The sequence below is a fragment of the Lissotriton vulgaris genome, chromosome 2_1 (assembly GCF_964263255.1).
Source record: "Lissotriton vulgaris chromosome 2_1, aLisVul1.2, whole genome shotgun sequence".
Classification (NCBI taxonomy): Eukaryota; Metazoa; Chordata; class Amphibia; order Caudata; family Salamandridae; genus Lissotriton; species Lissotriton vulgaris.
Window position 1 is genome coordinate 1606619896 of NC_141687.1, and position 72089 is coordinate 1606691984.

The following is a 72089-nucleotide window of genomic DNA, read 5'->3' on the forward strand; positions in this document are numbered from 1 at the left end:
AATTATTCCTAGGCATATGATGTAAAAGATGTCTGCACTGTATCTTGGAGGGTGATATAGTTAGTGGTCCAGGTTAATTAATGAAATGTCGACATTTCGACTCGTCTTGCGGCCTTGCGGTCATTCTATTCCTGGGCCATGCGAGTCTTCTTCAGGACAGGTGGGACGGGACAATATAGGGATCTCATTGATGACCCCTTAAAGGCCCAGGAATAGAATGGCCGCAAGGCCGCAAGACGAGTCGAAACGTCGACATTTCATTAATTAACCTGGACCACTAACTATATCACCCTCCAAGATACAGTGCAGACATCTTTTACATCATATGCCTAGGAATAATTAGGGAAATTGTGCTGACTAATTGAAGTGGCCAGGTTATATATGTTTCCGGCCTTCGTTGGCTGGTGTTTCTTTTGAAGTGTTTGGAATATAATTTCGTAAATCTGTGTGACTCCTTTCCTTTCATCTTATCACGTTCACTCTCTTTTGACACCCCTTTTGCTCGACTGCACGTTCTGAATACGGGACAATGCATATAAAGAAAAGTACTTAATACTGTGAATTGTGCTTTTGTTTCAAAAACTTGACAATAGATTAAAATATTGTATATATATTTTGAGTTTGTTGCTGTTGCCTATTTTCTACTCTTTCTTCATTGATTGATCAGGGCTGTCAAAATAACATACGCCTTTTAATTGATTAAACTGTAATTTTTTACGTATTTGAAATAATAGGTCTCGGACCACTGTTTGTTTATACCAATACGTTACCCAGGTCCAGTACCGTTTGGGTCACCCCATTTCTTTAATGGGTGACATTAAGGCTGCCAGGATTAGACGAATGCCGCATGGTGGCTGCTGAGTCATGGGTCTAGCAATCCTGAGCTGAGGCCCACCCCATTCTCTCAAAATTCCAGTTGAGTGTTTTCTCACCTCTGGTCGTCCACAAGAGTGGAGAGTCTTAGGTACAGAACACCCCCTGGACCATCAGACTCAGCCGGCGACACACAGTGGTCCCTACTGCTGCCCATTGGAATCATCACCTTTCCTGAATCCTTCCTTGAGCCATACAATAGCAATGTCCACTTTACCAACAATACTTTCTGCCACTCACTACATAGGCACTGGACAAGTGGAAAAAGAACACCGACTCAGGGACTAACGGGTCATATAAATGGTGAAGTTCATATTATTGTCCCCGGGTTTTGAGCCTTAAATTCTCAAATCTAAAGACTTATAGCTACTAATTTTCATATATTTAAGTGACTGGCAACTTTAGTAAAGGTTTACTGCGGGGTCATCTAGTAATTTTTGTTTGCCTCTTGCTGGACCCTATATTTCTATCCGTTTTAGAACTCAGTGCACCTTACCCCTGCTAACCAGGAGTAAACTGCCTGTACTATCCCTTTAAACATGATCACATTAGCATATTGCTAATTGGTATAATTACAGTAACTACTAGTTCCTATTTCTATGATACAAGATGTACCCAGGACCTAGTAGTTAAATGCTGATTGTGGAGTGCAGCACCTATTGACCCACCCACTACAGTAGCAGTGCAAACATGACTTCAGACCTGCCAGTGTAGCCTGACTGTAGCAGCATAAAACTACAACTCAAACTGTAAAAATAATATATTTTGACAGGTCAAAACCTCCCTTTTGGATATTAATAAGTCACCCCTATGTATGTCTAAGGCAGGCTGCATAGTATTTAAAAGTAAGACACATAGACATTTAATGTTAACGTGTCATTACTGTGACCCAAAAGCAATTTTTCACTTTGACAGGCTAAGCTGTCATATTTAGAAAACTAGAGTACAGATAAAAATTATAATACTGTATCTCTGGAATGGGGCTAGCTAGAACAATAATGAAACAACTCATTTTAACAGTTACAAAAAATTCAATTTAATAGTGAAATTGAATTTTTCAAATATTAAAGAAATGCACATTTTAGGAATTTACTTTTTCCATGCCTGGAGTTCCTGAAGAGTTGTTTTTGGTCTCCCACCTCTGTCATCCAGTATTTAGCATTTGAATTGGTGTGAAAAGTTCTGAAGTGCGTCTCAGGACCAAACAATAGGCTGGTGTGAAATGGCTGAATTGATCCCTGTGAACCTGACAAAATATAGAGGTTGGGGCTAGTAGCATCCTTTTCGACATTACAGTGTCAAATCCTGCTTGAATATCAAATTCTTTACAGGTGTGTTGAGTTTACATAAAACATTGGAGGCACACTTGAAAGGACAGAAAGCAGGATGCCAAAACAATTCTTATGTATTGGCTGTTTTATTGTTGGAAAACCCTGATTCGTTCTACCAGATTACTGTCTCTAGGTTTATTGGAGGTAGTGACTGCTCCAAACTGGATTTTAGAGTTAGATGTGAGATGACATTGGGATTAATAAAGTACACACCTCAAATACACCTTCAGTCCTCAGAACTCAAGATTAGTGTGGCCAAAGACATTTGCCATCTTGACAATGGGTAGGGTCTGCCCCGGAAACTTCTACCTCACTATTAGGGTGTGTCCCGGAGTCATTCTGACACACTAACTTGAGATAGCCATACATGTGGCAGTTCTAGACACCCACTTCAACACTTTTTAACCTGTGGAAGTTCACCCTGATGAGGTGTGAAAACTGCTCAAAGAAAAGGACAAAGGCTTCGGGTGTGGGAAGCTGTGACTGTTCCTCTGGCAGAGTGATCACCTGGACAATGCCCAGTAATGTGATTAATTTCTAAAGAGCCTACCCTGCCACGGGCAAATGTTATCTGGCACCTTGGTTGAACCCTTCTTAGTTCCCCCAGTTTGACAGGAACCAATCCCAGTGCGAGGGGAGCTGCCCCAGAACTGTATTAACGTGACTACAGAGAAAGGGGGTTACTCATTTCCTTGGCCACATCTCTGGGGTGGGCACAAGAGCTGTACACTGGGGAAGAAAAGTTTTGCCATCATGGTGTTTAGTAAAGAGGGCTACTGTGGAATTGTTCACAAGAGGGCACACAGGAAATGCTACAAATGTGGCTAGGGTTACGCTTGGGAACGTTTACCCATTAGTTAGGGATTGGCCAGGTATTTTCCCCACCCATTGGCTGCTGCCTAGCATTAATGTGGCATTACTAGTACCATCCTCAGAACAAATTCTGGACCTGTGGAAGAAAAGAAAACTGAACCTGCTGTTTTAGGTCTGAGAAGAACCCTCAAGGACCAGACCTCCTCACCCTCTTGTACCCAGGACAAAAACATGAACTCCAAGGATCATATGGCTGACCTCCTCTTCATGCTTTAGGGATTCAACAAGCTACAAGATGCCTTCCCCGCAATTACCCAGCTGACCAGTGGCAACTGGACCTGGACTGTACCCTGTCAATGGCCTTTGTCTAACAGCCTGTGAATCTTTAAGCATCTACCCTGGGGTCATGGGAAGTGTATTCTTGTGCTGGATTTGGACTTAAAGGATTAAGGGCCTGATTTATAGTTTGGTGAATTTGTTACTCTATTACAAACATTACAGATATCCCATTCAACGTATTACAAGTGCCATTTGATATAATGTCCATGTAATTCAGTGAGTCTGATATCTGTCGCATTTGTGGGAAAGTAACACATCTGCCGATCTCCAAATCAGTGCCTAAGTCAGAAGTTAAAATCTGTGACCAGGATGAACCTAATTTGTGTATCCGACACGTGCTCCATTGTGGTCAGCCTCAAATTGGGCCTTGGTCCCATTCTACTGTGACCATGGGCAATCACTGGCACTTTATGGTTCTTGGTGAAATCCCTACATAAAACCTTTAAATTCATATAACTCATGTCTCCAGTTCCCCCTATGGGATTTTTGATATTTTGGTGTAATTTAGTTTCTTAAATGTTACTATTTTTTTCAAATTCAGTTTGGGATTTTGATTGTGTTACATTCAACATTATTGCTGTTTTTGGCATGTCTAAATACTTTCCAGATTCTCCAAAATTAAGCCTGTCTGCTCTGTCCCATTACTTCCAGGGATTCAGCTCAGGTTAATTAAGTGACTTCAAGGGTTCACCCTGACAAAGATTATGATAATTCCTAGAGGTGGTTAGTCAAGTCCCCCAAAATAACAATCCAGTTTCTTACAGCGACTTCATCAACTAATATGTCAGCACTGTGGCATCCTTACTATAGAACTGTTTGCTTCATGATTCAATACAATTCTTGAGATAAAATACAAATCTAGTAGCACAGGCAAAAAATGCATTCCTACTAGACTTGTGAGGTCACCTCTATTATGCTAATTAGCAAACTAAAGTCCTAATTGTATTGTATCGACCCTCTATAATTCCATATCTTGCATTTTCTAATGAACAAATTTGTATTGATTGCATCTTAATATGTAATTTCCTCACTAATTTTGTGACATAATAAGCTTTAGAATTAAACATTATTCTCTGTATCAGCTTCTATTCCAGGGTTGCTGGGGACACCTCTTGGAGGATCACAAATTACCTGGATAGAGCTTTATTATATTTGTCATGGCTACTGTGTTTCTACCAATTGTGTTTGTGATCTTTGCTACAAAAAGGAGGGCAAACAGGCCTCAACCAAGTTGATTGTGGATTTAATAGGCCTGTGATTGGTCAATGCTATTCTGTAGTATCCATACCAGGGTTTCTGTGTAGTGTTTAATGTTATGCATCTCATATAGATTCTGAATTTAATTTAACAGGCAAGTCAAGTCAAGTCAAAAGAAGTCTTTATTCGATTGTTCATCTTAAAAGACATGCTACACATCCAACATTATATCTCATTTTCTAAAGTGCAAGCATAGTTATTAAAAAAATAATTTAATATAAAATTAAAAACATAACTAAGACAGAATTAAATCACTATACACGACTTCATTTACAAATTTAAAAAGTTAAACATAGTCAAAAACAGTTATTACAGGATATCACTGTCTAACTTGGACCTTTTCGATTATTTAACTGGAACTTTGATGCGAATTAATCAACCTTGAGCATAGTATCCAAGCCCAAACAAGGTATTTAGCAACCCCTATTACTATCAGGGGCGATAGATCAGATTTTAAAATTCTACAGGCTGTAGATGCTGAACGAGTGCCCAAACTTCTACATAATGGCCGTAGCCACTTTTTTCTAGGGGCAACATACAGGGGGCATACAAAGAGAAAATGACAGGCATAGGATGTTAAGCAAGACTTGTTTATGCAGGTCACATGAACAAATGGGTGAATTCTCATGGACTGAGGACACTTTAAATGGAACCACAAGCTTATGTTGCAATGTAAAAGACTTTTTTATAAAATGCATAATTTTTTAATTTGACCACACCTTCTCATCTTTGATATCTGGGGTGGAGGATTTATTTTACAATCAGCACTCAATTTATAATCTTCCATAGCTTTTTCACAGGTTTCTTGAGCAGATATCAGAATATAAATGAACTCAGGTAAATATTCTTATACAGATGGACACCTTGAAACAATAGGTCTTTAGCCCACAGAGGGGGTGGTTTAGAGAACAGTCCACTCAGGAAATGAGAACAGACAAAGGGAGAGGTCCGGGCATTGATCTCTCGCCTGTCTGGCTCTGGGTCTGGCTTAGCAAGGGGTCAAGATCTGGGGAGTACAGCCAGTCATGAAAATAACGAGGGTGGTGCACAGCAGGAGACACCCCCAACCTCCGACCTATCCCCTAACTAATTCGATAGGATACTCTATTCAGAGCAGTCTAGGCAATCTGCCCAGAACCAGCGAGGAATTCGCTAGCAAAGTACAGACAGCTTCTCTGGGGTGAGATGGAAGAAGAACAGCTTATGGCGAAGGAGTCTTTCCTGGCTTCAATATTAAAGGTCTTGTAAGAATAACGGCATGAAGCTAAGGACCACCATGCGTAGGACAGGGAGGACTATTTCAACATTAAACTGTAACTGGATGAAGTAACAGGTATGCTGGCTAGCATTACGAAGGATGTGACTGAGCTACAAAGGAGGGTAACAGAGACTGAGGAGTCAGTTACTTCTATTGCAAAGACCGTCCAGTCACATGATCAACAGATAAAGTTGACGACCTGGAAAACAGGCAAAGACGGAATAACCTCAGATTATTTGGAGTGCCAAAGGGCAAGGAGGATTAGGATCCGCGCGCATTCGTGGTTCGACTTCTTCAAAAGCCATTTCCGGATCTATCGGACTGGTACTGGGATTGCCAAGTTCAAAGAGCACACATGCTCCCCTTAACTACACAGAGGTCTAATGCCTGGAATCCCCGCCCCATTTCGATTTTTTGGGGGAATTTTTTGTTGAGACAAGCATTGTCCTTTGAGGCTCGCCCCAATTCACCAGTAGCAGTGGATTCTCTATCTATGTTTTTTAGATCTGACTTAAGCCGTGCTACTATGGAAAAAAGATGGAAAAAGAGACAACTTATTGATCCACTTAAAGGGACAGGGGCTCAAGTTTTTCTGCAGGAACCTGCAAGATTGAAAGTTATTAAAGATGGAAAGTCACTTTTCTTTGGTTCCGATTTGGAGGCTAAGCTGGCACTAACAAAATGGCAGACTGCTTGAGCATCTGGGATGAATACTTGGCGGACTGCTTGGATTATGCTCAATCTTATAATTTGTTGCATCTTGTTTGCTGAGATTTTTTGTTGTTGACATTTTGTTTTTGTGTCTCTGTTGAAGGGATTGGGAAACAGTTGATTAGAATTAGGATTATATGGGGACTGGGCCTGGGTGGCTAGGGGCGTGGTAAGGGGTAAGCCAGCTCATATCTCTCTTTCTTTTCTCTTAAGCTCATGAGGGACCAGCTGGGGATGGGCTTTGTGGGGCATTGCGACGATAGCTGCCATTTTCAGCGGCAGCTGTTGGCGGGGCTGATTCCTTCTTTAAGAGACAGGGAGGGGATGGGTAGGTTGGCTTCAAGGAGGAGGATGGAGGTTATTCTAGGGAGGGAGCAGGGTATATAAAGGAAAAAAGTCAAAAAGAAGGATTGCAGTTTTTTCTTAGGTGGTGGGATCGCAGCGGCTACTACTATTTTTGCTTTGAGGTTTTGTATTTTGGTTAAAAGGGTATGGCATTGATCAAGTGTTTATCCAGGAATGTGTCTGGGCCAAATAGGGGGGCTAAAAGACAATTAGTGAATGAAGAGCTTAGGGCATATAAACCCTATTTAGTACGTTTAACAGAAACACACTTAGCATATAAGGACCAGGGTTTTCTGGATCAGCTGGGATTTCAGAATATAGTATGTAACTCTCAAAATGTGTCAATTAGAGGGACGGCTATATTAGTGTCTAAAACATTAGACGGTCAAGTTCACAAAGTTTTAGCAGATTGAAGAGGGAGATGGGCTATTGCTCAAATTTAAATTAATACTGTGAGATATGTTTTTTGTGTTTTATATGGTCCCAATGTTGATGATCTGACTATATTTGATAATATCTGCTTGGGATTAGTGGGATGGCAAGGGGTCATTGTTTTGATGGGAGATTTTAATTGTGTTATTAATTATAGTACAGATTCTACTAGCCGGCCACTTGGCCTAAAAATGATGAAGGTAAGAGCTTCTATTTTAGAACTAGGGCGATTACATTTACTGTAGGATGCATTGCAGACTATGTACCCAAATAAGCCGGGATATACGTACTACTCTGCACCACATAGGCAGTACTCAAGGATTGACATGGCCTGGGTTTCAGATGTTATTTTGACAGGGGCAGACCTGGAGATATGTCCTAGGATTACATCTGACCACAACCCCATCATTTTTTCTTTTTGGGCTAACTCTACTCCTAAAGCTGCTTGCCTATTTACATTTCCACGGTATTTGGTTACAGATTCACAGTTTTTGGTTTTTATTTCTAAAAAAAATTCAGAATGTCTTACAGATAATATAGGGTCTGCCCCGCTTTCGGTTGTATGAGATGCTATGAAAGCATTTATTAGGGGGGTCACTCAGCAGTTCGTCCGCCAACAGAGTAGGTTGGTTCTTGCGTGGGGTTTTCACCCACCTCACCCAGTAACTCAATTTCTTACAGTTACCAACACCTGACACTTAAAAGTCTTGGGTTTACTTCTGCAATCCTTTAAAAAATAGTTTATACATATTCTTTATTTCTCAGAAGTGTGGCTCACTGGTTAGAGGAGGCAGACCTGGAAGCAGAGGTCAGCCCGGGACCAGGGTTCAATACCCGGCTCGGCGGGGGTCTTGAGTCCTAAAATGTCCATGGACTCGACAATTCTCTCTCCGGTGCGTACTCGATTCATGGGTTCACACTCTGCAACTCTGGGCAATAGCTTGCTTAATCTCCACAACGGCCCCTCGTGGTGGGATGCCTGGCTTTTACCTTGTGGATACCCTGCCGGGGTTATCTCACAGGGGAATACCAGGACGGGTTCCTTAAGCAAGCGCTTAGATACCGGGTCGGTGATTTGCGCTATATAAATACATGTACATTTACATTTACATTTACATTTACATTCTTCCTTACATACGGGCCCGCAATACTTCATAACTGCTTTGAATCAAGAGCCTACATAATTTCATTCTCTTCTGTCTTATGCTGAACAACTAAAATGTTAGCCTTTTTAATGGCATTCAGGTATACAATGGTCCAGCTGTTCCACTAACTCTATGAACTCATCACACTCTTATATAGATTATCCACCTGTGCCAAGAAATGTGTCAACGTCATTCAGAGCCCTTGAGAAAATAAAGATTTCCTTTTTGCTTCTGCCCAACCAGCCTCAACCACCAAATGCTTCTGTCAGGTTGCACAATCCTTGTGTGTAGGATCCAAAAGAAGCAATGTTCTGTTCATCGCTGCCTCATCGCTGGACTGGTTAATGCAGTTTGCAGAATGTAATGTGGTAAAATTAATTACCTGGTACTGAATTTCTATGCGGTAAAGTCAATAAGAATAACTCATAATAAATAAGAGGCAAAATCCGTGATATTTGAGGTTTCTCAAAAAGGGTTTTATTCCTATAAAAGGAATTGGGTTATTGGCATATTGGCTCGAGCCAAGGTGGCATACCGTTCCGTCACCACGCAGGTTCGGGAAGGGACAGACTGACAGAGTCAATGGTAATATGCGAGTATGCAAGTATGCGACAATACATTATTGACAGGCATTCATATATATAGTCAATGCATTACAGTAAAGGCATATGCAGGAGGCGTAACAGCTGAAAGGAGAGATAAGAATGCATGTACGTAATACAAAAGGCGTTACAATAGGCGTGCATGAAGGCGTGAACAAGAACGTCATTTAACATGATGTCACAAGTAGGCGGATCTATGAGTGAATCCGGCAGTGTCAGCAAAAATACATGGCAGAGATGCGTGCGCAGCAGTATGACGTGTAATGTATGTGTAACTTGAGGGGTGAAGGGGGACTTGACATTTAGCCCTACATGTGGAGACAGATGTCTGGATGTCAGATCAACCTAATCCCAAATCGTATCTAATATCTCATGTTTAAGGAACTGTATTATCTGGAAGGAAAAGGTCTCTCGGACAAGAGGCTATTCTATACTGACTGTGAGTGCGTGTATGAGCGTCTACGTGTCTGCATGAGATGCGAGGGGTGCGAGGGAGGGCATGGGCCTACCATGGAAACAGAGCCATGAATTACTTGCATAGAGACAGTGAGGCCAAGCCCTTTGCTCTGCAGCTGGAAGGATGTTGACATGAAACTACTAGACAGGAATGTATTTTCGAGGAGTGGAGCAGATAATTTGAAGGTTGAATACAGTCTTGGCAGGCAACAGGCTGAGCCAAGCACCGTTAGCCGCACAGGGAGTGAGGCAGGGGTCACAGGTACAGATGCAAGCCCAGGTTTGAGATTCAGAGTCAGAAGGCAGGAAAAGGCTCGATGGCAGAATTCAGGGCCTACTTCGCCAGAGCTGAAAAACGTGTAAAGTACACTACATAAAGACGTTGGCATGGCATATTTAGGAACGGACTATTTGACCCATTCATGATGGATCTGAAAGAGGACATGTTAACGTTGGACGCAAATGTATTTGCGTCTTCATAGCTTGAAGGGGAGGGAACATACATGTACTTGTAGCGTGTACACGGAGTCGTTGGGGTCTAAGATAGGGGACACAATCGATCACAAAATTTATATTACCTCATTCCCTCCTTGTCCCCTACGGACCCTTCATGATATATCGATCTGCATGAATCGATCAATCTGTTCATGTAACATCATTTGCTCTTCTTTCTTCTTTTGACGTTTTGAATGGGAATTTGGATGCGGAATACATGATGTGGCGCACAGGCCGCAAATCGCCGGTCCACATTGTAAACATAGGCAGCAACTGAATACTATGAGAAGGCCAATGCCTAGGAAGGATAGGATCTTCCATCCCCAAGCGGTCAACTTTGTCCAGAACCAACCGGACCAAGTCCAGGTGCCTGGATTCTGATGTATCAGACTTGCAATTTTATGGAGACGTGTTATAGCTTTATATACCGTTGGCGCGTTTTCTGGAATGAAAACACAGCAACTTGACCCGATGACCTTACAAGCTCCACCCCTATCAGCTAGGATGACGTCAATAACGAGACGATTTTGAAGAACAACAACCCGCATGGCGGACTGCTCTTCTGTTAAGTTGCCTAGAGCGGAGGTAGTTTCATTCACTACTGCTTCGAGGGTTCTAGTTAATTTGCGTATCAGTTTACTATTGAAAACAGCACCTAAGTAGGGGAAGAAACCTTTATTGAAGTCTGTGTATTGCTCCCATGCCGTTTCAGTGTAGTCGACAATCGGGAGATCTCTTCGGAGTCTATTGTTTACTAGATTGGTATTTCTGTGATAATCAGGAGGAGCTAGGAAGACAGGTGGCAGAAGGAATGCAATGTAACAGGTACCATCCCAATCTGGAGGCAAACGTATGTATGCGATATGGCCACAGACAAAGTAGGAATGACGAGTAGCTCTAAACGTGGATTTGCCTTGATCACTGAATTCGATCACAGTAGTACACTTACTATGACCTAAGTGAATGGAACCATTCTTTCTGATACATAATTCACCTTTGACTGGTAACACTGACATAGCAGGTAATACTGGTGCGGCTTCGGATTCAACAGTAAGAATCATGAGGTTAATTGTGTAATTACCTAATCCATATACTTCATTTTCTAGATCAGTTCCTGTTCTAGTGGGAAGTCCCTTTTTGTCAGGGTAACAGACTTTAAGTAGAACTGAGTTCAGGTTTCCCCAAACCCAATTCCCATCGTAAACAGCAATGTCAGAATCTAAGGAATTAATCAATCTAAACCATGCCCCACAGGAGCCATTGTGAGTGAACGGGTACGGAAAGAGGGGCAGAACTCCCTTGTATTTCTGGTAGGGAGGGAGTCGGCCACATATCCAGCAGTTTGTAGCATTGTTAGTCTGATGGGAGTGATGTAACATACTAATGAATGTGTTGTTGCGCAGCGCAAGTCTGTAAGACAATTCATGGGGAGGTAATTCGCTAAAAGAATGTTCGGCAGTGACATTGTAAGCAGATTGTGCACGCTTGAAAATAGGGTAGTACATGTGTAATAATATACTTGCAGCAATAATAAGAAGGCTTAGAAAAAACATAATTAATAATGTCACTATACAGTGACTACGAAGTGATTTACAATATGCACGTTTCTTGAGTTGTCTCTGTCTATCTCTCTCTCTATCTCGGTCTAGGGGATACATGTCAGAAACTAATTTAACCGATTCACCTAGGGGAGGACTTAAACAATTAAACTGTCTGACTTGCTAGACTGTAACTTTAGTCTATACTCTTCGGAGGCTGTTTTCTCAACCAGGGGGAGTTTTGAGTCAGTTTGTGGAGGAGGGCAGGGCTTAGATTCCAAGTCCGAAGGAAGTCCGTGAAATTTCTTGATGTGGCTCGAGTGCAGCCATCCTTTTCTGCCCTCCAATTTAACAGCCGTCCTTGTCGTCAGAAGAACCAACTTCGGGGTCTGCCAGCGGGGCTCCAGTGGGCTTCTCCGGTCAAAATTCCGCACGAACACAAAATCGCCAGGGACCACTTCATGGGGCTTCACCTCGGTGTTGTCGGGAAAGGCTGCAGCTACCTGTGAACAACAAGATTGTAGTGCAGACATCAAGGAGGCAAGGTAATCTGTCAGCATAACGCAATCAACATCTGTAATTTTACGTGGTATAGGCGTCCCCCACATATTTGGTGGCCTACCGAAGACCACTTCATACGGGGATAGCCCAGTTCGAGAGTGCGCAACCATCCTCATATAGAAAAGGGCAACTGGTAAGGCTACTATCCAGTCAACGCCTTTCTCTCTACATATTTTTGAAAGTCGGATCTTTAGAGTCTGATTATGGCGCTCCACGAGACCTGCTGCCTCGGGATGCCGGACACAGTGGAACTTCCACTGATACCCTAACAGGAGTGTTATGTGTTTCACAAGCTCGGATGAGAATGGCTGACCATTATCTGAGTACACGATACGGGGCAAACCATACCGTGGGAAGAACTCGCGAACCAGCTGCTTGGCTGTGGTCGGAGCAGTGTAATCCGGGACTGGATATGCTTCTGTCCATCGGGAAAGGGCACATACGACTACGAGGACATACTTGAATCCTTGACAACGTTCCATCTGGATATAATCCATCTGGAGGACTTCAAAAGGGTGATCGGGAGGCTGGAATCCACCTTTCTCTACAGGAATGCTTTTACCTGGATTGAACTGACAACAAATCATGCAAGTACGCACTTTTTGTTTCGCTGCTGCTCGTAAGTTCTTATTGTACCATATGTGTTGAATGCTATCTAGCATTGCCTTTTCTCCTAGGTGTGCTGGGCTGTGTATAGTGTTAATGATAACTTGAACCAACGAATCGGGGAGAAACCATGTAGATTTTCCCTTCGTCATCCATCCCTGATCTGTTTGGATCCCTCCTAGTTCAGTCCACTTCTTTATTTCATCTGGTGTGGCATGTGTCTGTATGTCAATTACATCATGTGCGGGATCCTTGACTGTCATGCAGTGTGATGGTGTCGGAACTATTGTCTTTGTCAAGTCAGTTGCATGCATTCGATTCTGGGCAGTTTGCTTAGCTGTTCGGTCTGCCAGGTCGTTACCCTGGGAGATCGTATCGGTAACCTTTGTATGTGCCTTACACTTCATAATAGATATCGCAGTAGGTAGATGTATTGCATCTAACAAGGCTTGAATGAGGGGACCGTGTTGAATGTTGGCACCGTGAGAAGTTAAGTAACCTCTCTCTCGCCAAAGGACTCCGAAATCGTGAACGACTCCGAATGCATAACGTGAATCAGTGTATATGTTAACTCTCTTATTTTTGGCTTGAATACAGGCTTGTGTCAGAGCGATGAGCTCTGCTGCTTGAGCTGACAGGGTGTCGATACAATTTGTTTCTATAACTTCGGTGTCTGTCGTGACTGCGTAAGCTGCCACTAATTCTCCTGTACCTGTTCTCATACATGAACCATCCACATAAAGTGTCAGGTCTGGGTCTGGTAATGGGACATCTGTCAAGTCTTGTCTGGGTTTCGTCGTAATAGTGATGACTTCGATACAATCATGCTTCAGTGGGTCTACACCGCTTAATGGCAAAAGTGTGGCAGGATTCAATGTGCTGCAGCGTCTGATTTCTATGTGTGGTTGAAACAATGTCAATTCATAACCTGTCAGTCGTGCTATGGTCAAGTGTTGGGTCTGTGTACGATTTAAAAGAACTTCCACGGAATGTGGAACTTGTACTGTCAATTGATGTCCTAATACTATGGAATCGCTCTGTCTGATTGCTAAAGCTGTCGCTGCGACTGATTTCAAACATGCAGGTAAAGCTTGGGCTACTGGATCTAATGTGCTAGAAAAGTAAGCACACGGTTTGTGTGAACCTGCTTGTTCCTGGGTGAGGACTGACAAGGCAGTACCTTCACGTTCTGTAACAAAAAGTGTAAAGGGCTTACTGTAACATGGTGTTGCTAAAACTGGTGCTTGACATAAGGCTTTCTTTAAGTCTTCAAAAGCTTGTGTATGTTCCTGAGTCCAAGGGAGGACAGTCGATGTCGCTGCCTCCTGAGTTGTCAACTGAATGAGTGGCTTTGCTAGAAATGCATATTGGGGAATCCATTGTCTACAGTACGAGGTGAGGCCTATGAAAGCCCGCACCTCCTTTTGTGTTTTCGGTGGTGACATGTTTACAATTAACTGGATGCGATCTGGAGTGAGCTGTCTCCCCACTTTGGACAGCAAGTGACCCAGGTACACAACTTGCTGAACACAGAATTGCAGCTTTGAAGGGGAAACCTTGTGCCCCTTGTCAGCCAGGAAATTTAAAACCGTCAGTGATGCTTTTTCACATTCGGGTTCGCTTCGTGCGGTGATCAGCAGATCATCGACATACTGGAGTAGGGCGGTGTTAACAGGCATATGGATACTGTCAAGTTGTCTTTTCAGTGCTTGGCTATAGATGCTGGGGCTTTCTGTGAATCCTTGAGGTGCGCGTGAAAATTTGAAACTTCGGCCATTTAAACTGAATCCGAACAAGTATTGGCTTTCTGGATCAATTGGGACGCTGAAGAAGGCGTTCTTGAGGTCAATTACAGTAAAGAACGTTGCTTCTGAATCAATAGCTGTCAGTAATGAAGAGATATCTGGAACTACAGGATACTGTGGTACAATGCATTTATTCAATTCGCGCAGATCAATAACTAATCGATAAACAGGTGGTGCATTTGGATCAGTACGTTTAAGAACTGGGATGATAGGAGAATTACATACATTGGAGTCGGTTTCCACGACCACTCCTTGTGCAATGAGCTCGTCAATGATTCTCAGTAAAGCCACTACAGCATCTGGAGGTAACTTGTATTGTCGAATTCGTGGTAATACCACTCCTGCTTTGAGTGTGACTCGATATGGTGTAATGTGCATACAACCTACATCAGTGGGGCCTTGCGCCCACAAGTGTGCAGGTACACTCTGTAACCGGGGATCCATGTCTCTTAATACATAATGGCCTTTAAAATCTCGCAAGAATAATCGTACTCCTTCCGGAGAACAGCATATTATAGCTCCTAGAGCTTTCAGTGTCTTTATGCCTAATAAGTTTTCTGGACATGCTTTTGTAAGCAATAAATCTGTAGTCCGTGTCAAGGGACCAACTGCAAGTGGAAGTGGCTGTGATACTTCATTAATAATAGGCTTTCCTGAAAATCCAAGGGAAACATTCTGTGAGCCTGAGAGGGGTGCCCCTGGTACCTCATTGTGACTGATTGTGGTCCTGCTTGCCCCTGTGTCAATTAAAAACTTTCTGTCTTTTCCTAACACTTGACTGTGTACGTAAGGACCCTCTTGATCTACAGGAACTTCAATAAGGGGCAAGCCAAACTCCCTCTCTAGGCTGTTTCATGTGTATCGCTGATAATCGGGGTAGTCATTCTGTGCATACTGGTACATCTGTTGTGTCGTGTTCTGTGTTGCAGTAATAGGCTGTTGCTGTGGCACTGCTACAGTTTGTGATGAAGCTGGCATAGGCGGAATATGTTGTATATTCTGTGGTACTTGTTGCTGGGCCTGATCTTGTCTTGGTACACGCGGTCTCTCCTTGGTCTTACCCGTGGAGATATTGTGTTTCAGAACTGCACAATCGTTTACATAATGACCTGGCTGTTTACAATAGTTACATGTCCCTTTAACAGGAGCCGTCGAAGTACTAGGCTGGGTCGCACCCTTTTTGTGACCATCAGCAGGAACTGACTGGGCAACTAACATTTTCATTTTCGTGTCTTTCATACGTCTTTGTTCATGTTCTTGTTCTTCTCTAATTCTATTCTGGTGGTACTGTAACATTTGTAACATTTGTGAAGGGGTGTCAGCTTGCCAAGTGCTTTCGACTTTCAGTACTCTGTTCTTGACCTGGGGCAGTGAATTCTCAACTAATTTTGTTACAAAAAGGTGTGGATATGACTCGCTACTTGGTTTCAGGCCGCTATTAATACCAAAACATTTCTCAAATCGAGTATAAAAATCACTAGTGTCTTCATCGGGTTTCTGTTTACAGGCTGAGATTGCACCCCAATCTTCCTTTTTCGTACTCAGTAAACGTGGCAACACTTGTACTAACAATCCTGGTAATGCTTTAACCTTCTCCCCAAGCCCTTGGCCTGGAATTCTAGTATTTTCTTCGTTTTCTAATGCGGTCCAATCAATCTTTGCATTTCCCACTTCCCATTCTTTTTCTTTAAGTTTCTCATAAATACCAGGAGGCAGTAGTACTTTCAATATCTTCATAAGGTCGGGATAAGTATAGTCACCCATGAGTAACATGTCTTTTATTTCACGGTGAAAACCTGCGGGATCTTTATCATGGCTAGGTACTAGTTTCTTCATTTCCAATAATTCTATTTTGGTTATGGGTGTGAACACAAACACACGTCTAAGTGTATTATCGGCATTCTGAACTGGGTGCACTTCTCGTAACGGATTCTGTCTATCCAGGTAATACATTTTTCTTTCCATGGAGTGTGCTGAATCAGACTGTGGACATAGGAAGGCACTATATCTGTGTCGCTGTTCTAGAATTACTTTAATTAGATCGGTACCTAGACCTCTCCACTTATTCATGAGTAGTTCTGCTAATATATCAGGCAGGGGGCCTGGATCGGAATGTTGGCTTCTATACAATAGAAGTAGGTGTTGTATCATGTATGTACCAGCTAAACGCTGTTCACTTGGTGTCATGTTCAAAAATGTGTGTGCTAACGCATCATCACTATATTTCTCGGGACTGTCAGCCCATTGTACTGCTGACCTCGCTAATTCTTGTTCATCCATAGACTCTAGTACATGGTACCCCATTCGTTCTCGGAGTCTGTTATCAGTAGCTTGAAATAAGTGTTCAGGAGTTCTTGGATTACACATGGCTTCTTGAAAAATTCTTTTACTTTCTGGACGCACTGGGCGCATTGAATTATTAAAGGGTCTTCCTTTACCTACATATGCTACCATTTCTCTAACTGGTAATTGTGTTTGTCCTGTAGCTTCTTCTGATGGCTCCTCTTCTGAGGACTCAAACTTGTCTGATTCATTTTCTGGTTCTATCGGTCTTGTTTCATGTATTTTTATTACTACGCTTCTGATTCTTTGATACATGTTTTTTATACAATTCTGTTTATCATGGCTCCCGTCTGCTATATTCTGACCCCATCTATGAAGTGCTTTCATTTCCTCCGGGTCCATCCCCGGCCTATCTTGTTCTCTTATTAAGCAGTTTATGAAGAACCGTAATATCTTGGCTTGAATGTCAACTTTCTGGTGAGCCATGGCTTCCTTAATACTTTCAGGTCCCTGCCCTGTTTGGACAAAATGATATATTCTGTCTAGATGTTCAACCATTCCGGGTAGGGTCAACAAAAAGTTGGTGACCCGTCTTAGTCGTACTGATGCTAGTATTAATCTTTCATCATTTCTACCGGGTACTGGATCATATCTACAATCCCCGAGACGGTCTTTTATTATATCAAAATCGGCTGATCGAGGTGTACGTTGTTGTGCTAGATCCCTGTAAGTCAATCTATGTACTTGTGGAGGTGTCTGGAAACCTATCGCTCCTCCGGACGCGCCTCCTGAGGCACTGCCTCCGAAGGGGTTGTTCGGATGTAAAGTGGGAGGAATGGGTGCGGGAAGAGCTGGAAGAACGGGAGGAAGACCAGGAGGGACATTCGGAACGGGAGGAAGAGGTGGAGGAGTAGCTTGTCGCGGGGGTAGGGACTGATTGTCTCGGGGTCGAGCGCCGCCAGAAGGAGGTGTACGCGGCGGTGCGGTATTAGCATATGCGGGCGCTACATCATCTAGATAGGAAGAAAGGAAAATGTCCTTCGCGGTCTTGGGATGCATTTTAGTCGGGAGCATGGGAGGTGGTAGATCTTTTGGTACTTCCGGAGTGGCCTTAGGTAAACCTTCGGCCAGGAGAGGATACATACCATTCCTAAGGGTGTTTAGTTGTCTGTCTACTTGTTCTATTTTTACTCGGATACCTTCCTCAACTAATACGTTTTCTTGGGCCTTGTCTGAATCCTCTTTCCTCTTCTCTTCTTTTCTAAGTGCTTTTTCTATACGCCTATGCGATTCTTTACGCCATAATTCGATGGCATCTTTCTGTGACTGTCTGGCTTTCTTTTTTCGTAATGCTTCTTCTACTCTTATGATGCAATCTGAATCCCATGTCCCTGCAGCGGGCCATCTCTGATTCTCTGCTAGATCTTTAGTGTAGTCCACCCATAAATCGAGAAATAGAACGGCATCTAGGCCGTGCTTGTGGTACATAAAGTACCCTGGAGTGTCCCTAGGTGGGATGGGAACAGCTTCCTCGAGTACCCCTTTTCTAGTCTTTATCTGTCTTAATTTGGAGAACAACGGCATTTTAAAAATCTGGCTACTTAGTGCTTACTCGGATATGAACACAATGAACACAATAATCACAATAATGACGATCGAACAATCACTCATACCACGACATTTTGAGACACATTAAAACATTTTGACATGAATGATAACAATTAGAATGTAACTCGCTAACTGCATAATACTAGATACACTGCTCAACAGTGCAGACTGGATATACTGCTAAACAGTACAGATACACTGTCTAAAACAGTGCAGACCAGGTCTGTGTACCCAAACCTGTCTTGACCGGCACAAACTAATGCGCACGTCTAGATGCGTCCCCAGCAACGGTACTCACCGGGAAGCACGGAAACAGAAGGCCTCGGAAACTCTGGACTGGACTCGACTGGATTCGGACTGGATTCGGACTCGACTCGTGACGCAGATACTTCGGAACTTCGGAACCTGGTGGGCCTCCGTATACCTCGGATCTTGCTCTCTCAGCTAGGCTCTGGTCGGGATCCTCCGCACTTCTCACCGCCTCGTCTGGGTGTCGATCACGGCCTCAGTCACCTCCGTTGGCCTGAGGGAGATACAGGAAATCCTGCGGGTACGCGTAGTTTCCGTCCGGCTGTGGCAGGGGGCTAAGCCTGCAAAGCACCTCTGGCAGGTGAGAGGGGGGAGGGGTCCCTGTTCGGGCGCCAATTGTGTGGTAAAATTAATTACCTGGTACTGAATTTCTATGCGGTAAAGTCAATAAGAATAACTCATAATAAATAAGAGGCAAAATCCGTGATATTTGAGGTTTCTCAAAAAGGGTTTTATTCCTATAAAAGGAATTGGGTTATTGGCATATTGGCTCGAGCCAAGGTGGCATACCGTTCCGTCACCACGCAGGTTCGGGAAGGGACAGACTGACAGAGTCAATGGTAATATGCGAGTATGCAAGTATGCAACAATACATTATTGACAGGCATTCATATATATAGTCAATGCATTACAGTAAAGGCATATGCTGGAGGCGTAACAGCTGAAAGGAGAGATAAGAATGCATGTACGTAATACAAAAGGCGTTACAATAGGCGTGCATGAAGGCGTGAACAAGAACGTCATTTAACATGATGTCACAAGTAGGCGGATCTATGAGTGAATCCGGCAGTGTCAGCAAAAATACATGGCAGAGATGCGTGCGCAGCAGTATGACGTGTAATGTACGTGTAACTTGAGGGGTGAAGGGGGACTTGACATTTAGCCCTACATGTGGAGACAGATGTCTGGATGTCAGATCAACCTAATCCCAAATCGTATCTAATATCTCATGTTTAAGGAACTGTATTATCTGGAAGGAAAAGGTCTCTCGGACAAGAGGCTATTCTATACTGACTGTGAGTGCGTGTATGAGCGTCTACGTGTCTGCATGAGATGCGAGGGGTGCGAGGGAGGGCATGGGCCTACCATGGAAACAGAGCCATGAATTACTTGCATAGAGACAGTGAGGCCAAGCCCTTTGCTCTGCAGCTGGAAGGATGTTGACATGAAACTACTAGACAGGAATGTATTTTCGAGGAGTGGAGCAGATAATTCGAAGGTTGAATACAGTCTTGGCAGGCAACAGGCTGAGCCAAGCACCGTTAGCCGCACAGGGAGTGAGGCAGGGGTCACGGGTACAGATGCAAGCCCAGGTTTGAGATTCAGAGTCAGAAGGCAGGAAAAGGCTCGATGGCAGAATTCAGGGCCTACTTCGCCAGAGCTGAAAAACGTGTAAAGTACACTACATAAAGACGTTGGCATGGCATATTTAGGAACGGACTATTTGACCCATTCATGATGGATCTGAAAGAGGACATGTTAACGTTGGACGCAAATGTATTTGCGTCTTCATAGCTTGAAGGGGAGGGAACATACATGTACTTGTAGCGTGTACACGGAGTCGTTGGGGTCTAAGATAGGGGACACAATCGATCACAAAATTTATATTACCTCACAAGACAAAAGATTGCTGAAGTGCCTTAACGTTCAGATATCTAAACATAACTGCAATGGTGAACAGAAATACCAGAGTACTACCTCTGTGTAACCAAATCTCTGTGCTTCGGTACATGATTGATAATTCCTGTAGGTATCTCAAGTACACTTGTGCAGTAATGCTTCTCCAATTTCGTCAGTACACACTCTTTGGTGAAAGATGACATATAGTTTCAATTTGCGTTCTCAAGACCTGTAAAATAACCAGTATCCGTAATAAACTGTTACTCCTTCAACTTGGCAAAGGTACATGGTTACTGAAACTCTAATACCTCAATAATAAGGTTTGTAAACACAGGTGACATGATTACCTTCAGCATTCATCCCATCTCATCACTGGGTGACCTAGTAAATAACACCAGTCTGAAAAATTCATAAATGTTCAAGACCACTGCGCCCTCCTCGGCCTGGTTGCCCCCACGCTCCCCGCCTGCTGCCTGCCTCCTACCTGCTGCCTGCCTGCTGACGCCGTTCCGATCCGGCGCCCCAGCCGCCGCAGGGCCGCTCGAACTCGGCTCCCCGGCGCCCAAGCCGCCGCAGGGCCGCCCGCCTAGATTTTCGCGCCGGTTCTTGCCGCGATCCCGCCCCCCGCCTGCCGATTGGCCCACGCGCTCCCCGCCTCCCAGCGGACCCTCCCTCCTGGCTCCCTTCTTATGACGCCCCCCGGAGCGACCGCGCAGCGGACGCACGCAGCGGGAGCACCGACTGAGCGCCGAAGGTGCGCCAAAGGTAAGCCCGTCTACGCCCGTCCGCGCCTGGACGGCGCCCAGTGCCAGGCCCCCTGGCCCTCACAGACCCCAGCCCACCCGCCGGACGTACGACGCCGCCACCCTCAACGCACTCAACGCCGGCCGAGTCCCGGGCTGCTATCGAGCCACCCCGAGACGCACCCACGGACACTTCTGCTGCAACTCCTGCAAGTTCACCTGCATCCGGACCTGCACCACTCCAGCAGTGCCCAAGACCTCGACGAGCAACAGCAGCAGCCACCTGAGATGCATCCTGCTCAACACCCGCTCTGTCCACAGGCACGCCGTTGAGATCTGGAACCTGCTCGACACCACAGCCCCAGACGTTGCCTTCTTCACGTAAACCTGGATGAACGCCTCCTCTGCGCCTGACATCGCCATCCCAGACGGCTACAAGATCATCCGAAGGGACCGCATCAACCACACCGGAGGAGGCATCGCCATCGTCCACAGGAACTCCATCCGCATCACGACCAACACCGACGACACCCTCACAACCGCCGAGCACCTGCACTTCCAAGTCCACATCAACCCCAAGACCACCCTCAGAGGCACCCTCATCTACAGACCCCCCGGACAACGCACACAATTCAGCGAAGACATCGCCGACTTCATCAGCCCACACGCCCTCTGCTCCGCTGACTACATCCTCCTAGGGGACCTCAACTTCCACCTGGAGAACAACAACGACCGCAACACCACCACCCTGCTGGACAACCTCGCCAACCTGGGACTCAAGCAACTGGTGACCACCCCCACCCACTACGCCGGACACACACTCGACCCCGTCTTCGCATCCAGCAAGGACATCGCCTTCAGCCACGCCACCGGACTCCACTGGACGGACCACAGCTGCGTCCACTTCAGCTTCGCAAGGACCACGATCCACCACCACCAGCAACAGGCTGCACGCAGGAACTGGAACAAGATCACAGCCGACCATCTCACGTCCTCCCTGAGCATGAACCCTCCCACCAGCACAACGAACCCTAGCCAGGCGGCCAACAACCTCACGAAGTGGATAAGCGACTGCGCGGACGAGCTCGCCCCCCTGAGGACCCCGCCCAGCAGACCCGGCAGCAAGAAAGCCCCATGGTCCACCGACGAACTCAAGAGCTCCAAGAAGAACTGCCGAGCTCTCGAGAGAACCTGGCGCAGAGACCCAACTCCGGACAACATGACTGCCCTCAAGCTCCCCACCCGAAAACACCACCAACTCATCCGCGCCACCAAGAAAACTGCATTCAAGGAACGACTGGACAACAACGCACACAACAGCAAAGAACTCTTCAACATCGTCAAAGAGCTCTCCAACCCCAACGCTGGAAACAACGACATCACCCCTTCGCAAGACCTCTGCAATTCCCTCGCCTCCTACTTCCACAACAAGATCACGGACATACACAACAGCTTCAGCACTCAACCGACGCACGCCTCGACCGAACCACCGCCCCCCACCCCCACCCTCCGCGCCTGGACCCCGATCAGCACCGAAGACACCGTCCGCACGATGAACTCCATCCACTCCGGATCTCCGACCGACCCCTGCCCTCACCACGTCTTCAACAAGGCCGACGCTGTCATCGCACCCCACCTGCGGGACATCATCAACACCTCCTTCGACACCGCTACCTTCCCGGAGAGCTGGAAGCACGCCGAACTCAGAGCTCTACTCAAGAAACCATCGGCTGACCCCACCGATCTCAAGAACAACCGCCCCATCTCGCTGCTCCCGTTTCCTGCAAAAGTCATCGAGAAGACCGTCAACAAGCAGCTGGCCGCCTTCCTCGAGACGAACGGATCCCTCGACCCCTCGCAGTCTGGCTTCCGGGCCAACCACAGCACTGAGACCGCCCTGATCGCAGTCACCGATGACATCCGAGCGCTGCTCGACAACTGAGAAACAGCGGCCCTCATCCTCCTCGACCTCTCTGCGGCCTTCGACAATGTCTGCCATCGTACCCTAGTACAACGCCTCAGCAACGTCGGAGTCCAGGAGAAGGCACTGGAGTGGATCATCTCCTTCCTCGCCGGGAGGACACAGAGAGTCCGCCTCCCCCCGTTCAGATCTGAAGCCACCGAAGTCATCTGCGGCGTCCCTCAAGGCTCCTCGCTCAGCCCAACCCTCTTCAACATCTACATGAGCCCACTCGCAGACATCGCATGCCAGCACAACCTCAACATCCTCTCCTACACCGACGACACCCAGCTGATCCTCTCCCTTACCAACGACCCCGCCACCGCCAGAGCCAACCTTCACGAAGGGATGAAAGAGGTAGCCGAATGGATGAAGAACAGCCGCCTGAAACTGAACTCAGACAAGACGGAAGTCCTCATCCTGGGATCCTCACCCGCCGCGTGGGATGACTCCTGGTGGCCCCCCGCCCTATGCAGCGCACCCAAACCAACAGACCATGCACGCAACCTGGGCTTCATCCTGGACTCCTCTCTCTCCATGACCAGACAAGTCAACGCCGTCTCCTCGTCGTGCTTCAACATCCTGCGCATGATACGCAAGATCGTCCGGTTGATCCCCACCGAGACCAGGAAGACAGTCACCCAGGCCCTCGTCACCAGCCGTTTGGACTACGGCAACACTCTCTACGCCGGAACCACCGCCAAACTCCAGAAGAGACTCCAGCGGATCCAGAACGCCTCAGCACGACTCATCCTGGACATCCCCCGTCGCACCCACATCTCCGGACACCTGAGAGATCTGCACTGGCTCCTGGTCAACAAGAGAATCACCTTCCGTCTCCGCACCCACGCACACAAAGCCCTACACAGCCAAGGCCCAGGATACCTCAACAGCCGCCTCAACTTCTACGCCAGCTTCGTTCGACCAGCCACGCCCTCGCCGCCGTCCCCCGCCTCCGTAGAACCACCACAGGGGGACGGTCCTTCTCCTACCTCGCCGCCAAGACTTGGAACTCCCTCCCCACCCACCTCCGCCTGACCCAAGACCACCTCGCCTTCAGGAAGCAACTCAAGACCTGGTTGTTCGAGCAGTAGCAGACCCCCCCCCCCCAGGGCCTTGAGACCCTCTGGGTAAGTAGTGCGCTATATAAATTCAATGATTGATTGAAGAGAATTGTTCAGAGCTGATTTTCATCAACACAACTTTAGGATGCGTTTCAGTAATTCAATGATCTATTCAAAATAATCCTTAAAAGAACAGCTCTTTTTTGCAAGGAAATTTCAAATTCATGTAGTGAGACCCTAGCTTCAGCAATGTTGCCTGGCAAAAGATGCTGTGAACTACGAGGAAAGATGCACCCTTTAATCCAAGCAAGGCACAGTCTCTTTGGGACATGTAAGTTTTCATGGGCTGTATGGAACTGTAGTTCATTGACAGCATTCTGCCACACAGTCTGTCCTCCAAATATGTTCATCTTCAGTCTACACAGTGAGAGCACGCTATGATCACTACCAGCTTTCACTCAAAGGCATCAAGCGCAAGCAGAATTAGAGGACTGCCTCCATGTGCAACACAAATAAACAGAATGTCCACCTTTGCTTCTTTTCATTAAGGTATGGTAGCAGCAGAAACTATACAAGGAAATGTGTGGTTATACAAATTATGTCTAGGCTGAATGGCTATTTGAAAGGCTATGTACTGGACAAGAATGTTGATTGGTACATCTGCCGTGGTGGAGAGTGTCAAGAAGTGAAAATGACAAGATGTAGCAGTAAAGCAAGTGGCCTAACTAATCTGATTTTAGGCACTCCACACACAGTGCAACTTGTACTGCTCTACCAGCATTGCGGCTCATGTAGGCACGCTAGCAATCCTGGTGATTGATCCAATGGAAAGGTCATCCATGCTGATGTGGGTGTAAATGGTGCTTAATGCCCTCTACTCATTCATTCATTCATTCATTCATTAAAAACTTTATTCGATTTTATTGCATGAGAAATCATAAAAGTACAAGAGAAAAATATATAAATACATAAAAAACTGTCAGATATATAATCATGAAGAAAACCAATAGACAAATACAAGGTATGTATCTGGGAGGAGGGACAATGCTCATAAAATTACACAAAAACATTTCATAAAAAAGGCCAAAGTTCACTAGTAGTGTGCCAGGGTCTATTGTTTAAAAACATAATCTAAAATTTATAAAAAAAGTATCACAGTATAGTAATAATACAAATCTTAGCGCAAGTATTATTAAATCCCCATAATCAAATGGTAAAACAAGAGAAATAAACCTAGGAAAAGAACATTACATTGTGGCCCGAGACCTAATAATCACCTTTAAATAGGTTGTTACAGCCAGAATAGTCGCTGGTGTTTCTAACAACTGTAATCTTAGAAATGCTACTCTACATTATCTAATATTCCAGCTTCTAAGAATCGGTCGAAGGTATTTCTACCAAGGTACCGAGAAAAATTCAAAATAAAGTGCAGTGCAGGGTTAATTGTAATGAAACATCATCGAAGGGGCATACAAGTGTATGAGTTGACCAAACATTTACCACCGGAAATAAAAACATTCTAAAGAAGGAACCACATCAAAAACGGGCCAAAAGCATACGGCTAAAGCTGTTTTGTACCGTCAACAAACATTATTGAATGCCCTCGCCACTCATAATCAGTTGATTTGCCATTACCGTATGTTTTACTCTCTCTTTGCACCATCTTTGATCCACAAAATATTTCAGACAACGTGCTTTCAGATCTTTTCTGGAGATGTCTTCCAAGCTGCTGGGATCCATAAAATATTCGGGATGTCAAATTAGTTGTCTTTTTTATATAATTGAGCCACACCATATCTTTAACAACATCTAGTTTAAGGCAGTCCCGGATTACATCCCTATTAAAGCCTGTTTCGTCCGTTGCCCAGACCTTATGCCACAATAGTAACAGAGCTATCTTGATGGTGTCTGATATGTAAGAGAGTCCCAGTTCCTGATGGCAGTTGTAAGTAGCAGAAGAGGTAGGGACACCAAGGAGGTAGCGAATAAAGCCATTTTCACAAGTTTGTATTATATCCGATCCTTCAATGCCCCATAAACCTGCCCCATATAGCCCAATGGAAATAAATTTTGACTTATAAACTCCCAGCAGCTCTTTTACAGGGTCTTCCTCCTATCCTTTTAGCAAAATTTGTGACTGCTCCCACAGCTTTGCTAAAATTGAGCTTTCTGGCCTTAATTGCCGATTTTCAAGTTCCTTTCTCATCAAAAGTAATACCTAGATAACAAAAGGTGCCAGTATTTTCTACCTTTCTGTTGTCAATAAAAACATTACATGTTATGCCTCTATTCTTGCCACAACCCATGGTAAATGTCTTTGTTATGTTCACTCTTAGGCTCCTCTCTTTCATATAAATAACAAAACTGCTAACTGCCCTTTGAAGGCCCCTTTGGGTCCTTGACATAATCACCGCATCATCGCCGTAAAGTAGAACAGGGACGGGGGCGCCCCCAATGGTCGGGTAGTCATTTTGATCTCTACTGAGGTGTTGGCCCAAACTATTAATATAAAGTGTAAAAAGAAATGGGGCCAATATACACCTCTGTCTGACGCCCTTTTCAATTGGGAATTTGGTAGAACACTCCCCCATCTTCCCATAATGCATCCTAGCCCCTGCATTCTTATACATTTCCTTTATAAACAATATTAAAACCGGGTCCACCTTAAGATCTTCTAAAATGTTCCATAACATGCCATGATCAACACAATCACTGAACACAAGTCTACAAAATGCCTTAGTGTATTTATCTATATTCAAAGCCAGATTCAATCCCTGCTCTATAGTTCCCATGCCTAAATGAAAACCATATTGGAATTTTGTTAAAAAGCCCACCTCAGCCGCCCAAATTTGAAGTCTGTTTAACCCCTTCGCTGCGGGGGATATTCCCCCGCTGTGCGGGGGGGCGGGCACGCACAGCGCTCACATGCTCATGACGAGCTGAGCTCGTCATGAGGCACGGCGCTCCTGTGCTCATGACGAGCTCAGCTCGTCACGGCCACACCTGTTCCCGTGGAACGCTCAGCACAGCAGGGGAATTATCCCTGCATGCGAGCGTTCCACGGCTCATGATGAGCTGAGCTCGTCATGAGCACCAGAGCACCGTGGCTCATGACGAGCTCAGCTCGTCATGAGCTTTCAAGGGGCTAAGATTATTCTCCCAGCGATTTTTATTAGAGCGTCCAAGAGGGAAATGGGCCGATAGCAAATAGGGTTGTTCCTATTCCCCTTCTTAAAGATAGGTACCACTATCGCGTCTGACCAGGTAGGGATGAGTTTAAAGTTGGCGCTACTATTTAGTACCATCGTTAACAGTGGGGCCCACAGATCTATATTTGATCTGTAAGTGCCACTGGAACCCCGTCCGGGCCTGGTACTTTTCCTGCCGCACTCTCCCTGATGGCCCTTGTCACCTCCTCTAAGGTGATGTTCAAGTCAAGGGGAAAAACCTCCCTGCCCACTCACTACTTGCTCATCAGCGGCAGATCCCTTGGATTTGTAGAGATCTATTCTATTCACTGGCAGCATATGCAGATGACATTTTGGATGTAAAGAGACAGGGGCTCAGGCCTCATGCCAAGCTAGGAAGTAAAGACCAAACATGGGCTGCAAGGTCAGCTACTCCTGTCCTGTTTGGCGTTTGACTGAGACTCCTTGAGGGATTTGCCTATAAGAAACAGCTCTATCACTGAGCATTCACCCTGATGAATGTGATGATCCATCAGTGTAGCAGCCAGACACTTGAGAACTAGAGGAACGTACAAATGGGAAGGATGAGGTAAAAGGACTGTAGAATATCACTACAATTGTGTGTAGTATACTGCAACGTTTTGTGTTGACTGTTTTCGCTGGCTCTAGAACTCTGATCCCTTTATCGCTGCTAAGCAGTGGTGCATTCCCTGTTCCCCTCCATTCAATATGATTAAATTGGCATATCCATAATTGTTATATTTAACATACCTATAAGTCACTAGTATATGGTAGAAGGTGAACCCAGGGCCTGTAAGTTAAATGTCATCTGTGGGCTGCTGCACCCCTTGTGTCATCCACTTCAGTGACAGTCCAAACACAAGTGAAGGCCTACCATTCGTAGATTGTCTGTTGCAGCTTTAAACTACAAATTCAACCTGTAAAAATAACCCATTTTGGCAGTCAAAAACCTTCATTTTAAATATTTATCATTCAATCCAAAATAAACCTTATTGCCCATAAGGCAGTGTGCACGGTATAGAAAAGTAGGACACCTGCAAAAGTGAGTAGGGGAACCCTTGGTAAATTTTGTCAGCCAGGAGTCGCCCCGAAACACAAGCTGGTTCTAGGCATAAATATGGTCCCCACAATGCGTTACTCAAAACGCTTTCACCTGTTAAACAACAGAAGAGTCCTGAAAACTGGATCTGTTCTACCTCTTCTACACAGCACTCCAAGGTTGAGACAGATGGCCTCCTGTTCGAACTACAGGGGCCCAACAAGCTATGTGGAAAATAAAATACAAACTTGGTGAACATTATCGGCGCCATCTTGCCCCTTTTCCAAGCCCATTCGTGCGCGTAAGCGGCAGCCATTTTGAGCACCATGGCCTCCCTGCCCCTCGCTGATGGCCAGCGCGTCTCTCTCTCTCTTAACCTCGCAAGCATTCCCCCACACACTGACAACCCCCGCTCTCTCATGCCTAGGGTCATAAACCCCTCTTCAGCGCAGCTTCACCACTGAATCCCATCCTGTTCCCAGCGCGACACCTCCCCTCATTCCTTTCATGGCCTCAAACCCTTTTGATGCAAACCCCTTTTCCTGTGTCCCCGTTTGTCTTCCCTGTTCCCAGGCCGCCACCTGGCTCTGCGGATACTGTTTATTACCCCGTACAGTAGGAAGCTTCCCCTCCCCATCAAAAGACCCCCGAACCGATCAAAGCCCCCACCCCACAAGATCCGATCAACCCCATGCATTCCGTGAATCGGCGGAATGCCCTGCTGTGCGACAACCATCACCTGTTGTGACCGGGGTGGGGAATCCAACTGTAAATGTATGTGGGAACGGGTCTGAAGGGGAGATTCCGAGGATGTTCTTTCAAGTACTAAAGTATTGCGAGAATGTGTTATGTGCAATAAAGGTCATAATCCCTAGTATAAGAGGCCAGGCCTCAGAGATGTGGTTAGAGCACCTCGTGACGATACTTGCTGTCTGAATTGATGTGTTCTCCTCCGGAGAGAATAAAATCCTCGTTTCCTGCCTTCCAGTCTCCAGCGCCTGCTTCTTCATTGATTAATATTGGTGGGTCATAGAGGCGATACCGCCGGGCAACATAAAAGGGTCTTTGGTTACCGGTTGTCTTTGGAACCCTTTTTAACAATTGGCGTCCCAAACGTGGGGCCCATCAGCGACTCGTGGATCCAGTGGGAGAGGTCCCGACGACAGAGTGAACGACTGCAACGATCGGAAGGTACCCTGTCCGATAGACCCTTGTCTGACAGCCGATCATCCGAACTTCACTGGTTCCGAACAGACCTCTCTCGAGTGATCTGCGGTCCTGACTGGGAACCATCAGGAGTGCCACGAGAAGTACGAAGAGAAGAGGACGATCGGGCGCTGGATTCGGAAGACGAGAAACTGTCCATGCGGTCCGGGTAAGGTCGTGTAAACACGACGAATTGCGAAAGTGATAGATAATTGAAAATAATTGATAATTGTTGAGAAAATACTAGTATTACTCTTTGTTAATTTATTGGAGATTCACTGTCTACAAACGGAGAAACAACAGGCTCTCCCTTTATAAACAGCGAAGGATAGGTACGCACCCGTCTGACCTATTTTCCCCCTCCCCATTGAACAATTGCCCCCCCCCCATTGATTAACTGTTATAGATTGTTTTCTGGAGATTCTCTGTCTACAAACAGGGAAGATTAGGCCCCCTCTTTGCAGATAGTGAAAGGGTAGGTGACGCGAACCTTTGCGAGCCTACTTATTCTCCCCATTGACCATATTGATTTTTTATTTTTGACCTAAACATTGATTAACTGTTATAGATTGTTTTCTGGAGATTCTCTGTCTGAAAACAGGGAAGATTAGGTCCCCTCTTTACAGATAGTGAAAGGGTAGGTGACGCGAACCTTTGCGAGCCTACTTATTCTCCCCATTGACCATATTGATTTTTTATTTTTGACCTAACATTGATTGATTGCTCAGAATTGGTTCATGAGGTATTCACTACGTGCAAACAACGTAGAATAGAAATATTCTGTCTAGTCTTTGCGCGCAGTGATAAGATAGGTAGTGCTGACTATTATCCCATTGTGATCCGTCATGCCTGTCTTCTCCCCACTGGTTAGTAGCCTGTTTAACCCGGACCGCTTATTAGAGATGAACCATCCGGCTCCGCTGGAAGGCACCCCTAATAAGGACATGTTCATGAAGCATGGATTAATTGCTATAGCCTATAGTGAGCTGTGGCATAAATATACGAAAAGGGATCGAGAAAGACAGTGGCCACTGAGAGGATCCTTTGATCTCGACAAAATAGAAACGGTAGAATAGCCCTTCGTAGGAATGAAACAACACCTATTATGCTCGATAGCCTCGGTATGTGGCGCAAAGAAGCTGCACGACGAAGGGAAGGCGACGAATTTAGAAAAGGTGAAGGGACACGACGGACAACCCTCCAAACGTCTAGTAGGCAAAGGGAAGGGCCAGCGATGGCACAGCCCCGAGGAGTAGACATGAAAAGCGAACGGTGTAAAGGGATGTGCCGACAAGCCAACCCCGGAACACAACGACCCGAAGGTAATCCCCCGACATTACGCACAGGACGGACAGATTTAAAACAAAACCAATGTGCTTTCTGTAAATGTCTTGGACACTGGAAAGCCCAATGCCCGACTCTGCAAAGCATAGGTAAGAATGAAGGGTTGACAGAAAGGACGGACCGACAGAAAGGAAAAAGACGTGAGATAAAAACCAATCAGACTAGTGCAGACAGAACAGACAGGACCACCCCGTTTGATTATGCTCGGTGGCACAGATTTCGTCAGGCCAATTTTAACGACATGTTAGAGTTCTGGGACTGATTGCTCTCTGTTGCCCCCCCCACTCTGAAAAACAAACACGACTGCAGGTCAGTGTAAACAACCCCCCCGTTAGAGGAAAGACTCAAGAAAGCCAAGCGTCTATTATATAACTTAGGATTTAATTACGGTAAAACACACAACCAACAGTAAATAGAATAACTAGTAGAACTCTCTAAAAAGCAAACTTGACTAATAGGAAAAATACAAAACATGTTATGCTCACTCCGGAAGTCCTCGAAATGTAACAGTTCGATGGTCCCGCCCATCCGAAACACATAGCACGTGTGGGGCGGGGCCTGCCAGCAGCCATGAGCCAAAAGGGATCGCCGGCGAGAAGGTCCTGGAGGCTCCGCCAAGCAGGCAATGAAATGGTCTTTCCATACTACCCATCCAGGGATGGCGTCCCCCAGGCCGCGGGTAGGGAGGGGGCGGCTGCAAATGACCCCCTCCCTTGTATCTCCTGGTCCGGCCATCACGAATTCCCCCATCGAACGGATGCAGGGTGGGCAGGGAGGAAGAGGCGACGCGGACGAGCCTCTTCCACCTCCACAGGTAGGAGGCTTCCCTGCCCTGGCCCGACGCCGATGTCCTCCAGCCGGGCGACGGCCATATACCTACGCTGCACAGGAAATATAATGCCCGGCTGGTATATTTCCGCAACACAGGACATACAATGCCCGACTGGTATATTTTCTCAGCACAGGACATACAAGACCCGGCTGGTATACTTGCATAGTACAGGACATACAATGTCCGACGGGCATATTTACGGAGCACCGGATGTACAGTGGTCCCCCAAGAGTCGGAATCAGGGGTGTAGGGTGGTCATCATGTGCGCCCCTGATTCCAAGGGACGGCGTAGGATGCGCCGGGAGAGAAAGACGGCACGGACGAGCCTCCCTCACCTCCCCAGATGAAGGCTCCACTGCTGCACCCTGGCGCCCCGAACCAAAATGTCCTGCTCCAGCAACATGATGCTCTGTCTTTCGCCATCACAAGAAGTTTCTTCCACTCCTGATGGATACGGCAAAGGTGGCTGCCACAGGGTCTCAAAATGGCGCCTGGGCCCTCGAAAGGCGGGTCTAGGCCGCTGGAGTAACTTTGTCCGAAATTGCAACTCGGGCACTTGCCCACCCGGGCGCAAGCCCCCACCATCGACAAACATCCCCTCGACTTTGAAGATTCTACCAAAGTCCCAAGAGCCCTCGGCCCCTTCAGGCTTCCGGTGAGGAACAGTTGCATTGATCTCAAATGAAATAACCACGGCACAGCAACAAGATGGCGGTGCTCTCGTGTCTGCATCAGCTTCCGTCTGAACCACCCAGGAACATTATGGACTAACGAACTTGAGTAAGTTCCGGCTGAGCATCAACATGACCCGGTAAGAAAGACTCTATCCCCCTCCCTCTCTTGATTGACGGTCCACACCACCAGCCCCTCTGTTAGCATAGTTTTTTGAACTGCCGAAAGGGACTCTGGTCCAACCGCCAATTGTCGGGGACATTTTTTTCCTCTGATGCTACTTCCGGATTAAGCCGGCCTCGCCCAAAATGGCGCCGGTATCAATGGAAACTAACGGATGCCTCGTGATATTCCTTAGCTAATGAAACTTGATGTACTAAGATATATATATATATATATACGAACCATTGCGCACTCAATGTTAGAGGGAGGAGGGTTCACTTGGCGAACATTTGAGAAGGGTTCCGTAAAATGTTGATTTCAATGAACAATTTATTTCTGATATTTGTTGTAACTGATACATAACGCCGCCTATGATGCATACCCACGGTTTACATCTAGAAAATGTGATTATGATGAGCTTGGCTGTGTTTCCATTTATGAACTGAAATGCCCCTGATTCCTTCGTCACGCAATGAAATGTTTTTGGTTACTTGCAAATAATTAATTAGACCTTTTTTTCACATGTTCTTGTGTTACAAAAAAAACCCCTACTGTATGTGCTTCCATCGACGACATATCAGGCCAAAATATGAATTGCGCTCTCACATTTTACGTACTGAATAATTCTACAAATAAAGGTCTTAAAAAGCTATGGATAGGCATCGCATACTTTTGTGAATACGGGTATCGGTGGGAGGGTTTTTCTGTACGCAACTGTTCTGCTCTTTTTTTAAGGTTATCCGAGAAATGGTTGTTCGGCCCTGGGTTGATGGTCGAATCAAAGGTATGATACGCTGCCTCCAAGATATGCGACTAATCTCAGGAACTGACGTATGAAGAAGGACCTTGACCTCTGAGAATGGGTAAAGTAAAACGGTGTAATTGATAAAATGATATAAGGATATGGTGGTCGAAGGTATTAAGGTACAGGGTTGAACGGAGAACTGATATGCCTTAGAACATCACAGCTTTGGGAATGATTTAGGGATCCCGATGGCCGGGTACATCTACAAAACCGGGTACCTCACGCTAGGCACCTCTGATTCCTCTTTTTAGCGTTTTCACTACACACGATCCTTAATACCATCCTCGAACCTCCCCATGAACAACCTATCACATTGCCTGCCCCCATGACTTTAGGAAACCAGAACCCTAAGGGATTATATCCCGAAGAGATAAGTACGAGTATGTGGTAAGTAAAGGACTTTCGTGCCCATACATTTGATGTGTTCGAATGTTGTCCCCCTACCTCCCCTTTTTCCCCCTTTTTCCCTCTGCAGGTTACATTAGAATCCCGATTAGAGTACCATAAGGGACCTGGAACCACGTCATGCCCGATGCATGAAGACGGACTAGCGCTGCAAAACGGCACAACAAGGACGCTCTCACAACCTTTTTACCTGATCTAATGCTCTTCTGTCCCAAAACTGCATGCTTTCTACATCCTAACACAGACCCAAAACGTCTAAACGTTAGGTAACACACTGAATAGCCCTAACAATACACGGTCATTCCCCATGTCACACGTGTACTGTTTGGCCTATTGTCTGTCTCTCTCTCTCTCTCTCTCTCTCTCTCTCTCTCTCTCACTCACTCTTCCACCCCTCCACACTTTCCCTCTTCCTAGCAACTGGCACCTAATTGGCGAACCTGGTGCACCTCCTGATTGGCCCCAAATACCACAAGTATTTGCACAAATTTGTCCTAAATAAAATTGTATCGGTACCACGTTACTACCTCTCCCTTTTCTGCTAAAATATGGATGAAAATTAAATTGACCGATAGGAAAGGGACAGGTAAGACGACTAAGGTTCCCTAAATTTGACCCACCCTCAGGGAACTATTTGTCAGTGGCCTCTATGATAAAATGTGTCTGTGGTAATGCGACCATCCCCATTGCAAATTGTCTCCGTACCCCAAGCTGTAAGAAATGATCGAGACACCCCCATCTACCCAAAATGCCCCCAGTTTGTGTCAGCTGCCCTGAACGAGAGCCTGAAAAACGCCCCCTGCTCTAATTCACTGTGTCCCTAATTGTTGTCCATAAGATCCCTCCTTCCCCGAGGATAAGTTTAATAATTATTGCAAACCACCCCTCCCGAGTTTTTGTAGTAACCAGGTTGCGAGGATTTTTATAGAAAATTAGAAAGATGTATGCAAAGCTAAAAATTAGATCGAAAATCGAAAGACCTTGTTGCTGTAAGCCTTGCTGAAAATAAGATGTTTTTTGATGTAATGAAGACTTGTTTAGCCTATGTTCATCCCTCAGAAGGATGCCTATCAGACTATGGTGAATAGCACGTTGCACTTTTTGTAAAACACAAGGCCCTAAAGACCAGCCTAGCTTTTCAAGACTTGTACTAGGGAAGTGGGTCTCTGCCAGAAGAACTGACATCTACTATAATAGACATATGACAAATGAACGTAATAATCATCAAAGCGTCAAAGAATTAGCCAACAAAAGGAAGTTGTAAGGAATCCAGCAAACCCATCATCAATTGTTTATACGTCAGTCGCAAGAATCTCCAATGTAGCGAGTGCTTACCCCAGTTGCTTGGTGTTGGGAGAGAAATAGACTTATGTAATTACCTTTTTCTGCAATATCTCTAAAGACTGTCTTTTCAAAACTCATTTAAGGGTATCACTGTCGGAGGAGAAAGAGACCGGATGTGGGAGCACGCGGCCTGACTGCGGATTGTGGAACATCAGCGACGGAGGCCGAGGCGAGACCACAGCAGTAAGGAGACGCCGGACGGGGCATTGTTTCAGACAAAGCTAAGGAAAGGGCTGACCTGAAGCCCCTGCTATATGATCAACGTGTGCCAAAAGCCCCCGCTCTCTGAACATGGTTACGGACTCGCCTGTCGCAAAACTCTCCGCCTCCCCCTGATCTGTTCCCGACTTGGCCTTGCTCCATCCCCTCCTCCTCCGACCTACCATAAGGACTGTTCACACCCGCACCTTTCCATCCGAACTCCCAAGTTCCTCCAAATCCTACTGAGCTACCCAGAGAAGAGTACTCCTTGCGTCAGAAAGGAAGGAACTCCGACTAAGTAGACCACGGACTATGTTAAAACCCAGAACGGTGACCTAGAACTCCACCAAGGGTCGCCCCCGAAGAAAAGATAAACAAAGTCTGTGGTTCTGCCCGCTACCCAGCACCTTGAAGATGATGGAAGCAACAGGAAATGCCCACCACAGGGACTCAAGAAACGAACAGATCTCACAATTCTGGAACAATTGCATTTTCCATTGCAAATCTATGCTCTGCATTACGGAAGGAGATGCACCTGCTCCAAAACCGTAACGCATTCCTCCTACGAGGTCTGACGAAAACCAAACAGAATGCACCCCTACCCGCAGACCCCCAACGACTCAATCCACATGAACATTTCTGTTGATAGGTAATCCAGGTGCTCAACAGTACCGACAGAAGACGACAAAGGACAACGAGAACTCTGATATATATATTTTTGCTGTATCTCATTTCTCTCCCAACCACCATTGGACTGACTATGCACCCGCCGTATACAAAAAGGACTTACTTATATGATAACTTACCAGTTCTTATTCTATGATCTGTACCCAACGCCCTCACTACGTAATTCTAGTCTGATATTGCATTACGATGACTTTTTCTGCAACCAACTTAACGATGAACCCGCCTACTAAATGATGAGATTTTTCAATATGATGTTGATAATGTGATGTTTATGTACAGTTCTTTCGCCTAAGTCCCCTCTCCCTTACTTATGATCGCTGCATATAGGTGTAGATAGGAAATAGGCCAGCAAGATGTCTTGGAAATGTTAAAGGGAGGACTGTGGAAAATAAAATACAAACTTGGTGAACATTATCGGCGCCATCTTGCCCCTTTTCCAAGCCCATTCGTGCGCGTAAGCGGCAGCCATTTTGAGCACCATGGCCTCCCTGCCCCTCGCTGATGGCCAGCGCGTCTCTCTCTCTCTTAACCTCGCAAGCATTCCCCCACACACTGACAACCCCCGCTCTCTCATGCCTAGGGTCATAAACCCCTCTTCAGCGCAGCTTCACCACTGAATCCCATCCTGTTCCCAGCGCGACACCTCCCCTCATTCCTTTCATGGCCTCAAACCCTTTTGATGCAAACCCCTTTTCCTGTGTCCCCGTTTGTCTTCCCTGTTCCCAGGCCGCCACCTGGCTCTGCGGATACTGTTTATTACCCCGTACAGTAGGAAGCTTCCCCTCCCCATCAAAAGACCCCCGAACCGATCAAAGCCCCCACCCCACAAGATCCGATCAACCCCATGCATTCCGTGAATCGGCGGAATGCCCTGCTGTGCGACAACCATCACCTGTTGTGACCGGGGTGGGGAATCCAACTGTAAATGTATGTGGGAACGGGTCTGAAGGGGAGATTCCGAGGATGTTCTTTCAAGTACTAAAGTATTGCGAGAATGTGTTATGTGCAATAAAGGTCATAATCCCTAGTATAAGAGGCCAGGCCTCAGAGATGTGGTTAGAGCACCTCGTGACGATACTTGCTGTCTGAATTGATGTGTTCTCCTCCGGAGAGAATAAAATCCTCGTTTCCTGCCTTCCAGTCTCCAGCGCCTGCTTCTTCATTGATTAATATTGGTGGGTCATAGAGGCGATACCGCCGGGCAACATAAAAGGGTCTTTGGTTACCGGTTGTCTTTGGAACCCTTTTTAACAGCTAGAAGATGCCTATTCTGCAACTGCCTTGCTGGCCACTTCCAACTATATCCGGCCTGGACCCTGCTACTGACCTCTGCTGGAGTTAGTCTTGACATCAAATGATGTCCCATAGATCCTGGAGCACTTGGCTGTTTAAAAGGTACTCCTCCTAACATCTCCTGAAACCTGGGACTTAGAAACATTTTGGCGCCAAATATCTGTGGAGGACTGGAACTAAACTATCTTGCTGATCTGATGAAGGAGCGTAGCTGCTAGGTTGAAGATTACGGTTGGCCCACACAGAGCTTTTACGCAGCAGTGAAACCCATTCAGCTGGACCTCACTGAGAAGGTATCCAGTGTCAATGAGCTCTGTTCAGCTAAAGCCTGCAGCTTCGTCCCACTGGAAGAATCTGAAGTCCAAAAAAAGGAAACTAAGTCTGAATGTAGAAATCGTCTCCAGGTGAAATAGCCAAAGAATCGGCAGGTGAGGGACCATCATTGGGTGTGAAATCCACATTTCCTCCACTCTGAGCTTTCCTGACTTTAGTCAATGGCTGCTCTGTGTCCTTGTCCAATGACTATCAGATGTCGTGGAGGTCTCCTAGGCCAGAACCTGCTGTATTGCCCACTGAGGATTTTTCACTTCTATTTCAGAAACAAAGTCAGGTCGAACATGGTTTCTTTATCCTACTCATGCTCCAGTGTTGTATGGCTTTATCTCACGTCTTAGTACCGGTCAAGTGCCAATAGATGTCTGTGTTTGGTGTGTAAAGCTTTTTGGCACTATTTGTAACTTTAACTTTAAAAAGTCATATTTCCGGAAGTCCTTATTGGATATTTGTCATTTTGGTGTCATTTTAATTATTAACATTTACACTATTTTTCTTAATTGGTTAGTATTTTTTCTTGTGTTGTGTTTTGACTGTATTATTGTTTTTATACTGTTTAAATAGTTTACACATTGCTTCTCTGGTAAGCATGTCTGCTGTGCCAAAGTTACCAGCCGGGACGGCTCGCCATAGTGGCAGAGGTCTATTGCCCCACTGCTCAGAGGCAGCAGATGATAAATAGAATGATAATAAAGCAATGTTAATTTTTTTTTATTTATTTTTGTCTGAGCCAGAAAGCTGAAGGAGTCTAGGGCAGGGCCGTTCCATTGCAGGAAGCAGGAGTGGGGGTGGGGGTACTGTAAAGTGAGCTTGTCGAGTTCGGCCAGCCATTATAGGACAGCCAAACCGACATGCACACTTATGTTTCTTTAACCCATGTGTGTTCTACAGCAGGGTGGAGAAACAGAACAGACTCCCTGTGCCTGAGCGAGCAATGGACCGGCCTACACAGGTCAATCCCAATAGTATAGCCTAAGAACAGCATCTGGATAGTGTGGGGAGCCTGTGCTATGTGGCCCATCGTTTGTGTGGATTAGAGGAGTTAAGAGGCAACAAGCAGCATCAGCAGGAGCAGCAGGTAAGTGTTTTTATTTTATTTCTATTCCCCAACCGCCTCCACCCCCCTGCCACCCTACTGCTTTAGATAGGCCCAGCTGCCACTGACTGCCAGGGAGAAGAGCTCAGGTTAATTTTGTGACTTTAGTGATTCACCCTAACAAGAATTGTGGATATTGCTTCTCAAGGTAGTTAATTAGCCCCCTTAAATATTACCAGAATTTCTTAAAGGAGGAAATGAAATGGCTTATATATTCAGTCAATTGAATCTCAAGTAATGAAGGGATCATAAAGTGAGAAACTGTAACTCGCATCAATTTGGAGTGAAACAGAAAAGAGAGAAATAGTCATAGAGCACAAAGACTTTAATTACATTTCCCCTCTGTTTAACCAGATATCACATGGTAGATCACATTGTAAATCCTTAGAACAAGCCCATATTTAATGATGGCTGCTCAAACAACAGTGCTTTTTCAATAGTTATTACATGGCCAAATCAATGCACCACCCAAGCAAAAGATTTCAGCTGTGAATTTTCTTCCACTATGACTGAGCTTAGAATTGTGCTGAATTAAAGATAGGGATATTGCAAAGATCCTGATTGTTACTGATCTTCATTGAATATTCAATTAGAAGTAACTATGATCCAGTAAGGAACTATTGTGATATGAGCAGCTGCCATTGAGCAGTTACTGCACTATGTGTTGGGCCTTCATGCCAAAGACACCACCATGGCAGAAAACCAACTGTTGCCATTTAATCAGTCTCATAAAGCTCTCTACAGTAGGTGTTCTCGTCTGCTTTTAGAAGCAGAGCAGTATAAAAATGGATAGACACCTTCATACCGCTCAGACCACAGCATAGAAAACTACAAATGTCTTGGAAGGAGTAACTGTATCATTCTGACAGTAGTGCATTGTATATCATGCAGCGTACATTGTAAATCTAAGGGGCTGATTACAAAGCCATAGGAAACAGCTCCAGCCCTCAGTTGGATCTGTTCTATGGCATCGGAATCTCCTGTTTGGATTAATTTCTGACCAACCGATTTGATAGTGTTGGTCGAGAATTAATCCAAACAGGATTTTTGAATGGCTTACAAAGGGCTTCGAGAGCCCATCTGCCATTCGTAAAGGGGGCTGAAATCCCAAGGGCGGCTCTTTCCGCCCGAGGAATTACGGTGGCAGATTCCTACAGCCTTTCTGTGCCAGCCTTTCAAATACAGAAAGGCTGTGGGAATCCGACTTTGGGGCCCCCAGCAGGACCCCCATGGGTGCAAGGCTTCCGGATGGTGGCCTAGGGGGCACGTTGATTTCTGCACATGGTGGCAGGCACCTTGGGGTGCATGCCACCGGGTGCAGGGATGAACTGCTCGTCAGTTCTTTACAATGAGAGCATGCATTATGGTTGGGATGCATGCTCACATTGTAAACAAGAGGATTGCGACCAAACAGTGTTCGGTTGCATCCTAATTGCTGGTTTGGGACCACTGACAGGAGGTTGGTCGGTCCCTGTTCCAGATCGATGACTGACTCAGGTCCGTCGAACATCAAAATGGGCACCTTAGTTTAATTTAGGAGCACAAATGACTAGAATATGAGTGTAAATAAGCATTTGCATTCTCAAATCTTGTATTTACAGTCTTAAAAGATGTTCATATCTGCGAAAATCTACTTTGACAGGCGTGGAGAAAGCATTCCTGTGTTGTGGGAAGTTTCTGAACTTCCACACGCTAACATGTGTTTCGGTATGAACATAAATGTTCAAGGATCACTTATAAAATGTATGAAGAAGTATATTCACTACTGAAAAGGGCAATATTGAATCTGCAATAAATGGGTGGAGCTGTAACAGGAACAAAAATGAGTTTTAAAGTGCAGTTGCACTACTGTGTTCCATTTACAGTATACAAATGGTCAATAGCTACATTTGTGAACACAATAATAATTATGTCTTTTTGCACATGTATTTCACAAAAGATTTTCAGGATTATTTCAGGGTTACTTATTTCTGGTAATGTAGGACTGTAATAGCATTCTTAGTGCACTCTGCAACTCTTTTGCGAAAGCCCAAATAATCAGAAATATTCTTAAAACAGAAAAGCCCCACCGAAAATTTCAGACATTTTTGCATAAGTAAATTCCCACATTATTTCAGTAACATACAGCCCAGATTCTGAACACTATCTTGCAATGCAGCACAGCTTCCTAAGAGACTGCACTGTATTGCATTACAGGGAGAAAACAGGAGAGCACCTTATTCATAGAGAAATGGCACACTATTCCCCTCTCCCTATTGCGGTGCTGATTTCAGCTTCCGTGCGCCAGGCACACACCTTAGCGCCGAAGCGCTAGGTTACTTGCCTGATTCTAGCATAGGTTTTGTACAGGAGGAGTACCCTTCCTGTACAAAATACTATGCCCAGACATGTCCTGCCCCTCTGTCACCTCTCCTCTTCCCCTAGCTGGGTACCCGGCTAGGTCCCATGTGAGTAACCCACAGCTCTTATCCTTCACCTTGGGTGTTGTACACTTCTCACGATAACAAAGAAGTCTGCCTAACCAGATGTTCCTATATCGATAGGTCCTGAAGAGACCCACCATCCACTTAGGGGGTCAAAATGCCATAGGCGAAAATAAAGCGAACCACTCCCACCATACAAATTCCTAAAGGGTCGACTTTAAAATTCTATTGGAAACCATTTTATGTATATGTCACAAATTTGTCACGAATTTTGATAGGTTCCATGTTCACTGGGGACACAATGCACCATTGAATTGCATAACTGTTTTTTACTATAATTACTATAATTATATAAAAACTATAGTTATCCTCACCCTATATTGAGTTGTGTACGGTTCTTCTCCTTTTGACATCACTGTAACCCTGTAATTCATAGCGATTGTGCAAAATAATATCATATTCTTTTATATACTCATGGTTGCCACAGGAACCATTGTTTTTGCATATAATAGACATGTCCATAAGCATTTTCTACGTTGTATTTGTGCTACACAGTGCTTTTTAGTGGCATTAATTTTTGGCGCTAAACCCTTTACACTAATATTAGCGAATAGGGTTTAGTGTAAAAAAGCAAGGGTGGTTACATGAGAAGGCCAATGTCCGCCGCCTTAATGCAAAGTAATACAAAGCAGCGTTTTGCGCTGCTTTTTGTTACTTTACTATGCAAACCGTTGGTTTGTGAATCCCAAAATGGGTTTTGCAGCGGGTTAGTGTCAAAAACAGTAATACTAACCTAACGCTAAACCTTCGCGAATCTAGGCCTACGTTTGGTGTTTTTGGTAATAAAGTGACTCCTTGCCCACTATTATATTCTCAGCTTGTTTTGTCGATAGGAAACGCTGAGAGATAGCTTAATTCACTGTTGTCTATCACTCCCTAGATTCCCTTTGCAGGATAATATTTAATCACCACTAATAAGTGGCGTAACACAGCCCCTGCAGCCCAGGGGGATCCCCAACGCTTCAGAGACCCCCTATTTGAGACGAACTCCAATGAATATCTGTGAGATTTGAAAGACTCAGGGGCCCCTCTTCAAATTGTGCAGGGTGCCCATCACTTTGCATTAAACCGCAGCCACTAATGACATCACCCAAATTACCGCTCAAGGTCACTAAATTAGAATTTTAAAGGGGTATCATTCGTTGTGATAAATTATGTTGACACACCATATGAGCATCCCATGTGGCACAGCACACGCTGGACTCCATAAAAGCATCAATAAGTGGGCTCTGATAAACATATTGACAAATAAGGGTTGAAATGCACAAGGCAAACTAAGACATCCTTTTTTGTAGGTCAGGCTATCTCATTGTTAAAGCTTCTACATTGAATAATTATTCTAAATATTTATTTTGCGCAGCACCTTCAAACTTAAGTTAATTACATCTTTATGTTTTTATTATCATGCTGCATATGCATGCTCGAAAGCAAGGTTTGCCCTCGGGGACCTTATATTAATATTTTAAAAGTCTTTATAGGATTCTTAGACTCTGTACCTAGGGGGCTAAAAACTACTAAATAATAAAAATGCTCATTATCTGCAAGAACGTGGAAAGGCTATTAGGCTTTGAAGTGGTCAGCACTTAAGTTCAATTTAAAATAACTTTAAAAATGATATTCGGTATAGTAAAATGTATCAGTGTAGGCCGGTGCCAAATAACTTTGTTCTTTAAATATAACTACTACGGTTAGGACGAATGTATCCATCTCTGGTGATCCATAGTTGCCCTCATCCTATGTTTGACAAAAGCTCTTTTTACCGCCGTTTTCTTCGTATACTTTTTTTCCATGCTTTAGGAAAAATTGTCTGTCCATGGATGCATAACTAATGTTGTTGTTTCCTTCCCCTTCCTGTAACATTAACTCGCACCTGAGTATCTTCTTGTGAGGAGTGAACAAGTGTCACAATGATGGCCATTTATTAACCATGGATCATCATTATCCCTTGTAACAAAAATTAGAACCCATAGAAGGTGAACTACCTTCTTTCAAGACGTAATCTGAAACCAGGTTACATATTACCTAGAAAGCAAAAAGGTTTATAGAAGGGATTGGCCTGGAAATATTTTCATAAGGTTTCTTGAACGAAATCTTGCTGCATTTTATGTCCATTATGGATCCATGATGAGGCGCTAGTCCACTTAGACTCTTTAGCTAATGAAAGGTTTAGGAACGTATTACTTAATGATCCTTTGACTTGGAGGGTTCAAGCCAAATTGTGTACATTTAGAGTCCATTTAGAGTCCAAGTGACATTAGGGCAGGGGAGGACTGTGGGCCATGAGGTTCAGTGTGGATCGTATGAGTTGATGATTGTTCTCCACATCTAATATAGCCTTATAGCCCGCCGTAGCGGGCTGTACAGTCTACTAAAGGCCCGCTGCAGCGTTAAAGGCCCGAGCCGAAGGCGAGGGACTTAAACAAGGCAGCGGGACTTTAAAAGCTGGTATAGCCCTGCTACAAAGGGCTGTAAGGCTATTAGAACATTGTGCCACAAGAGGGCAGAATGTTCCAACAAATAAAAAAAAACTTCAGGGAGCGTAAGGGTATTAAAATCCCCTCACGCTCCCTGAAGCTTTTGTTCACAGCCAGCGCTGTGAACAAAGAAACATTGCAATGTTGGAGCTCTGGGCTTATACCAGCCATTGTTTTTAATTGAGCTTCCAACGTTCCAATGTTCTAAGGAGGCTGAATATAGGTAAACATGTTTATCGCTGATCCTATTAGGCCAAAGCATGTATTGATTATGGATGTTATACCTGTGCACTCAGAGGGATTATTGACCTCTCTACTTGCCTCTGAGTCACATTACAGAGTTCCCTGTCTTCTACAACCAAAACTATATTTAGTCTCCAGCTCAACCACAGCTAGCCAAGTACTTACAATCTCCTTAGCAATAAACTTGTTTGAAGTCTTGTAATTTTTTTACTTTACAAATCCTACAGAAGGACAGCCCCATGTATTAAACATGCCTTCTCTCAAAAAATCCCTTCATTTACAGCACCATTTACTTCTTTATGCCACACCCACACTGCACATATACCCTTAGAATCACGTTCATTCAAGACAGATTCCATTCTTGGCTTCAAAAACATTTAAACTATGCCAAGGCCACACTGCACTGTATGCACTGGAAGGAGATTATGGATGTAGGCCGTATTTGTGCTTCCATTACATTTCCGTAATGTAGTAAAGTCTGTGGTGCTGGTACATATCCAGAGGAAGACAATCGTTTGAACAGTGTCATTGTTCATGCCAGTGGCAAAGCGTGTTTATACTTGATTCATATCCTCATTTGGATACATTTAAGGCTGACTACATTGACCCACACAAGGTTTCTGTATTTTACAGTTCCTGGTGGAACTATGAGACCCACCAAGGAAAAGTCTTGAAACCTTACAGGATGCCATCACAGAAAAGGAGGCCATGACTCGCTCAAAAATTCTAATTTGGTGTTCTCTAGGGCAAACCAGACAGTGCAGCTTCAGAAATCATATTTTTCATGCTGAGTTTTTGCTCAACACAGCATCCAAAGTTGCTGCACTGCGGGTCATGAATGAGGGAGAGCAGAACACAAACAAGTGCTACGCAAAAAAATCTTGCATAAATCATGCAATCACCCCCAGTTGAGAGATCTGGGCCTAAATCCATTGTTTGTTTGCCCACTATGCCACCCCAGTTTAGACTCAGCCATATGCAAATCACCCTTATCACCTTTATGGGAACAGTCCAGCCCGAACTGCCAAGCCAGGTCCTCCTGGTCTGGAGACAAGCATCCTTGGAACAAGTTTTAGGATATTACGCCTCATCAGCCAGGTTAGATTGAATCTAGTGGTACAGTGAGCAAGGATCCCACATCTGGGCATTCCTATCCCACTTACTGCAAAAAATGCTCCGCAAACAAATGATGGACGGAATGCTGAAGAAAATCATACACTCAACCATAGTCGAGAGATCTGGGTTAAATCCATTGTTCTTTTGCTCACCATGCCACCCCAGTTTAGATTCAGCAATATGCAAATCAGTCTTGACACTGTTCCTTGAGGGAACAGTCCAGTACGAACTGCCTAGCCAGGTCCTCCCTGGACCAGAAATAAGCATCCTGGGACCAGTTTCAGGATATTACTCCTCATCAGCTAGGTTAGCTTGAATCCAGTGGCACAGTGAGCAAGGGTCCCACATCTGGGCATTCTCATCCCACTTACAGCAAAAGTGCTACAAAAGCAAATCATTGTTGACACTGTTCCTTATGGGAACAGTCCAGAACACCACATTATTGACAAAGTTTAAGACTTTTCTCACTTTGTATGTGTGCTGTACTGTGCAACAAACATGCACACTTGGTAAGGATTTGAAAAATTAAACTGTACACCTGCCTCAAAAAGACATGCATTTCTGATACAAAGTCTTTTTGACCTTTTTATTAGATATGCCTCAATACCATTTCTGATTGTATGGCAAAATGCCATTGACTACACATGGTAGGCTCACTTGACACAAAGGGCCCCGTTACAATGTCATTCGGAAGGCCTCCAAATCGGATTCAGCTTATCCATATCCGATTCGTAGCCCTTGTTTCCATCCAAATCGTACACAGGTCTGAATGACCAAGTACGATGCGAAGATCGTGTATGCGTCGATCAACTCGTTTCTGGACCCAAACCAGTTCGTACAACTCATTCATAGCCGAATCGTACTGTGCAATGGAGCCGAATTCCGATCGAGCGAGTATGATGCACAATTCAGACAGCTGCTTCGCCTCGGTCTCAGTGAGACAAAGCGGCTTCCGGAAGTGTACTTCAGGGGGCCGTTGCAGGCCCCCTTCACCCAGAGACCTCCAAAACTGTCACGGGGGTGTGCTCATGGGTCCCCCCGATCCAGGAATGCACAGTGTGGCGGGCACCATGGGGTGTCCATCACAGTCTTTACGCTCTTCCCCACCCTCCCCTTTTCTGCTATGGGAGCCTGTGTGCGCATCTGTACACAGGCTACCATAGAGTTCAATGGGTTGTCTGAGTGAACGGCTGCATTGTACTTGCTCGTTCGGACTCACAGAGCAAGTTTCGCTCGGATAACCCTCCGGATCTGAGTCGTACGGAGAGCTTTGCTAGCGAGATTGTAATCAGGGCCAAAGTAGTATAAAGCTGTACACAGCACTACTTGTGATGTTTTTGTAAAACACTTTCCAATGCAAATTATATTTTGTGTTGGAAAGTAAAACCCAATACTATACTTTGTGATGGGTCTGTGTCCCTTTTTGGACACAAACCGTAAACGGCGCAACAACACATGCACACTGGGCAAGGTTTCGAGAAATGAAACTTTACACCTGCCTCAAAAAAGCATGCATTTCTGGTACAAAGTCTTTTTAACCTTTTTTAGTAGATATGCCTAAAAACCAGTGCTGATTGATTGGAAAAATGCCATCGACTACACATGGTAGGCTCACATGACACAAAGTAGTCAAAGCAGTACACAGCACGATTGTGTTATTTTTAGGCCACTTTCCAATGCAAATCCTGATTTGTGTTGGAAAGTAAAACCAAAATAACACTTTGTGATGGGTCTGTGTCACTTTTTGGTTACAAATTCAATATTTTCCCCCACAGTTTGAATGTGCAACAGGAAACTCTTGGCTCCTGGTTAAGGGACTGCCTATAGTTGTCAGGGGGGTAGGTGCAGCAATCAGCTCCCCTGCCTCAAGCAATTGACTGCTCTTACATGTCCCTACAATGTACAGGAACCAGGAAACCATTACTCTAATGTCAAACTACCAGCTCTTAGAAGGACTAAGTGCTTTGAAGCATCTTCTGTCTGAAGGTACGATGAAATAACAGCCAATGGAGCACTAGACAAAGCTATCTACACACAATACACTGACATTTGAATAGCTAAGAAGGCATTTGTTATTCGAAACTGCATTTATACCAAAGGTTCAATATTTCTTTTTAGCATCTATGTGCAGGGTAATACAGAGGCAGAATGTAGGCCTGGCACTAAATTAAAAATGCCCCCATTACTATATTAGATAGCTACAAATGTATATTTAGTATTGCTATAATAATTCAGGAACTAATGTTATCACCATTACAAATTTCACTTCTAAACAAGTGGTATTTATAGAATTTATTTTTGCAAAAACCCTTGTTTGCAAAATTCCAGCAACAAAGAAATGTCTCTCTAAATTGCACTCTGCCAAAGCTGTGTCAATACTGCCAGTTAAATCACTTCCAGATATATTTGCATGTGAAAAAAGCATCACAGATTGGGATCTTCACACTTGCACCAACAAATGTAAAGTGTATTTGGAACGCCACGGAAGTGGTACTCAGAAACCTGGCTGTCAAGATTGCAATGCTACCTGTAGAAAAACACCTTGTAGCTGTCAGAGACAGCTTAGGGAAAAGATTACGATGTAATTGATAAAGGCCTCCAAAGTGGAAGGCATGTTGACTGATGAGCTAAGGCTGTAGAACAGCATGCAGCGAATACATTTCCTGTGCAGTGTAAACTGTTTACGAATGTGCACCTGTTTTGACTGCAGTGGGATGGTCTTATACCTGTCACCAGCTTTCATTTTCGCTGTTTGTTTATCGCGACCACCATATGATCTATGCTACAGGAAAATGACGTCAATACGAGGTTTACACACAAATTTACTTTGATGCCCATTACCGCATTGGGCCATAGGTTTGAGCTATTGTACCTCCTCTTATCACAGTTATGACTTATATAGTGATGATGCAAACACACTCTCCCGCACCTGGTAGCTAAGAAGGTATCTGTCAGGCCACACAATGCAGCACTAAGTGGTCATCACAAGAGTTAGGGAGGCAACAAGACCACAACAGAGAAACAAATCTGTCTGCATACGTAGAGTCATAACATTTCTAACAGTGACTATACCCACAAGTGCAACTATGTCTTTGTGTATGCAGCTATTACTTTGAATTACACAGCTGTTGCATTTATATAGCACACCATATGCGTGGTGAAGTGCAGTGCTGGTTAGAAGATGGTTGAATTTCAGTGCAATCTTTGTTTTGGTGTTGTAGATAGCTGACCAGAGTGATGCTTTTATTCTGACATAGGTTCCTATTTCTAAATGTGAAATTGAAGAAAGCAGAGTGAGGGATTGAAAACATGGATTTTGATAAATTTGCTGTTGTATCTTGCTGAAAGGGTGTGGGTTAAGTCTATGGCAGAAGTGTTTTAGTGTGAAGCCTGATAAATAGTAGATTGCACCCATCACAACTCAGTTGCTTAGGTGTGCTTATGAATGGGATGGAATGAAGTTAAGGCATTACGACATATGTGGAATTGCCTATCATTCTGAGGGCAGGGCTCTATTTCTTGTTTGAGTTTGAGGAGTAAAGTAGTAATTCAGAGGAATACATTAATTAAAATGCTCCATAGACTTCACTCTGGGGTGACTGTGGAACAGCTCACAAGAATACACTGGTTATCGTTTTAAATTACCTGAATAGTCCACTCATGAGAGAGCAGAACAACCAAAGAGCATTGTTTGGAACCCAGCAACCATAGCAAATTTCCATATTCCATGCAGGAGCAGTGGTTAAGCAGCCTACATGTACCACTTGGTTACAGTCCTCCACAGTAGATGATCTTTAGAGTGCACTCAGAAGTGAAGTAAGCAACACACAGTCATGTATGAGTTGCAAGAACAATGATAAATGATCTAAAGTGTCCATTAAGGACTGACAGAGGAGTCACCCACCGGCATGCACCTGATGCAGGCAACAGTGGTAGACAGTTCATGTAGTCCATCTATAAGAAAATGGTGAGTAACCCACAGGAATGCGCTGGTTACTGGCCACCAATGCCCCCATGTTGTGATCAGGAATGCAGGTCTACAAACAAATAAAAACTAGACACATGTGAAGGAACGAGAGAAACAAATGCTGAAAATAACAAACTGAGAACCATTTGCCACCTTTCTGGTATTTGGTAAACACATTCATCATGAACAAAGAACTGATATTTATAAATATTAGATGTACATCAATGATTCTATACAAAAGAGAACTACTCCCACCAATTGAGATGTTGCCTACCCGTACATATTTTTTCACCTTCTAACTTACAAAATGACTATATCTCTAACTCTATTGTTCCTTATATTAGCCATGTGTCTCCTTGAGAACTCTTTATGTGATCTATTAGGATCTGACAAACCATACCTGATGCCTTTACCATACCCATCAATAGATGAGAGAGGGAAATTCTTCTATCTGAACATGCCTAAATCCAAGCCTCTGTAGCATGTCTAGTAGGAGTTTGAGCATGTGTTCCTCCTTCCAAAAGGTAAACAAATTCAATCAGTAGGATAACTCCTTTATAAAAAGGGCAGCGATTGACCTGTATTGTTTTCTAAATGAAATTACTTTATTTACATCAACATCTTTGTGGTTCCATAAGCCATATTTTTGCTCCTTTGAGAGCGCAACAGCCAACATGTGTTTTGCCCTTTGTGGTCAATCAGACCAGGGCTTTCTCAAGGCTAATAGGGTAATTCATGAGTCATTGTAGAAATAGTTAAAAGTACAATCCAACGATCTTCAAGGAAAATGTAAATACAACTGAAATGGTTAGCAGCAGCAAGTTGTGCCAGAGTAATCCCACTTGTGAATGATCTGGCAGAATATCAAAGTTGTTGATGCAAATAAAGTAATTTCATTTAGAAAACAATATAGGTCAATTGCTGCTCTTTATATGAAGGAGTTATCCTACTGATTGAACTTGTTTACCTTTTGGAAGGAGGAACAAATGCTCAAATCTCTACTATACGCTTGCTAATACGAGGTTGGAAAAGTCCGGAGCCTCGAGCTCAGTTCCTCCAGCGCTAACTTTTTAACAGACATTTCTATCCAGAACCAGGATCTCTGGACTTTTCTCCTCAACTCTGAACCTCTACAGCATGTGTATCTCTGTGAGAAATTGGGTTGTTGGTTGAGTGGGGTGAAATCCCTGCTCAAGCAAAAGACACAATCCCTGTAAGGGTGAAAAATAGTCACTAAATTAACCATTTCTTTAGACCCTCTGGCAGCTTGCCACAAAGACATTCAGACTTAACTTAGAGGAAATAAGCTACATTTTTATGGAGCACACAAACAGTAATAATGTGAAAACGCAACACAAAACAAATCCCACACCAATTTACAGAATATTTTATAATTTATTTGACACCAAAATGACAAAATTATAATGTTTAGAACCGGACTTATAAATGTTTAAACTAAAATGTACCGACTAAAACATCAATGTGCCAACATATAGTTGCGCAAGAATCAGTCAAATTCGAACAATATGGCTATCCACAATGGAGCACAAGATGGCTACAAAAAGTGGTTTGGACTTGGTTGGTGCTTAGCTTTTTACACAGAAGAATTTTGAAGAAATAGTCTCTGAGAAGGTAGAAGATCAACAGGGCAAGAATGCACGCGTTGTTCGAGGAAAAGGGGGAGCCGCTGAACAAAGTTACAGTGAAGCCTTCTACATTGGGCTCTCTTTTTTGGAAGTTCGAAATCTCTAGCGGGACAAAGCTGGAGGCTGTAGCTGATAAGAGTTCCACAAGGTTGGATACCCCTTTAGCGGATGACCACTGAACAGCATTTGTTTCTGCTGAGAAGAACGTAGCAGGAGGTGCTGCGGAGCCAGATTGCCCAACAATGCATATTGGGCAGTTAGACAAGCAGGTTGGTCCCGGTCTCCTATCGGTTCTTAGAGCAGTTTTTAGACATAAATGATTGAAGTCCTAAATTTGGGATTTTGGCTATCTGGACACCTTAAACACCATCCTCAAGGATCCAATACTGAAGGGGCACCCCTTGAAAGGTTAGGACTTACTCAGGCTGGGTCTAGGTGCAGCTTCAAGGTGGTTGGTGCCTTTTCTGTCCCTGAGGATCTAATTAGGAGGTCCAACTAGGCCTTGGTGTCACTCTGATAGTCCTGGATTCAAAAAGTAGAACAGGGCTTAAGTAGCAGGGCAGGCCTCCAAAGGTCAAGACAGGTTTCAGGCAACATAGCAGTCTGTTTAGATGCAGCAAATCAGTATACTAAAGTACACAGCAGGCCACAGCAGCAGGTTGTCTTCTGAGAGCCCTTCTGCAGGTCCAGAAAGTGAAATAAAGAGTGGGTCAGAGAGTCCTATTTTTATAACAACACCAAACGTTGATGGGGAGCGGTGTTAAGACTGATTTGCATATGGCAGGATCCAAACTGGAATGGTATGGTGATCAAAAAATTATGGAATTAGGCCTAGCTCTCTGTCCAGGGGCTGAATGTTTGACAATGTTCAGCATTTGGTTCATCATCTTTTTGTATTTTTAAAGTCACCCCAAGTGGGAACGGTATGCCCAGACATGGGTCCCGTGATCACTATGCCATTGGATTCAAGCTAGCCTGGCTGATGAGGGGAGATGCCCCAACATCGCTCCTGGGATGCTTGTTTCGGGTTCAGGGAGGACCTTCCTGGAAGTTTGGGCTGGTCTGTTCCCATATGGAACAGGTTCACCACTGATTTGCATATGGCTGAGTCCTAACTGAAATGGTAAGAGTAGTAAAACAACAATGAATTTAGGCCCAAACATATGTAATAATGGTGAAAGTTTGACAATGTCAGAGTTACGTCCATCCTCTTTCTGTGTCTTTATAGTCATCCCAAGACGGATGGGTATGCCCAGACGTGGGTCCCATGCTCACTATGCCATTGGATTCAAGCTACCCTGGCTGATGAGGGGTGAAACCCCAAAACTGTTCCCAGGATGCTTGTTTCCAGTCCATGGAGGACCTGGTCTAGCAGTTCGGGCTGGACTGTTCCCATGGGCAACAGGGTGAAAACTGATTTGCATATGTCTGGGTCCAAACTGGAATGGCATGGTGAGCAAAAAAAAATATGGATTTAAGGCCAGATATCTGTACTGGTGGTGAATATTTGACAAAGTTCAGCATTAGGTCCATCATCATTTTGTATTTTATGGTCCTATTTTTTTATACAATCTCCCTTTGAAGTGCTTGAAGTTTCCGGCCTCCCCTGCAGAGGCTCCAAGCAGACTGCATGAACAATGGTTTGACTTAAATGTAGTAAAATGGGAGTTTAAGCCTTGGCTAGAGGTTTATTTTAAAAAGTTGATTTGGAAGGTTAAAACTGCATTCAAGCTACAATGGCAGATTCTCAGGCATGTTTTATTGGCACAACAAGCGCTGCAGGCCCACTAGTAGAATTTAATTTACAGGCTCTGGGTTTATGGTAAACCACTGTATTAGGGGCTTATAAGTAAAAATCTATATGCCAATCAGGTGTAAGGAAATTTTACCATGATGTAGGGAGTGAGCACAAGCACGTTAGCACTGATTAGCATGGGTAAAATGCAAAGAGTCTTAAGGCCAACAAAACCGAAATCAGCAAAAATTGGAGGGGTGAAGGAAAACGTTTGGGAGTGACCCTACACAGAGGGCCAACCCCAGCAATTTAGAAACATTTGCATTGAATAAGACTTCAAAGCCCTGCTTTGGCTCCAGATGGTTGGAAGAATCATTGCACTATGCACAGTGACCACAACAACAAATGCTCAGGGTAACTTCAAAAGTAGGAAACATATTGCATTCTAGAGAGGTACTTTTACACTGCCTTTTCAGGTTTGATTGCTCAACGATCATTTAAACATCAAAAACATGGGCACAATGACTGTAAGTTTGCAGTCCCAAAATCTAGACTTCACTGAACCTGTGAATGAGGGCAAAATGAAACTATCTGCAATGTAGCACTTTCACAAATGCAACATCACTTTTCAAGTATTTCCTTATCCAACAATGCTGTTTAAATATCAATCTACGTAGCCCAGATTATGGACAACCAACTACCTAGCTTGGTGAAAGCATGTTAAATCCTTTGCGACACCGTTTATTACACTTTACATACTGCAAATATTTTCAGGATGATCAAACTAATTTTACATTTTTTCATAAAGTAACACCTAGGACTTTACCAAAAATGTACAAGTCACGGAAGATCGTTCCAGTTCATGCATGACAAGTTCATCCAGAAAAAAATGAACTGGATGAGGTATTCCTGCACCTAACTAGTAAATCGTGTGCAGCCAGTCGATGGAAATAGCAGAAAGCATGTAAAGGACACACAGAATACGAAAGCACTAATGTGCCATACTAGTGGTAGAAGGCACTATACAAATGCTGATAACACAGGAATAATAAAGAAGTCAGCAAATGCGTTACTTTAAGCAACACGCATGGTTGCTGTTCATGTAAGCGCGAAATCTGATGGGAAGAGGTACGAGGATTGCTCATAAACACAAGTTTAGGGACTTCTGCTTTCACACTACAGGTGTGACGCCCCTCCATCAGCCTGAACCCAATTGGGTCCTACCTGAGATTGGCTCTATAACCTTTTTGAGGTTCAGTTTCTTTGATACAATGCATCTTGGTACATGTAGTTTCAGTCTGGGAATAGCATCAAATATTTGAACAAAGCATGCACCTTCCCACTCCCTGCTCAGTGGCAGCGCTGTACAGTGTGTTTTGAGAATCATAGAATGGGTATGCACTGTCACAGCATCCGCCCTGTTGAAATTTGCATTTTCATAATTCATGTCTGACAGTAGACCCCAACAGTTCATTATGAGGGTTGGAGGTTCTTGCTGCACAGCATCTTACACCATGGCAGCAGGTATAGATTATGGTTGTCTGTCTGCCAATGGACCAGAACAGATTAGTGCCGGAGATGTAAGAGGATTTGCATAATAAATGTCCATCTCACTACTGATGGCGTCAGTTGGAGAAAGTCCTTTCACTTTACAGCCATGAAGGCTGAACTCCCGGTAGCGGGATCTGGCCTCTGCTTTGGACCCAGATAGAAAATAATTCAAATAATTACATTTCCTTAGTCAAGAGGCATGTTCTAATTCTGTGATGAGTGTCTCTCTCTTTTTTAGAACACAGAAAAAACAGCTACAGTTAGGTAGAAGTGCAATATTTGGCAGTAAATAATACTGAGGAACAGTCCTGTAATTGATCAGCCTCTCCAATGCGCTTCAAACTTGAGAAGTGGTGATTTCTCACTTCCTCTCTAGAAGTTAAGCATCGAGGCGCACGTTTCCAGTCAAAAAACCTGTTTGCAATGTTCACACCTTCAGACTCTCTCTACAAGTGAGCCTAATTCTCCTAGTTAGCCTGCAATTCCTGTTACTTGGGAAATTAAAACCAATTCACTCAAACCGCATTTCAGATTGTGCATTCACAGAATTTTAAGTAACAAGGGTCTGCCAAAATGGGATGGAAATAGTCGAAAAAGGAAGAACTGCAACAATCGGGTGATGTGACATTAATACCAGGGTATTTCCACAACTCAGAATTACTGATATCGACGATGTCGATAGTTCGAATAGAAGAGTCACCAATGACGAGGGAATAAACATAGATCAAAATAAGTGGCGTAACCAGCTTGTCATGGGCTCAAGCGTAAGAGAGGACATAGGTCCCTTGGCTGCTGTTTGAACTGTTAGGGAACAATAATATTCAAGGTACAGTGTGCTCCTGAGGCCTCTGGACCCTGGTGTCAGTACACCTACTGAACCAATTGAATCCATGCTCCTGATTAAAACGTAGTTAAATATTTAAAGTGAACTATCTAACGCCTTATCATGCTTCCAGTGCAGCTGTTTGAAACATTGAAGCAAGAGAGTTTAACAATACGAATATATTGCGCTCTATGTGCACGTCTAGAACTTTAGGAAAGGATCTTTTAATAACTATATAATATTTCTATTCCTTAGTCCTCTCTCTAGACATATGTCCATCTCCAGTGTTAGGTCTATTTATACTACGGCTCGCTAATATACCCACAATGCACTGCCTACATGCATCATTTGCATAAACACTGTGAATATTTCCAGTCGATTATGGGTAATGTTTCTAATGTCGCTGATAATTCATAATCATTCACATTTGTAGCGATAGAAAAGGACCTTCGTATCAAAGAAGCGAAAAGGAATCGAGTTTCGCTGCCTTTGAACTGAAGTCATCTTTGATATATTAAAAGAACTGTGCTTTGTGAAAACGAGCTCGCCCTAAAAGCTTCTCCTGCTGCAAAACGGGTTTTATTTCTGCTAAGGCTACAGCTGCTAAGGCGAGACCTGCAAAAACACAGCACTGCACTTGCTGCAGTCAGTTCAAAGTCTGAACAACCGCTTACGACGTGGGAAGTAAAACATTGACTTCCATAACATTGGAAACATCAAAACTATGTTTTCTTTCTCTTCCCTTGGCACTTTCCCTCTACCCTAATCCCCACCCCCCTCCCCTCAGCCTCGCGGGAAAACCCTGACTCATAATATTTCCAGTGGATACTGGAGTGGTTCCTTGGTTTGAAAAAAAAATAAAAAAACGAATCTTTTTCCGGCTCTGGTAAACCCTCTCCAACAAGCAGAATGGATTGAAAAATTCAAGCATGACTAAAAAGTGCATTCCCCACTAGTCATTGGACTGCACTCCCTATTTGTCACTGCCACCTTGGAGAGCGGCGAGCATTAATAATGCATGGGTGCCAGGAATGTATTAGCAGCTAACCTTGCGAAGAAAATCAGCTGGGGACCCAGAAGAGCTGTAAAGGAAAGACTCCGAGCTCTGTAGTACCTTCTTATTTATTGAAGAGATTTTGGGTAAAGTGTCAGGTGTAGCGGCATCCATGCATCACTGTAAACTGAGGTTGAAAGTGCTGGAATGGCGCCATAATTGAGTCCATTGATCACACTCGAGAAGATCTGCGCCCCCTTTAAGCTATCTTATCCTGCTGCTCTCCAACCCGGAAGAGCTTCCTAGGGGGGGGTGAGAGGAACTTCGTGTACTCTGATAAAAACAGCGATGACGAATAAGTAATGCTAGGCGATGGAGAGATGGGCTGCTGCCGGTAGGCCCGCTGCGGTGTCTCGTGCGATCATTAGTATATTTCACTCAGGTATGGAAGGAAACTGTATTTCCTTAGGTCATCTATGCTTCTCAACTCTGCCAGTTTGCTGCTTTATCTGAATTTCTGTAATGTTATTTATACATTATCGTGCGAACTCACACCAGAATGTGATTCAGGGGAATAATGTTGAAACACAGAGAACGCAGAATGGCCTCAAAAAGAGAGCATGTGTTATAGCTTCAAAACATAGGACAAAACATTGGACATGCATTATGGCTTCAAACAAGTAGCAGGCATTGTAACATCGGTCATACAGCATGTAATATTGTTTCAATGGCTTTAAACATAGAGCACACACTTACTTCAAACATGGAGCACACTCTATGCTTCAAACATGGAGCTCATTCTTTGCCTTCAAACATGGAGCTCATTCTTTGCCTTCAAACATGGAGCTCATTCTTTGCCTTCAAACATGGAGCTCATTCTTTGCCTTCAAACATGGAGCACACTCTATGCTTCAAACATGGAGCACACTCTGTGCCTTTAAACATGGAGTACGCACTATTGTCTTCAAACATGGAGCACACTCTATGCTTCAAACATCGAGCACACGCCATGCTTCAAACATGGAGCGCACTCTGTGCCTTTAAACATGGAATACACTCTATGCTTCAAACATGGAGCACACTCTATGCTCCAAACATGGAACACACTCTGTGCCTTTAAACATGGAGCACACTCTATGTTTCAAACATGGAGCACACTCTATTCTTCAAACATGGAGCACACTCTATGCTTCAAACATGGAGCACACTCTGTGCCTTGAAACATGGATTACACTCTATGCTTCAAACATGGAGAACACTCTGTGCCTTTAAACATGGAGCACACTCTATGCCTTTAAACACGGAGCACACTCTGTGCCTTTAAACATGGAGCAGACTCTGTGCCTTTAAACATGGAGCACACTCTGTGCCTTTAAACATGGAGCACACTCTGTGCCTTTAAACATGGAGCACACTCTATGCTTTAAACATGGAGAACTCTCTCTGCTTCAAACATGGAGCACACTCTGTGCCTTTAAACATGGAGCACACTCTATGCTTCAAACATGGAGCACACTCTGTGCCTTTAAACATGGAGCACACTATGTGCCTTTAAACACGGAGCACACTCTGTGCCTTTAAACATTGAGCACACTCTGTGCCTTTAAACATGGAGCACACTCTATGCTTTAAACATGGAGAACTCTCTATGCTTCAAACATGGAGCACACTCTGTGCCTTTAAACATGGAGCACACTCTATGCTTCAAACATGGAGCACACTCTGTGCCTTTAAACATGGAGCACACACATGGAGCACACTCTGTGCCTTTAAACATGGAGCACCCTTTGCGCCTTTAAACATGGAGCACACTCTATGTTTTAAACATGGAGCACCCTCTATTCTTCAAACATGGAGCACACTCTATGCTTCAAACATGGAGCACACTCTGTGCCTTTAAACATGGAGCACACTCTATGCTTCAAACATGGAGCACCCTCTGTGCCTTTAAACATGGAGCACACTCTATGCTTCAAACATGGAGCACACTCTGTGCCTTTTAACATGGAGCACACTCTATGCTTCAAACATGGAGCACACTCTGTGTCTTTAAACATGGAGCACACTCTGTGCCTTTAAACATGGAGCACACTCTATGTTTCAAACACGGAGGACACTCTGTGCCTTTAAACATGGAGCACACTCTATGCTTCAAATATGGAGCACACTCTGTGCCTTTAAACATGGATCACACTATGCACTATGTGTCTTTAAACACGAAGCACACTCTATGCTTCAAACATGGAGCACACTCTGTGCATTTAAACATGGAGCACACTCTATGCTTCAAACATGGAGCACACTTTGTGCCTTTAAACATGGAGCACACTCTATGCTTCAAACATGGAGCACACTCTATGCTTCAAACATGGAGCACACTCTGTGCCTTTAAACATGGATCACACTCTATGCTTCAAACATGGAGCACTCTCTATGCTTCAAACATGGAGCACAGTCTGTGCCTTTAAACATGGAGCACACTATATGCTTCAAACATGGAGCACACTCTGTGTCTTTAAACACGGAGCACACTCTATGCTTCAAACATGGAGCACACTCTGTGCCTTTAAACATGGAGCACACTCTATGCTTCAAACATGGAGCACACTCTATGCTTCAAACATGGAGCACTCTCTTTGCTTCAAACATGGAGCACACTCTGTGTCTTTAAACATGGAGCACACTCTATGCTTCAAACATGGAGCACACTCTGTGTCTTTAAACATGGAGCACACTCTGTGCCTTTAAACATGGAGCACACTCTATGTTTCAGACATGGAGCACACTTGGTGCCTTTGAACATGGATCACACTCTATGCTAAAAACATGGAGCACTCTCTATGCTTCAAACATGGAGCACTCTCTATGCTTCAAACATGGAGCACTCTCTGTGTCTTTAAACACGGAGCACACTCTATGCTTCAAACATGGAGCACACTCTGTGCCTTTAAACATGGAGCACACTCTACGCTTCAAACATGGAGCACACTCTATGCTTCAAACATGGAGCACACTCTGTGCCTTCAAAAATGGATCACACTCTATGCTTCAAACATGGAGCACTCTCTTTGCTTCAAACATGGAGCACACTCTGTGCCTTTAAACATGGAGCACACTCTATGCTTCAAACATGGAGCACACTCTGTGTCTTTAAACATGGAGCACACTCTGTGCCTTTAAACATGGAGCACACTCTATGTTTCAGACTTGGAGCACACTCGGTGCCTTTGAACATGGATCACACTCTATGCTAAAAACATGGAGCACTCTCTATGCTAAAACATGGAGCACTCTCTATGCTTCAAACATGGAGCACTCTCTATGCTTCAAACATGGAGCACACTCTGTGCCTTTAAACATGGAGCACACTCTACGCTTCAAACATGGAGCACACTCTATGCTTCAAACATGGAGCACACTCTGTGCCTTCAAACATGGATCACACTCTATGCTTCAAACATGGAGCACTCTCTTTGCTTCAAACATGGAGCACACTCTGTGCCTTTAAACATGGAGCACACTCTATGCTTCAAACATGGAGCACACTCTGTGTCTTTAAACATGGAGCACACTCTGTGCCTTTAAACATGGAGCACACTCTATGTTTCAAACATGGAGGACACTCTGTGCCTTTAAACATGGAGCACACTCTATGCTTCAAACATGGAGCACACTATGTGTCTTTAAACACGAAGCACACTCTATGCTTCAAACATGGAGCGCACTCTGTGCCTTTAAACATGGAGCACACTCTATGCTTCAAACATGGAGCACACTCTGTGCCTTTAAACATGGAGCACACTCTATGCTTCCAACATGGAGCACACTCTGTGCCATTTAACATGGAGCACACTCTATGCTTCAAACATGGAGCACACTCTGTGCCTTTTAACATGGAGCACACTCTATGCTTCAAACATGGAGCACACTCTGTGCCTTTAAACATGGAGCATGCACTATTGTCTTCAAACATGGAGAACGCACTATGGCTTCACACATTGAACATGCACTTTCGCTTCAAATGTGGAGCACGCATTTAGCCTTCAATTGTGGAGTGTGCACTAAGGCTTTAAACACGAATCACGCACATTGGCTTCAGCCATGCGACATGTACTATGGTTTTAAACATACAGCACGGACAGTGGCTTCAAACATAGAGCACCCACACTATGGCTTCAAACATAGGAACACAATATGAATTTAAACATAGAGCTCACACTAGTTGCAATCATAGAGCACACACTATGGCTTCATGCAGAGAGCATGCAATAGGCTTTAATCACATAGCACACTCTGGCTTCATTCATAGCCACACACTATGGCTTCTTACATAGAGTACACACTATGGGTTCATACATAGAGAACACACTATATCTTCACTAATAGGCACATATTAGGTTCAATCATAGAGCATACGCTATGGCTTCAATCGTACAACACATTCTAGCTTCAATCACAGAGCACACACTATGGCTTCATACATAGAGTACACATTGTGGCTTCAAATATGGGGCATGCAATTTGGCTTTAAATATAAAATGTGGATTACAGCTTCAAACATAGAGCATGCATTATGGCGTCATAACCTACTTATTTGAACTTAAGGGAAATTATACCTACTCCTCGTTAAGAGATTGTGTGCCATAATGAGTGCATTGAAAGATATTTGCACACACCAGCTTCAATCATGGAGCATACACTAGCTTTAATCATATAGCATACACTATGGCTTCATACATAGAGCACACACTAGTTTCACTCATAGAAAACACACACTGGCCTTATACATAGAGCACACAATTGTTTCAATCATAGAACACACACTAGATTCAATTACAGAGCATACACTATGGGTTCAATAATAGAATCCACACTAGCTTCAAACATAGAACACACACTAGCTTCAAACATAGAACACACACTGTGGCTTCAGACATAGAGCACACACTTTGGCTTTATAGATAGAGCACACGCTAACTTCAATTACAGAGCATACACTATGGCTTCAATAGTAGAGCACACACTAGCTTCAAACATAGGAACACACAATAGATTCAAACATAGAACACACACTGTGGCTTCATCCATAGAACACACACTATGGCTTCAATCCTAGAGCACATGCTAGCTTCAATCACAGAGCACACACTATAGCTTTATTCGTAGAGCTTATACTTGCATCATACGTAGAACACACAGTATCTTCAATCATAGAGCATACACTATGGCTTCAGACCTAGAGCACACACGAGCTTCAAACATAGAACACACACTTGCTTCAAACATAGAACACACACTGTGGCTTCATCCATAGAGCATGCACTATGGCTTCAATCCTAGAGCAAATTCTAGCTTCAGTCAGAGATCACACCCTACCTTCAATCATAGAGCATACACTATGGCTTCATACATAAAGCACACACTATGGCTTCCTACATAGAGCACACACAATGGCTTCATACATAGCGAACACACTAGCTTCACACATTGAGAACACACTATATCATCAATCATAGAGCACAAACTAGCTTCTGTCATAGAAAACACACTATGGTTTCAATCATAGAACACATTCTAGCTTCATTCACATAGCACACACTATGGCTTCATACATAGAGCATATATTGCAGCTTCAAATATGGTGCATGCATTTTGGCTTCAAATATAAAATATGCATTACAGCTTCAAACATTGAGCATGTATTATGGTTTCTTAAATTGCTTATTTGAATTTAAGGGAAACTATAGCGACTCCTAGTCAAGAGATTGTGTGCCATAATGAGTGCATTGGAAAATATTGGCTGTACTAGATTCTGAGAGTGAAAGCCCTGACAGGTGCAACTTTGTATGTCTGCACAGCCACAATCATGAATCCCGGTGTTATAGTGATGACTATATTCACTTAATGAGTGAAAAATAAATAAGGTATGGAGTAATGACAGACAGTGGGAATAATGTTAATGGGTTCTTAGGGGTGTTTATTTGGGTGGGCATTATTTACTCTCCACATTATTCACATTAGTTCATCTAGCCATATTACCAAATCATAATGTTATGTTTCAAAAATAGACAATCAGTTACACTGAAACTTCTATCTACAGACCTAGGTTAGTATTGTGCTTTGGATGGAATGAGTATACATTTGCCATGGATGGCTTACTTCGAAAGCCAGTAGCCCTAATCCTGGACCCCACATGCGGTTATTCACTCGTCCTACGTCAGGAGAGTGGGAAACAAAATTTGTCTTCCACTTTTGTGATATCACAGGGAATTCTAGGCTGCACTGACGGAGCTCTCAAAGAGACTGTCAGCTCCAATATAAAGTACAGACCACAGCTTCAGTGGCGAGAAGGGAAGGCACAGAGCGTGGTGGGTGGCCGTTGACCAGGTAATACTTTTCAATATTTGGGTGGGGTAGGAGGTTTACTGAAGAGAGGTTGATGTGAGTAGGTGGCTGGACACCCAGTTTTCTCAATCTAGGTTGGAGAGGATAAATGCAAGTGTTGGATGGGGTGGGTGTCAGGTTACCAGGTTTAAATGTTTTTTATGGACAGGTAGAAATAGGCGAGAGTGGTGTGTGAGAAGATAGCAGGGCACCAGTTTTTTACTATAGTGGATGGGGAGGGTATAAACTGGGCATGTTGAGTCCCAGGGCATAAGGCACATTTTTTTAAAATATCTGAGAGGGGGGTAATGCCAAAGCTGGTGTGGGAGGATGGAAGGACACCAAGTACCAGTTTTGATTGGTGAAGGGGATGAATGGTTTAAGTGAGGTGGGGATGGGGGCAGGGCTCCAGGTCTAGTACGGGTCAGTCCATGTTGTGCATGGCTCACCATGACTCCTTTACTCTGGGAAAGCTAATAACAGAAGTGGTAGAGGTAATAGAAGAGGCCTACTTAACATACAATTAAAGATGGGCAACTAAATAAAGGGGATTTGATGTCAGTGAGACCACCTCAGTGACTCCTGTTATTTACAGCTTTAGTGGAAATTTATGTACTATGTAATCTTTTAAGACAACACAAAGGGCAAAACAATATTGGTGCAGATTCTGGGGATGGGTTTCTTCAAGAACTGTAAAATTTCTATATGAAGACTTGTTTTGTATCTAAAGTTTTATCTAGTTGTAGAGTAGGTTTTGGGACATTTAGTTAGAGATGTTCATATGTAATTATTTGTGAATAATGTAAGTTGTCTTGTCCGAACCCTTAAACATCTGGAATAATCCATTTGGGTTACATCAAAATGGGTGAGATGTGGTTGAAGTTGTCAATGTATGTGGTAATATAAGGTGTAAAATGAAGAGCAGATTTTAGAGGTACAAGACATAAATAGACTGGCCAGTTAGTCAGGCATTTCTATTTTTTGCATGAGAAGATTGAGGTCTGCTTAGTAATTATTGATCTAATTTTATATCACAACTGTATTCACTATCTGAAGCTAATTGCTTCAGCCTTTTTTGTCCTAAATTAGGATTTTGTCTTAAATTAGGGTTTTGTCTTGATTTAAACGTAAAACAAACTTAAGTTAAACTTAAGTTTAACTTAAGACAAAATCTTAACTTAAGACAAAATCCTAACTTAAGACAAAATCCTAATTTAGGACAAAATCCTAACTTAAGACAAAATCCTCATTTAAGACAAAATTCTAATTTAAGTCAAAATCCTAATTTAGGACAAAATCTTTACTTAAGGCAAAATCCTACCTTAGGACAAAATCCTAACTTAAGACAAAATCTTAACTTAGTACAACATCCAAACTTAAGACAAAATCCTAACTTAAGACAAAATCCTAACTTAAGTCAAAATTCCTAATTTAAGACTACTAAATGCCTTCTGTGAATACCAAAAGTAGTAAGTTTCGGATTTTGTCATAAATTAGTTCTGTGACTGGGGCCCTCAGTTTCCAATTGTTGCCAGTTGGAACTGACTTCTCAATGGTGGTTGAACTATTTTAGTGTGGTATCTTCAATGTCCATCCCATTTTTCAGCACAATTAGTAGAATCCTATGGTCTTTAGTTCTGAAAACCACAGAAGTGCTAAGAGCTATTAGTTTCCTTCACTGAAAGGATTGAGAACATCCATAATTCTAAGGAGGATAGTTGTGGTGCTGTAATTAGTAACTAAAGTAGGCTGGTATCCTCCTAGATGATGGTTCTTGAGGTTGATGTTATTTGAATTGGTTTTTGGTGCAGGGACACCTGTGCTGGTTTGGCTTCAGTCTACCTAGGGAAAGTATCAGCCTTTGTAAGGAAAGGCTAGATGTGTTCTATGTTGAAAGGGTGTGTGACAAAGCCGTAGCCCAAGGGGGTATTTCTTATTTGGAGCCACTGGTTTTTATGACATTACATGCGTATTGTAGCCCACACTTCTTGATTATTTCAATGAAGAACTACCTCTCTTCAAAGTTGGGATTGTCAATCTATAGAAGAATTATAAATCAATGTGGAAAGGATAACTGGTCCTGCATAACCAAGGTCTGCAGGTGGATCGGTAGGTGTCTCTCAAATAAAAGACCCTCATACACGTGTTTTTTCAGAGTCGTGTAGCGGTACATGATGTGTCCCCGCTTCTTGTAACACGTGTCCGTGCGTAATCCTTGGGTCAGTTTTTGTTTGCACCCTCCGCCAGGAGGTTGTACCATTGGTTAAAACAGTAGTGATGGTGAATAAGTGAAATAGTGCTATAAAGGGGTTCTAAAATACCCGGACAGCCAGAGGTTCAACTTTAATATTTCTGGATTCGGGTAAAAGGTTAAGGCGTGTCACTATGGAATTATTTAGGAATTCTAGCGCACTAATCTTGTGAGGTTAAAAGTGGTCGACATGTTTCAGCCTTATCTGCCTATTGGTCAGTCGGCTTTCCTCAGGACCATAAAGTGATTAAGTGAAAAAAAGGGGAAAAGGTAAATTTGTAACCTGATTCGTTTTGTGGTAGTAGGTCACATTGTACCTCTACATTATGTAAGACTTGTCTCCTCGGGAACCATGGCAGTTAGGGGGAGGCTTCACTCTAGCCTTCAAACACCTGTCTAGCAGCTTGTGCTGTCTCTGCCCTTGGTGACCCGGAATCCTTTTCCCCTTTCCCCCTTTTCCCCTTTTTTTCACTTAATCACTTTATGGTCCTGAGGAAAGCCGACTGACCAATAGGCAGATAAGGCTGAAACATGTCAACCACTTTTAACCTCACAAGATTAGTGCGCTAGAATTCCTAAATAATTCCATAGCGACACGCCTTAACCTTTTACCCGAATCCAGAAATATTAAAGTTGAACCTCTGGCTGTCCGGGTATTTTAGAACCCCTTTATAGCACTATTTCACTTATTCACCATCACTACTGTTTTAACCAATGGTACAACCTCCTGGCGGAGGGTGCAAACAAAAACTGACCCAAGGATTACGCATGGACACGTGTTACAAGAAGCGGGGACACATCATATACCGCTACACGACTCTGAAAAAACACATGTATGAGGGTCTTTTATTTGGGAGACACCTACCGATCCACCTGCAGACCTTGGTTATGCAGGACCAGTGATCCTTTCCACATTGATTTATAATTATTGAAAGGAGATTGAAAGGATCTCTACTCTCTCTCCCTCCACCAATTAATGATACGCAAATCTATAGAAGAAGACAAAGAACATTGGCATCTGCCAAATATATTTACACAGTGCCATTGATAAAAGCCACTAGCATTCCGATAGGAACAGCAAAACACTGCAGACAACCAAAAGACCAATGAATCATATGCTAAAAAGCTAACCTAATATGTGCACATTTGAAAGATTTGATATCACCAATAATAAATTATATACAAAACTAGGCAAATCGCAACATTTGTTGGTGTGGTAAAGCTTTGATTTTTGTAACAGAGAACCGCTTCATCCAACTTTGCATGATATTCATAAGATGTGCAAGAGCAACCCGATCATGCCTAATAAGGAGACAAACAACAGAACATTGTGTTTCCTAAATATAAACATGTGATGCACATACATGCTCATTAAGACTTTCTGTGAACAATGCTAGCATGATGCAATGATAGCCATTGGTTGCATTTCATTTCATGAATAATATGTAGACCAATCGTGAGCACATTACGTTTGGCCACATGATTTACACAGGCGTGACAGGCTCAACTGGGACACAATGGGAGGAGTTAGATTTACTAACTCATGAGTTTAAAATAATTGTACAATTTTGGTGGTCCACAGATATATTGGGTCTCACTAACTCTAAGGACAATTATAGAATGTTGAAGGGGCCCACTGTAGCGTATCTATTGCATGGATGTCCTATGTGTGTCAGTGCCCATTCTCATAGGGTTATTTTCTATTGCCAACTGTAATTCAATGTGCTATTCATGTTCTCCTCTAACTACATTAGTTTACCGTTTGTGCTAGCCCTTTTTACAAGTGGGCCGCAGGATGTGACTGCTGATTTAGCATTGCACTTCAAAGGGACTGTTTCTTTTGAGAGCCAGTTAAGCATGTCTCCTGATAGCATTACTGAGACCTCTCTTAATACAAAAAAATGTATTTCATGTCAGAAATTAAAACATTGCTACTGTGAATTTAGGTATTTGGAAAATGGCTGATGTGCTTGTAAAAGTACGCCCACCACTGGGGCGCTCCTGAAGGTGAATCCTAATACAGCACCATACCACCCCACCCCCTCATCCTCCCTATTGAAACCTCATGGGGCTGTAATATGTCTAATGAATCAGAGATAGCAATATGTGACTACACCCTTCGAGCTTGTTTGTTCAGTGCATCATAGAATCTGGTTCCTACATAACTGTTACTTGGGAGTGGCAATCTGTGACACAGCGTGCCTGATTATGATATTGGTTGTACCACCCCCGACAGGCCGTCGTGGCTGTCTGACCAACTGACAGACCTTTGGACCGATCGCCTCATTATGATGCAGGCGGCCAGCCGTCAGTGGTTGGGGGAAGACCATCGCTTCCAGTACGATCTGTGATCCCGTCGGTATAGCAGTTGGAATCATATCCCTTGAATGGTGACAGTGCAGAGGCAGGCAACACCATCAGGATTATGATACCCGTTTCCGACAGCCCTTTCATAATGGAAAGACTGCCATAACAAGGCTGTCATAAAGGGACTTTAGGGCCCCAAAAAGGGCCCCCATCCATCGTGGGCCAGTGTAAATGGCCAGGGGGCGCATGTAGTGCCCCCACACACCTCCATGCACTGTGTGTCATGGACCACATGGTGCACGGTACACAGTGCATGGATGTACACAAAGAGCTAATTTACACTGTGGCTTATGCTGAGGTCCTTTTCCTGGGTCACAGCACAAGCCACTGTGTAAATAAGCACTTTCTGACCTTCAGCCCAGTAGTCACATCTAAATGCGGCAATTGGAACGCCAACTGCTTTTCGGGCTGTCTCCTGAGTGCCGCTATAGCCGTCAGCGGCCTGAGTGACTGCTATCCTAATCAGGTCCAGAGTTGGAAAGTCAGCAACTTGTTGGGGTAGCATTAATGTATGCAATTTCTGACATCACCAAATTGGCCCACGAGTGTCCATTATCATAATAATTGCATTGATTAGGAGCCTAGGTTGTGTTTAGACCTCAATATAGGATACTGAGTCTACTTACTATACCTATAGTTACACTTAAAATATTGGCACCCATAAATGTGCCCTTTTATATTTTTCTAATTGTTGCAAATATAAACTAAGTGCTTTCATCATTCAGCAAAACAAAAAATGCATGACTCATTCACTTTCACCGCCACTTATCTGATTTGTTGTCCTTCAGCCACTCCTATCACTACTGCCACGAGATAGGAAGCTGCATATTATCTAGAAGGCTCCCAAGGAGCACCCTATAATTTATTTAACTTCAACTACTATTGATATCCCTAAAAACACGAGATCTAATTATCTACTACTAGGTATGTTTTAATTTTTTAAAGCGTCTCTTAGAACCGCAAAAGAAAACATGCATTTGTTGTAATATTTTAATAAAATCCAAGCTACTGTCAAACTAAATTTTGAAAAAAAACAATTGTGTTCTTTAAATATTATACATTAAAACCTTGTTCGGCCAACCTCGTACCTTAATTACGATTAAACTACCAGTGAAAATTGAGTTTCTGACCTTCAAAGCAAATGAATGAAATAACAAAATATGTGCTTTACTAAAACGGGCAATAAAAAATGAAATTTTACTCCTAATTGTGCTTCCAGCTAACATCAACAGATTTATATGCAAATACTTAACATTTTTGCATTTTAATTACATTCCTGTTTTATTAAATATACATGCGTACAGGTAAATATGACAGTAATAAATAATAGCTGTGCCTACTGACAATGAATATGGATCCATAATGCTTCATGATTCTATTGTAATCTGTGCCCAAAGCAAGGCTTGTTAATTACAGAGTGGTATGATTTTGTGCATTTCCTTTATCTTTTTCGCTTGGTGCAAACTATACAGCACTGTACACGATTAATCTGCTTTTACATATGATTTACAGCCTTACAGTTTTATATACACATATTGTTTCGCTCCTGTAACAGCTGAGCCTGTTTTAATTAACCTTTATTAAAAACAGGTATTAGATGAAAGGATTATTATTCACTTTCACATTGTCTACTGAATATATTATCTATGAAACCTTCTTGGCTTACCTATTGGTGTTGGCTAACACCACATATTATTAAAGATCTGTGAAATGCTTCCTGAGATGCTGTATAGCTTCCCTTTATAGAAAGTAGGTTTTGAAGAAAAAAACTCTTAGCTTTGTAGAAGTGATAACAGGAAACAAGAATAATGAGATAAAACCTCTTCTTTCAGGTTTTTTTAATTGAGGAACAAATTATTTCATAGTTTCTCATTAGTTATTCCCAAGGATTCTAATGACAAGGTGACAACTTTCTCACTTTAAACAGGTTAATTAATCAGGTAGTAATGACGTTGGGTGATACCTGAGTGTTGGTGTGCAGAATAATCACAGATCCTAATAATGTGCTTAAATGTCTGTAAATCTGAGAGAATGAGTTAAAAATGTAGATCCTGTTAGAAGCCTATACATAAATAACTGACTCTTAAGCTAACACAACCTATTTTCATCCAATTTCAGGGACATTGTTAAAAGATCTTTCCTTGTCACCTCCATCCAAATTCTTGTTAACTTCTGTTGCAGAATTTTTTGGAATAAGTAATATTGATTTCAAAGGGTTGCAGACACACGTTCGTGCTTGTTCTCTTTCAACATTAATATATGGACTGGATAGCCACATAGGAAAAAGGTCCACTATTCTCTACAGTAGGTAATCCGTCAAATTCAGAGGCATGCTTTTAACACTAAGTATGAGCGCAGACATGTCTTGTAGATGGTATTAGTAGATTTATTCATGTAGTAATCCACAGTGGAGAGACCGCATTAGCAATAAGCACATTACAACACATGCGTAATTTGATAGAATTAGATAATCTGAAATGTTTCTCTCTCAAACTATATATACGGCCTTATGTGTTTGAGCATGGTATCACATCACTGACATGATAAAAGATAAAATGCTTGAGGATACTCTACTGCAGAGGAGCTAAATGGGTCATAGACTGCATAAATGTATGCATTACACATTCTGTGCTCTGTGGTACACTGTGCAAACACAGGATATTGGCTCTGTGTCCCCTGAGAATGCCTGAGGTGGTCTGCAAAGGATGAAGTATGTGGGTAAGCTTCCCTGAGGAGCAAGCTGCACACCGAAGGCAGCAGCTGTTTCACTCAATGATTTTCATGTTGAGAGTCCCCACACCCAACGATTCAAAGGTTCTTGAGGGTACTTTCAAAGATGGATTTACCCCCCTTACTATTTTTTTTTTTTTGCAGGGAGCTAGTTCTCTTGTTCATAACTCCCTGACAAGGAATTCCAAACGGACTTTGAGCACACTAACCAAACCACACTGGAAGTGGTCATAGTTGTACCACTAAGGGCTTCATTCTGTGTGCCCTGGACCTATCCCCAGTAACTCTTCCACACAAGTCAAGTCAAGTCAAGGATTTGTATAGCGCACTACATACCCAGAGGGTCTCAAGGCGCTTAAGAAGGGGTGGGGAGTTACTTGTCAAATATCCATGTTTTAAGTTGCTTTCTGAATGCTAGGTGGTTCTGGGTAAGGCGAAGGTAAGTGGGAAGAGAGTTCCAGGTTTTAGCTGCCAGGTAGGAGAAGGATCTGCCTCCCATGGTGGTCTTGTTGATGCGAGGTACAGTGGCAAGGGCTTGGTTAGGGTTACTGATACCGGAGGTACCTATACCTTGGGGTGGTGGGGGATAGGGGAAGTAGTTGTCAGAAATTTAAAGTGGAAACATGAAGTTTCCTGAAGTTCCACTTAAAAATAAATAAGTACAAAGGAATAAGGAATACCATGCACATTTCTTCTGTAATTCCCCACTGCTACCCTGTGCAGGTACACGCGGGGGTGGCGGCCTATGTACGACTTGCTACGGGGGTGGCAGTTATCGACGGACAGAAGACTTGTTCTTGGGGCCGTGGGATGGTGGTATTCGACAGACCCAACTTGCTCACCTCCACCACCCCCCAAAAAGAGGCCCGCCCTTGGCAAACTGCCTTCCCCACCCCCCAGCTAACCCACTGATCATACATAGGACTATGTGAGAATCACTGGGTAACGTTTGCATAGTTCACTTTAGCCTGTCAGCATTATGTATTAGAAAAGGCAAACAATTACCCCATACACTATCAAATTGTGCCAAACTAGGTGAGGTACTTCTTGCTTCATGTGGCCACAGGTGCATCTATTTCTTAGAAGGGGCGAAGTCAATTCAACTCTCTTATTAAATTCAGCCAAACAATTGGGAAAACATATATATTTTCAAACAGGTAGTATGGTACTTCATTTGCTTGACATTATAGAATATCATGTGTACAAAGCTGGAATGCGAGAATCATAAGCATGTGCATACTGTAGCAGATATGGCAATATGCATACTGCATTAAAAGAACATGCTGTACTGAAGCCAAACTAATTGGGAATATAAGGGCATAACATTGCACATTACAATATTGACATTCACAATTAACATCTCCTTGGAATCTTAGGGCCTGATTTTGATCCTGGTGGATGGGTTATTCTGTCACAATGGTGACGGATATCCTATTCACCAAAATATAGATCCCGTAGGATATAATGGGATTTGTATTTTGGCGGACACGATAGCTAAAAATAAATAAATATTAACATTCAATGATCGTACAGATTGATATAGCACAATGTTTAAGTGGCTTAACTTGGGGGAATAAATATCACTTGACTCAATGTTTGAAATGTGAAATGTCTTATAAAAATATTCAACTAAGTGTTAGTGTAAATCAGAATACAGCGTATACCCATATCTGTGCACAAAGACAAGTTTTTGTTTTTAAATGGATACATAAAACATATGAATATATTCATAACTACTTAACGTATTGACTATTTGACATTAGCCATATAAGAAATATCATTATTTTTGTCATGCACTCCACCCTTTCCCTTTCTGGTTTTGCTTGCTTTAAGACTGTGTCTACCATGACACTATTAAACAGTATCTCAGCATGTGTGCTTTCCCCCAGCACATGTACTGTGTATTGTTTTCACCTAATTTGCAATTTAACTTTCTAGCTAGGCAGTGAGAGATGGCACAGAAAACACATCAGTTGGAAGCTAGCCTCACTGATGAAGGGTAATACCCAGAAACCGGTCGAGGAAAACATGGCGGCCGGCAAGTAGCGGGTCTCAGGAGCACCCTTAGAGTTGAGAATGATTCAAATTTTGTGAGTGAGGTGAAACACTTTTGAAAACCTCATAATGCACAACTGGTGTCGAACAAGGATGAAGTAAAGCAGGCACTACCACAAAGAAAAAAGAAACAAAGTGAAAGTTTCTGTCCTTCAAAATAAGGTCCGGTAGAGTACCCGCTGGTTTTCAGGTGGGTCGTATTTCAGTGGCAGCAAAGATGGCAACAAATGATCTATGGAGATGAGCGGCCCTGGAGTTCTGCAGGGTTAGAGGTTCAGCAGTCAAGATCCCCTTCCGGGTGAAAGGTGGTCGGCAATGTAGATTATGCACTCAGGAGAGGCAGCAAGGCGGAGAAACAGCTGGAGGGAGATAGGAGTGGGTCAGAAGGCAAATCAAGTCTGCTCCCTTCCCTTGAGCAAGAGGTAAAAGAAGATCTAGAGGTAGCAGACTGCACCAGAGCGAAGGTGCTTGGAGGAAGAGAAAGGGGG